Here is a 72,089-nt window from a genome sequence, read left to right as displayed (position 1 = left end):
ATCTCAGTCTAAGTATCAGAACAATCCTTTTCATAAGTATTGTTATTCCCACAGATGATAACATAGGTCACTTGGTAACCTCTATCCATTCTTTATACCATTTATATTTTATTTTTATTTATACTTTCAACCAGTATAAAATTTCTAAAGGATAGAAATTATGTCTTTCTTGCTCATCACAGGTGTTGACAGTATTAGATATTTAATAAATATTTGGTGAATGAAAGAATGAATAAATCCATATAGGAACATTGCTAAAGATGATGTGTATAATCAACACTGGAATTAGGAATTAAAACTATGTAATCTGAATCCGCTGTCCAAATGTGGAATTAACCCCTATAGACCGTCTTGCTGGTTCATAGCACCATCATCAACATGAAATGAAAAGCATCCTCTACTAGATTAGTGGATATAAATTCACTGCTTTTACTTCATCTCAAATCTGTGCCTGATAAATATACTGAGGAAACCAGCATTAGAAAACAGCCTCATTTCTCTGCCCCAGTCTCAAGGGACTGATCCATACTGAAGAGCTCTTCTAATGATTTACAATGAATGAATATCTCTTTCCCTGGCAGGAAATCTACTTGAAAAATCATTAAGATCAGTTACTTGATGCATTTGTGGGATGCTATCCAGGAGATTCCATAAGGAATGACTTTGTCCAAGTCAGTCTTCACAATCTAAAATAAATTGTCAATGTTTCTGGTTACAGTAAACACTTGGACTATGTTATCAATATGGACATTATTAATGAAAATAACAATAGAATCTCCAAAGATGCACAACTAAATAAAGATCTGTATAATTCATAACATGGCAAAGCCATAATTTCAATCATGCATGAAGGAGACTTTTTCATAGGACTTGTAGCTGTTTAAAAATAAGCAACACAAGGATATGATAAAGTTGAAACCTTACATTGCTGGTACAAATCATATTTAATGTAACCACTTTGGAAGACTGTTCAGTAGTGCCTCAAAAAGATAAGCATAGAATTATTGGAAGATTCAGAAATTATTTCAAGGCATATGACCAAAATTATATAAACAATTGTGCTCTAATATTCATTGAGCTATTACTTATAATAGTGAAACTCTAGAAACAAGCTAAACACTTATCAATAAATGAGTGGATGAATAAAACAAGCAAGTAAGACATATATATATATATATATATATATATATATATATATTTATTTATACATACACACACACACACACACACACACACACACACACACATTGGTTGACTTTAAGTAGAATTACATTCTGATACGTGCTACAATGAGGATCAACTTTGAAGAAATGTGGTAATAAGCCAGGCACCAAAGATTACCTATTGCATAATTTTGCTGATATGAAATACATGGAATAAATAAGTTAATGGATACAGGAAGTAAATTAAAATGGGCTAGGGGAGGAATGGAATGTTAATACTCATGATTTCTGGGTTTTTGTTTGATATGATGAAAACATTTTTGAATGAAACAGTGGTGGTGGCTGTACAGCACTGTGAATGTGATTAATCCCATTGAATTTTATACTTAAAAATGGTTACAGTAAAGTAGGACATGTTGGCAATTCCATGACTGTAGGAGGCTGAGGCAAAAGGACTGTAAACTTAAGCCCAACCTGGGAAATTCAATGATTTAACAAGACCTTGTCTTACAAATGAAAAATAAAATTGAAAAATGAAAATAAGGACTGGGGATATAGCTGAATGATAGGATGTCCCTGGGCTCAGTCTAAAGTACTACAAAACAAAGGTTAAAATAGCACATTTTATGTTATATATATATTTTTTAACACAATAAAAAATAGGAAAAATGTTACTTTTAATTCTCTTTTGTACAACATGTAGTAACTCTCTCATAAAGCAATATAAAGTTTTTTTGTAGGAAAAGAATAGGCTATTCTCTGGAAAATGGAATTCTGTATGAATCTGAAAGAGCACTAGCACTGAACTGTAGCGAAGGAAATATATGACTATCCATGGGGGTATTAGAAAGGACAAAACTTGGCGGCCACAGTTTACTCCTAAATTTAAAGATTTGCTGATCACTCAAGAGATCTTTCTGGTGAATGTTACGTCTCAACTATGACAAAAAAATTCTCAGAAATAACATACTGTAATGGTATTTCCCAGCACTTAAAAATACCTTAGTAAATCACTGGGGGAATTTGGGATTAGTAAATTAAATGGGCCTCTTTATTGAAATAACATCCACCTAGTCTAATATGCTAACATATTTTGTAAAACATGAAGAAGACTTTGTCTTTAGTAGTCCTTAAACTCAAATTACCATGAAATTTTTGTTATTCATGTAAGCGAGGTAAATGTTCATTGACACTGCAGCCTTTTGAGGACTGCCCTACACTGTATCAACTTCCTTACCAATGGGATTCCAGGTACAATAAACCATAGTTTTGGTTTAAAAGTGTTCAAACTGCTTCTTGTCTAAGGATTATTCTTTCCTACTGTGTTGGTTCCAGACTTCCTCATAACTTGCTTGGCCAAAGAACTGTGAATTTCCCAGAAGACTTTTGAAAAAACAGTTCGTGGTACACATCCCTCTTATATGAGATGGGACATTTCTATGGAGGAAGAAGGACAAATTTTAGTGACCAGAAAAATAAGCTAACATACTGTACTGTTGCTTAAAATTATTTGCCACTTCTACCTGTGAGAAGATTACATTTCTATGTTCAAAATAATATCAAGCTTGGTCATTGGATTCATTTTGTCAATGACCTGTGAGCAGAAAAAAAATGTATCCACTGTAGTGAGCAAATGTAAGATGTGATATCCTTCTTTTCCTTATCCATGAAAAGAAATATTCCATATGGAGGCCATTTAGCACCATGGGTCTTAGATTAAACATGCCATAGAAGAGAGCAATTAGATAAATGCTTGTCTGTGGCAAATTACTGAAATACTGGAGTTACTTTTACATCATAATAGGCTAGTTTAGCCTAATGACTTAGGAAATTCAGGATAGGATGATTAAATAGTCCATATTCATAGTTACTGCTGAGCTTTTCAAGAAGGGAACATAGATCAAGCCAGTCTATCATTCTTGTCCTAAATGGAACCAGATTTGGAAATAAGCTCTTTGAAGAAATGATTAAGTTAAAAATGAGGCTGTCTGTATCCTAATGGCGTTTGCCTAGTGTCCTTGTAAGAAGAGAAAATTTGGACATACAAAGATGTCAGGGATGGGAGCACAAAAAGAAGAAAATCCAAGTGAGGACACACTGAGAAGGAAACCATGTGTAAACCAGTAACAGATTTGAGAAGCTAATCTTGCCAGCACTTGATATTAGACATGTAGCTCCAGAACTGTAAGAAAATTAATTTCTCTTATTTAATCTCCATCTGATTTTTAAAAATTTTTATTTTTATTGGTACATGCTTCCAATACATAAAATCTACATTGGAGAATCCGTACATGTACATAACACTTTGTTATCATAGCTCTAGAAATCAAAGATAAGCCTATAAAATTGTATCAAATATTACAAATCATTCATTAAGACATCATGGTATGCTTGTGCGATATGTAATTGTCTTCACATTTTTTCTAAGTCATGTCACTCGCTCTATGGAAATTTATAGTATAATTGTTTGGCTCAAACTAAGCAAATAAATAAAAGCATTTGACAATATCTGAGCTCTATAAAATGGCTAAGGGCTTTATGATTTTAGAATAATATCCATTACACATGCACATAATTTAATCATCAACACAGTTTAGCATCCAGCTATATCATGACAGGCATTAGGCTAGCCTTTTTATATTCATAGATTCATTTAATCACAGCTAAATTCTGAGGAGGTGGATATCAGTATCTCCAATTTAAAAAAAATTTCTCTGATACTCAGAGATTAAAGAAATTGCTGAAGACCCCATATTTACTAAGTGGCAAACAGAATGTGAACTGAAGTTCAACTGTTATGGAATCTATACATTAAAATGAGATTTAGAGATTCTGTGCCTTATGTTCTAAGTGGAAAAAATAGGTTTTTTAAAATATATTTCCCAATGCTTTACTGTTAAAAGGTATTTATTAACTTGTATAATTCATGCTGTCACTGTTCTCAATGTTTATTCTGATATTATCATCATCAAATGATGGAAAGACAGGAAAAGATTCCAAGTTCTATTTAGTATTTCTTATTTTTAGTTGAAGAGCATGAGATCCAAAAAACAAACAAAAAAATGGGCCATGAAGTTCTGTAAAGCCAGAGAACATACAACAGTGCCACTGCAAGAACTAGTAAACTGGTAATGAGTCTTGATATAAACTGTTAGGCACAAAATTTTAAAATTCATTGATTGTTTCAATGATAAATTTTGGCAATGGAGATTGTTGTGACTATACCAGCCAGCTTGTAACTTAGTTCCTTTACACTTAAAGCAGAATTCTGTTCTCATTGTGGAGAACTAGCAAAGATTCTCAGATACAAACACTTTATAGACTATACTTTTAAGTATTAGTAGAAGATTTAACTCGAGTATTTACTTTCTGACTTGCTTTCCATTCTTTTTTTGCATCACTCAATAAAGAGAGAGTGACTTGGGCTCACATTTTAGTCCTTTATCTTAGTAACTATAAAAACATAATAATGTAAATAGATGTTTTCAATTTTTAAAAATTCCACCTTTATTACTAACAAAATGATAGTTGACATGTAAAGACATCCGCTAAATGAGTGAAAGTAATATAAAATATGATACATGTTAGGCTCTAATTAATAAGATGTAACACATATGGAGGAAAGATTTTTCAGACTACAGAAATCTGACTTAATTTATAAAAGATAATTTAAGTAACACATTTTTTTCTGTAAAATGTAATATAACTTCTTACCATTCTCAGCCTGTAAGAGCAGCAACAATACCAGTTCAATATCAGAAATAATATTGTGGAAAGACCTGGTCAAGCTACCAGAACAAAATGCATTCTGACACTTGTAATTTGTAAAAAGGGCAACAGTACTGATGAAATTTCATTCATAGCAACAATGGAATAAGCAAGACTGTACTGCAATGAAAATGTGAAAAACACAAGTTACTACATATTTTTAAAATTGCTACTTTCATACAATGAACAGCAAGTAGCATAAGATGATGATCACTGCAAACAGGAAAGCAAAATTTGCCACAGAGATTAGTCTGGAAGAATTTTTGGAGAGTGATGCATTAAAAGAGAAGCTAAACAAAACATGAAATCTCACTGAGTTGGAGAAATAAATAAGAGTTTAGGAAAAGTGGAATAAATAGACTTTTTAGAGAACATTGCCAAAAAGAAGGATGCATGCAGCACAACAACCTTCACAGGAGTAGCCTTGATCTTTGGCTGTGTAATTCTGTAGCTGGGTAGGATTAAAAACAGAATGGCACAAACAAACCAAAGGACAGGAATCTTAGCGTTTACAAGAACTCACACACAAAGCTTTTGGCTTCCAACCTGTCTAATTAGCCAGGCTTTTTGAATACCAAGTACCTTCCAGAAAGTTACAAAAGGCATCATGCTTCAGAGTTAAGGCTAAATCATTGATAAAACAAGAATTCACTAGAATTGTCCTAAACCTAAAGACAAATCTGGAAAACATAGAATCAATATTCAAAGCTTAACTGCTTAATAGAGGAAAGCTCAACATTTTTTGGAACAATACAATTAAATTGGAAATCTAATGGTGTTTTACATTACGACGTCTAGCACACAAACAAATCACTGTACACCAAAGAGGCAGGTAAATATAATCCCATATTCAGAAATAAAAATCAATGAATAAATATGTAACCTTACATGTTAGATCACAAAATAGATTGGAATGTTGAAACAGCTAAATGGTATGCCCAGTAATTTAGTAACCAGCCTGAATTGAAGATGAGAGAAAAGAAAACTTCCAAAAATAAAAATATGTTTGCAATGAAAAAAAGTCATTGTATGAGTTTAATCTCAAATTAGGGAATACCGAAGAAATGGTAGATGAACTTGAAAGAAGAAAAACTGTAAGAGCACAAGCATTAAGAGATAAAAAGATTGGAAAATATCAAGATGAAAGTACCAATGTGAAAATATCAAACAGTTTGGCAAACTAGAGGACCAGAAGAAAAGGCATGTAATGTGAATTCATAATATTTTTGAAATTAGAATATCTGAAAACTCCCCTATTTCATTACCTTAAACCCAGTGATTAAAAATCCCCAGTAAACTCTCAGTTCTTATAATCTGTAAGAAAACATTGAGAAAATCAACAAGCCTTCAAATAAAATTGCCTAAAATTATCAATAAGTAATAAGTTGTCACAAGTTCCAAGAAGAAAAATAAATGATACTCCAGAGCTGTCCACAAACTTACAAAAATATATTAATAATATACATACTAAATAATTAGTATATGTCAGACACTTATTAAAGTAATTTATATATATCTACTTATTCCATCCTTAGTATAGTTAGTTGATGCAGGTACTAGTCCATCAATTTACATAGGAAATTGATATAATGTATTAAATATTATATAGCTAATAGGATAATACTAAATATTTACTATAAAAGTAAAAGTCTTGATAAGCCGCATAATCATTACTCTCAAATGTCTCTCTGAGTTGCCTGAAAAATATATCAATTTCTTTGTTTATTTTTCTGGCACTGGGGATTTAACGTAGGGATTCATATATGTAAGGCAAGTACCAAATTGTAAGGCCACCAAATTGTATCTCTAGCTCTTTTTTATTTGGTTTTGAGATAGACTCTCACTAAAAGGTTCTAGTTGGCCTTGAACTTGGAATTGTCCCTTAATTCCCAAGTAGCTGGGATTACAGTCGCATTCTACAGTGCCAGTTGTCTTAGGGCTTGTTTGTCTGCTTCCTCAAGATCTCTTTTCCAGGGCTTTCATTTAGGTATTTTGCAATAGTAGAAACAATTTTTTTCTGGTTGTATTAAAAAAAAAAGAGAGAAAATATTGCATGTCTCCAACTGGGTTTTAATTATTTTAGTGGTGAAAAGTATGACTGTATCTCAAAAGACTCTATAGTCTGAAAAGAAATGAGCATCTGAAACTGGACTCTTTGTATAACATCTGCTCACATCACCTCATCTCTGAAAACTTATTTCTCCTGTTTTTTTTTTTTTTTTTTCCTTTCCTTGGAGCAGAGACTGTTTATCTCCTACGTTTTCAAGTTACATTTTAAAACCATGATTATTACTTTCAAATAAGCACAATCTGGTCTGGCTTAGGTAAACTATTTTATGAACAAGATATGGATAGGCTGTTTAGGCTTGTCTAAAGAGAGGGAAATTTTCAGAGAATTGATGGGTGCATTTTGGACTTACACTCTAAAACAGGTCCCCTAAATGTGACAATAAAGTTGCATAGTTATTGTAGATTCTTAAAAACACCTAGTTCTTCATGTGGGGACCAAAGCTGAGATGCCCTTCTGGAGCTTCTGATAACTTCAAGCTCAGTCATTAGGTTACTAATCTCTTACAGTGCGAGTTTCATTATTTTTTGTGATTTCTCTAGAAATTCATGATACTATTATCTTACCATGCAATTATGCTCCCATGAAGCCATTACACAGGTAGAACATATGTTCAAGTTTAGTACTTTGAACTGTTGGTGCAATAAATACTGATTTTGGATACATGGAACTGAAGTTCTAGCCTCTGTGATAGAATCTCCAAACTTGTTAGAGAGCAGATTTTCTAAAAATATATTTGACAAAACAAAATCTCTGAAAGTGAATGCTATAATAATCATAAGTGAGAAAATAGCTATTCATAGTGGAGTACTTTCTTAGAGAAACACAGAACATATTTCTATATTTACATAAAGCGCCTGGAAAGCCCTGCAGTTAATGAACCTACTTAGTATTTTTAACTTACAATGGCTAATATGCTTTCCTTTTTTAGTAATGGAAAAATGGTGTATAATAGAAATATCAATAAAAACAAACACAAAAATGGGGTGAGTGGAGATCTTTACTGACTCAGATAGCAGCAAAATTTTGGGAGATCAACTCTTTTTAAGAACTGTATCTGTTAAAAATCTGATACTAGAGCCAGGCTGGGAGTTTAGCTCCGTGGCACAAGTACCTGCCTAGTAAGCGTGAGATTGTGAGTTTGATCCCTGGTACCAAAAAAATCTGATATTGTCATTAAATTTCTCTCTGACTCTGTCTCTGTCTCTGTCTGTCTGTCTGTCTCTCTCCCATCCTTCTCCTTCCTCACTTCATTCCTTTTCCTTTCCCATCTCCCTTTTTCCTCCCAAATATTCTATCATTCCATGCTAAGAAGCTTAATTTTTAAGCTCAACATTATTCAGAAGAATGATGTTTTCTATTGATTACTTTGAAAATATCTCTTATGATTAGAAAAATGAGGACCTTAATTTATACATACTGGGGAGAAGCAATTCAACCCATAACAATGCCCTTTCCTTCTGTGTCCTACATAATCATGCTGATTGTCTTTAGGGTTTGGAGATAATATTTGCTGCTGTCTGTTCCCGCTGCTGGGCTGTGTGCAATTTGTTGCGTGTGTGCAGGTGAGCATGACTAAAATAGATCCCAGGAGCAAATGGTATTCTGAATGCAAATAGGAAAGAAAACATACAAGACTGCTGTGCTTTGTATCACAGCATGCCAGTCATGTAATTCTTTACATTTCCAAGAAGCTACATACATCCTCAGGAAGGGAGGTTGGGCTGAAGGTATTATACAACTAGTGTTTGGTAGAAGATAAAAATTTCACAATAGTATCATTTTGCACTTGAAATTTTATCCAAGATGTTGTACTTCTCTCTGAGGAGCAAATCTCAAGGGACAGTTGAAGCAAAGATGTCTCTTGCCTCTTCTTTTCTTTTTATTTTTTTTCTTTGAGGATGCATCATTTCCAACTGACAGATCTTTCTTTCTTTCTTTCTTTCTTTCTTTCTTTCTTTCTTTCTTTCTTTCTTTCTTCTCTCTCTCTCTCTCTCTCTCTCTCTCTCTCTCTCTCTTTCTTTCTTCCTGTTTTAATTTCATCTACTCAGTCCCCTGAATCAGCACTGAGAAACACTACAATTAGTTGATGAATCCTAGAGAAATTAATGAGTGACTACTTACTTGTGCTTGGTTTCCTTTCAGGCAATGCACATACAAGGGTGTGAGCATTATGATTCTGAAAGCTAAATTCTATTGTAAGTTATATTTTTTGAATTTATGAAGCTGCTCCATCTTTGCATTTAGAATTCTGTTCAAACAGAATTTGTTCAAAGTACATGCAAAGAACAAATTAGGATAATGGAATACATAATACTAAAACAGAAACCCCATTATTTTATGGATTTTTTAGTGTGCAAATGTACTAACTAATGTGTCTGATGACCTCAGTGGCAAAATTTCAGTTTTTGGTAATCTGGAATTTCAGTAAGTAAAAACAAAAAGTTACTCATTTTTAAATAGTAGTAAACATTTTTTTTTTATTTCAGTAATTGGAGTCACTGACTTATACTGAAAATTTCCTTTCTGTATGCCTCAGAATAATTAGGTTATCTTTCAGAAATTATAGAACAGACAGAGAGATAAAAAGAGATACAGAGAGGAGAGAGAGAGAGAAATAAAAAGAAGAGATCCATATCATGTGCACAGATTATTTTCTTCAGTGTTATTAGTGATATTTCAGCCTTTATCAATTTGTGATAGTTTTTAAGATAACAGTTACCAATCTGGATCTCTCTAGGTATGCAAGAAAAATGGCTTTTATAGAGCATTTACAAGAATACTAATCGAAACACTCTGGTGAAATTCAAAGATAACTTTACTTGGCCTTTCATTTCATCAGAGGTCATCTAAAATAAGCAAGTTTGAGTGGAACCTGAACTATAAGCTATTTGAGTCCTCAATGTAACCTAATGGTTTTCACACTTACATTTCAATAGAAATATAGTGTTGTCCGCTCTTATGTAGTGATATAATTCAATTCCATAAAAAATTCAAAATTTATGTTTTTTACGTTTAATCATACATAAAATAATTTCAGAATTCTAAAAACCCATGAAGTGCACATAGGTACTGGTATTTACATGCAAGCTTTTGCACATGAGTCCAAAGTAATAGATTCTCTGATGTTCTAACACTGATCTCTAAGTAAAAATAAAATACCACAAAATAAGGTAATTTGGTCCTAAGATCCCTGATTTCACTTCTTACGCTTTGCTCATGTAATTTAAAGAGAATTGTTACTGCTGCTCAGCTTTTCTTAAAAAGTAATAAAATTTACCCATAAAAAGGACACATTGGTCTAATTTTTTTTTCTTTCTTTTTGGTACCAGGAATTGAACTCAGGACTTCATGCTTGTCAGGCAGGTGCTTATGACGCTAAGCTATATCCGGGGCCCTATCTGATCTACTTTTTAAATTTGCTACTAAGCATTTTAATTTGAAATTATTTCAATAAAGTTCTTAGACATGAAGACTGCAAAGTCAAGGATTTTCATTGTGAAAACAATTATGTGCAACTTGGATATTGTTATTCTGCCCTTATTAATTAATTAACTAATTTACTTATATTATTTGAAACTGGGTCTCGCTATGGAGTGAAGGCCAGCCATGAACTCACTATGTAGCTTAGAGTGGCCTCAAACTCACAGGAATCCTCCTGCCTCAACTTCCAAAATGCTGTGATTACAAGTGGATGTCATTGTGACTGGCTCTGCACTTTAAAATACTGTAAAATTATCAATTCCTAATTTTATTCTTAGTTTCTGACAAATGTGATTCATAAATCAATATGGTTTATAATAATGATAATCTGACAGTGGATAGTACTATACATCAAATATCTATTTTTTTAAAAAGCATGTTTAATTCAGCAGCTAAATTAAAATCATATTCAGTATGTTATAGAGCATTATGTGCATTATAACCAAAGGAAATAAAAACCTTACACAATTAAAGAATCATTATGAATACCAAACTGAGAAATACCCAAAACAAGCATTTTTAGAAAACGTTGTCATAGGTAGAATATTTTAATATAATTGCTATGTGGTTATAAAGAAGGAAACATTTTATTTAGTTAATTGTAATTTTTCTGAAACAGATGAAACTTCACAATATTTGTAATACAATAATACTTTGGTTCATGAAGTCTTCTGTTTGCAAACAATTTGGTTTCTGAACAGAAGTGTTTGGCAAAATTTTGCTTCTGTTCACAAACTCTGCACTAGGTAGTGAACATGACCACAATCATCTCCTCCAGAATCATGGAATGAATTAAATTTATGAACTGAGGAACCACAGTAGTCTTTCAAAGCTACTATGCATGTACACCTGGAACTTGTTCCCACATTTGCCTCCTATCCAAGGTAACTTAGATTAAGACACTGGTCTTTTCTTTTCTTTTTTTTTTTTTTTTTAATTTGTACAGGAGATCAAACTCATAACCTTACGCTTGCCAGCCAAATGCTTGTGCCACTGAACTAAATCCCTGGCCCCCACAATGGTCTTTCTCTTGCACCTGATTTGCAATGTGACTATTTCCAATCAAAATGAAATATTGACTGAAAACAATTTTCAACTCGCTTCCCTATCAAAATATCACAAACTGGATCACTTAAACAGTGGAAATCGATTTTCTAACAGAGAGGCTGGAAGTACAAAAACATATTATAGAAGGGTTAATACCCAAGGAGGGTTCTTAGATGGCTGATATCTTACTATATGATCACATGCCTTCTACTTTGTGCATGCTGAGAGACAATTGAAGCCCTCCCATGTCTCTCATAAAGTCACTAAACCTGTAGACCTGGACTCCACATTTACAATCTCATAATATCACTGTTAATTTTCTTACTGGGGTGTATCTCCAAATATAGTCACACAGGGAATTACAACTTCATGTGAATTAGGGGTGGAGGGACACAAAGTCTACAACATTACTTGAAGAAAGCAATAATAAAATGCATCAGGGAGGGATGAGGAGATAAAAGGGCTTTGCTGTTGTTTGCTTTTGGTTTTGGTACCAGAGATCAAACTTACGACCTCACGCTTAAGAGGCAGGCACTGGGCCACTGAGCTGTGTTTCCAGGCCCCCGTGGTGCAAGTTTTATGAAAACATTTAGAGATACAGAGAATATTAAAAGAGCAAAGTTCTTCAAATGTATATAAACCAAATGCAAGTTGGAGAGAAACAGAGAAAAGAGTTGCAACCATATATCTGGAAATGCTAAAGCCCTATGGCTACATAACTTCTAGCTTAAAAATTTAGAATTGGACCCACAACAGATTTAGAATAGAAAGAAATTTCAAATAGTGACCAATAATGTTTGACCTAATTAGGAAAAGAAAACTAATAAAATAATGAAACATATTTACCTTATTTAACAGGTCAAAAATAAGAATGTTATATATTTTTTAAGTTCTAGAAAGAGCACAGGCATATGGAAGAATACATGTTTATACTAAGTATCTGTAGCTCAGTTGGGTAAATCTCAGCACACTGAGTAACATAGAAGCTTCTAACATCAAATACATGTATAAATTCCAATCCTGTCAGCTAGATTGCAAAATAAAATGCAGTAGATAGTACATTCTGACACTGCTTTTGATAGTAGAATACTGAACATTGCAGACACCTTAAATATCTTCAAGGAGAAAATGAGATAAATTTGGATAGGTACTGGTGATGAGATACTATGCAGTAGTCATGAGTAATAAATGATATGTGCTTTAAACAGCATTGGTGTATCTTTAAAATGTGACATTTATATTTTGATGTAAATTGAAAACACATATACATAGAAATAAGTTTATAATTTGAAAAGACATACATTAAGCACATTGTAGTAAATACTTGTAGGAAGGGACTAGAATGCTATAGATAGATAGATAATTAGACAGACAGACAATGTTAAAACAAGGAAGAGGTTGAAAGGTAATAGATTGAAAGTTAACATAATGGAATTAATTTCTTCTGATACAAATACAGAATGTGATGATTATCTAGAGGAATAATGAATGAAACTACAGAGGGAGACAAGCATACATGTGGGAAATTTTGCAGGGAGTAAATTTTGATACAATTAGAAGAAACTTTTCAAATAGAAAGATACAGGATACTTCAAATAGTGTTGTTTGTTTCAATGCTAAGTTTCTGTAATTGAGTTGGTATATAAACTTCTGCGCCTTTCTCCTTTAGAACTCTTTCTTTCTTTCTTTTCTTTCTTTCTTTCTTTCTTTCTTTCTTTCTTTCTTTCTTTCTTTCTTTCTTTCTTTCTTTCTTTCTTTCTTTCTTTCTTTCTTTCTTGGGTACCAGGGATTGAACTCATAACCTAGCACTTTCCAGGCAGATGCTTATGCCACTGAACTAAATCCCAAGCCCTATAGCCCTTTAATAGGAGGAGAAATTAGGAGGTAGATGATAGAATAATTTATATAGATAAGATTTAGGAACTACTCAGAGGGTAAATTATTCATGGTTCTGGAGATATGAGTGATGGGAGAGGAAGATGGTCAATATTGCATGGAGCAGATTAAAATTCATAGAACTACTGAAGAGAAATAAATTGAGTATTTGGTAATACTTCAAATGATACATTTTTAAATTGTATTTAGAGGAACTTATTTAAAAATATTAAATATTTTAAGGGTGATTATATTAAACTTTGGTAAGTTACACAGCAGTAACATTTTACAGTCTCATTGGTTTGCAGAAATAATACTTTAGTTCTCATTTCTGTCACATGTTTGTGGCTGAAAGCAGCTGGATCTCTTCTCTGCTTCATAAGTTGTTTTTACTCTAACCGTCAGGCTGAAGAAAGAGGCCCTATTTGGGGTGTGTGTGTGTGTGTGTGTGTGTGTGTAGGGAAGAGCAAGATGGCTGACTTAAATCTTCAGGGCTTTTAAAACTTGCACTTATTCATATCCATGTCGCATCCAATCACATCCTGTCTGTCAAAGTTACTCCATAGATCAAGTCTAATACCAGTGGGGTAGTGAGTATACTTCTCTGAGAGAAAGGCCAATAAATCTCATTACAGCAGGGAATTTATGTCCCTCCTAAGAAATATGAGTAGTTAAAGCAATAATATGACCCATCATGATACCCCCTGCTAGGATGGTCTGTTTCCTGATACATCACTTTCATGAGCGTAGCATGTTGATTGACAGCCTTGCCTTCAGAATCGGTAGATAAGGATGATGTCATTCTGTGGAGTCTTCACATAACAGAATCAACGGACTTTGCTGGGGAGCAACATCAAACATACTAGAAATCATTCTTTCCAGAGAGTTTGCACGTTTTGGCTAAATAGATTGCTATATATTGGTAAGGTCACAAATTGCATGTGGATGAATGAAACAAACCAGAGGAGGCAGAGAAATAGAATGTAATGGGAGTCATGTGGTTATCTCAGAGGTACGAAAATATAATAAATCGAGGAATGATATCAGCAGCTGGGTTAGGCCTAGCAAAAGGCACCAACCTTATCAAGTCCAAGGAATTTGACTCAGTGTAGCATTTTTAAAATGCATGATTATATTCCCAGAAGAACTGAAAACATCATACCATAGTGATATATGTGCACCCATGTTTGTAGCAGCACAATTTGTAATAGCCAGATTTTGGAAACAACCTAAGTGTCCATCAACTGAGGAATGGATAAAAGACATGTGGTATTTTTATACAATTGAGTACTACTCAGCTATAAAGAATGATCACATTGAGGTATTTATAAATAAATGGACAGAACTTGAGACCATACTTATAAGCAAAATAAATCAAATCACATGTATAAATACCGTATAGTCTCCCTAGTGTAACAAATGGTAAGAGTACATAAGATTTTATGGTAATCATGATTCCCTATTATATTGCTTTGAAGCTTTATAATGTTTGCATTCATTAGTTGGAATGGTTTTGTCCTGGTTTGTTTGATTTTATTATCTGTGATGGTATGAACAGCTATTTTGAAGAAAACAAGACATTATAATAGTCAGTGCTGATTTAATATCATCTTGCTTTGAAGTTCTATCATAATTTTGTTCTTATCTTTCCATTGGTTCTATCATGCTGTGTTTTATTGAATTTTAATATGTGTGATAGTATAAACAAAATTTTATGGAAAGTGAGATAATATAGTAGCCATTGTTCATTCTCTGTTACTTGGTTCCAAATGCCCTGTATTACTTTCATTCTCTTGAATGGTACTATTTTGTTATGTTCGATACTATTGTATATGAAGTTATGCTCAATTATTTCAAAGAAAGAGACATTATGGTAACTACTGTTAATTACGGATTGTCTTCTGGTGAAATACTGTGTTGCTTACATTATTCTGTTCTGATCTGCTTTATTCTGTCCTCTTTTGTCTTAATCTCTTTAAAATAAAAAAAAAATTAAAAATACATGATCAAAAAACAAAACAAAACAAAACAAAATACATGATCAGCATGCTATATTGCTTGGTGTCATTTCACTAGGTCTTCTTGCTTTATTGATAATACAGCCACCAATAATAAAATAACTAATACTGGTGTAGCACCTCACTATTTAAAATCACTCTCTTGAATGAATGGCTGGTTGTTCTCATTTTGTACCATGCTGTCCATTCTTCACATGTGTCTGCCTTGATACCCACCCTGGCATGGTAAAAGAGGGAACTGATCCTTAAATCCTGCTTTACTTGTACTCCATGGCCTCTGGGTTGCAGTTAGGTTGGCCAAGGAGAAATAAACGCAGGAGGGAAAGGTCAAATGATCATGAAAGGAAATTCAAAATTCTTCCTCTCCTCCTCCACCTCCTGCATCCCTCTCCTCCTTTTCCTCCTGATTCATTCTAAGACCCTGTAAGAACTGAGTAAAGTACTCTTTTGTTCCAAGGGACTGCATTTAAAATAGTTATAATCCAAACATTTCTTTTTTGAGTGTGTACAAACAGAATAATACTTACAGGGCTAAATATGCAAAAAGGAATCTTCTTCCTCTGTTCTTTGGATATTGTGAATTCTCTACTAATAAAAGAAGAGACCCTAAGTAAGTATTTTATGATGGTGCAAATATTAAACTGCTATTTGCAGCTATTCTGGATAAACTTGTCTTTGTCTTATCCTTACTGTTACCACCATTATCATCATCAATGCATATTGGTAAATCTCTGCTGTAAAGGAATGTTGTAAATTGTCTAGTTTAGTGCAATATGGAAATTTGTGAATCTAAAACTTAAAACTATAATGGATAGAGTGGTTACCCAAGGTCAGTGAGTTAAATAGACCATTGTCATAGTCTCGCTAATAGATTCTGGATTCCATTTCTGGATGTGTTAAATATCTGGATCATCCTCACAAGGTTGGATCTATCCGGGTAACAAGTCTGCCTAGATCATTGATTAAGCTTTTATCTTGAGTTAATATCATAATGGAAAGCTTGTTGTGGGCTTTGCTCCTCTTTGAAGGAGGAGAGGAAGTGTCACTTAAGACAATGGTCTTCTCTTTTATGCCAACCAAAGCAATGCAATATAAATTAGTCCTTCTAAACTGCTTACTCTCTGTATTGAACTCTGCCCTAGGAACAGATGCTTTACAGCCATTGCAAATCCAAGTCTTATGCCACTGAAGTATTCATCTGTCAGGAGAGTGTGACATCTTATCTGTTAAATGGATGATGTTTAAAAAATAGCCTCTTCTCCTTTTTTTTTTTTTTTTTTTGAAAGATGGTTTCACTGAACAGACATTGCCTTGAGTTGTACTGAGGGAAATGGGAGTGGGATCAGCAGCCCCTGTACAACTCCTGTTCCTGTGTTCTCAGGAGCATAGGAGTTTGCAGGCTGAGCAGACTGGAAGTTGTAATGATAGAACTCCAGTGCGTTGGCGGCCCTGGAATATCTATGGTTATACTAGGTCTAGCATCTTCATATTTCAGAATTTACCTCTTCAGATGCAGCCAGTGCTTTTGAGGACAAAGCTAATAGTCTCTAACTCCTTAGGTATTCATTGTGAAATGCTATTTTCCATGCTAAGCTAATTTGCTATTAGTATGGATGTAATGAACAATGCTATCAAAATTTCGAGGTTTATGGTTATTATGCAGCCTTAATAAATGTCTATTACCTTTCAACAACTCCTGTCTCATAGTTTGAATTAATCTCTTTGAAGATGAGTGAATATTATTCTGCATAACATGATGCTGTGTAGCTGCAAATGGTATGGGGGCTGAGCGGGAATTAGTCACATAGATCACACCCTTATACATGGACATGCCCAAGGTACACACATGTCAGAGTCACACAAAGAGTGTCTCTTAATGAACCATCAGAAACTTAATATCATATTAAAATGCATTAAAATTTTATTATTATTTAATTTTAATACTATAAATTTAAAATAATAGGACATATATGGTTAGACATTCCAAATTTGTATGCCTGTAATTGGAGCATTATTTCTTCCCACCAGTTTTTTCCATGAGAAATTAAGAACTTTTGTGGGCTTGAGGCATGAGACTAAGTTCGTAACAAATTCATGCTCCCAAATTAGAAGGACTTGGAAATAAAAATTTGCAGGAGAAGAGTTTATTTTTGCGTCTAAATAATTTTAAAATGTGGACAATTATAATTTTATAATTTTTTAATTTTAAAATGTGGACAATTATAATTTTATAATTTTTTTGACTTTGCAAAATAGATTTGTGAATGGTGAATGGTTTCTTTAGTTTTCTTTTCTTTTTTAACTTTTTCCAAATACTGTTTATCCAGCTCATCGCACAGCTGACTCTTCTGCTTTCTGTAGAGGAGTCCATGTCTCGTCTTGCTTATTGGACCATGGGCTCAACATGAGAATACAAACATCACATTCAGTGCTTTACATAATCCTTTTGCACAGAGTAAGTATTTAAAAGCTGCTTGTTAAATGAAAACAGGAGTTGAGCAGTTTTAAAATAACCAATATAACTTGTAAATTGTTTGATAAAAATGCCTTTCTCTATTTACATTAGGCCTCTTCTAATGTCCTTAAATGATAAATTAATGAATGTAAAGATTGATTCCAGTATTAGACAGTTCCGGTTACTTTGTCTTTAAGCTTATCATTCAAAGAAGGTAGTGTAAAATTTCTTCTGCCAAGTCTAAAAAAAGTTGATTCATAAACCCAATAACACTTTGAGCACATAAATCCACAGTACCAATATTATCCAGAATATGCTCACATCCTATTTTTCTGGCAAAAGATAATTCATGGCCTGAAAAGCAATACAAATAAATGTCCCAAATTTGCAAATATTTGCTTGGCACTGACACTAATTTATTTAATGTCATGACTTAAATATATTTTAATAGATTCTCACCATAAAAAGATAGTAAAAGAGACTACCCTGCTCAAATAAAATGATGAATAAATAAATATAGCAGCTAATAATAGATAGAAATATGACATAAATAATGGTGATCCTAAAAGTAATTGTCGAGGTTTATGGTTATTGGATAGAATCTAATATGACATTAAATTTATACTGGAATTTCAAGAGCTGTCCTAATTAATCAATTGGTAATTGCATCTATGATTACTGGCTGTGATTATGATTAATTGCCAATATTGATGGATCTTTCAATAATTCTGGCATGTTCTTCCATATAGAATCTCTGCTGCATTAAGTAGGATGGGGAGGCATAGTATTAAATGCAAATAATCAAACGCTTCACTCTCATTATGAAACTGTCCTTGGGGGACAAGATTTGTGATAGTATAATCATGGGTATATACACAGTAGGAAAAAGCCAAGAAATGACAACATTATGCCTAAGATTATTTTAGTAAAATAGTCTTATTGTGCAGCTAGAGTGTATGTTTTATAATGATTCATTCACTTTCAGTTTACATTCATTATACCCCCCTCTAGCTGAGTCTGCTTTCATTATAACAGTATGATCTCTTCAGCCCAGCCCCGTCACTGCCTTTTGCAGCCCTATGGGAGTGAAAATTTATAACTCTTTACTTTTCTGTCAATTTTTTTTAAAAATTGTTAATTATCAAATTCTTTAGAAAGATATTAATGTCTCTAAGCAGAAGATACCCTCATGACTTTGTATCACAAAAGAGAAAAAGTTTAGAAGTCTTTTTCTCTACTATATCATGAATCTGGTGCCAGGTAGAAGGACACAGTCATATTAACAGGGATCCCTGCCAGTGTGAAGCTCAATGGGGGTCTGTCACTAGCATAGTAGGCTTAAGCCTCCAATAGAATTCTGCTCACCAGAGGCTTGCACTTCAGGTTGACCCAGTGATGTCAGGAGGGGAGCTCACAAGAGCATATTGAAAACATGGCTTGTTCTTAACAAAAAGGAAAAAGGAATAATAATTTGTGTTTCACAATAGGGAAACAACCTCCAAAAGCATCAGTCCTGTAAGCATCAGCCCAGTGAAACTGGGTATAGACTTTCCACATATGAAACTGTAAATAATAATTGTTTCCTTGTAGTTAGAAAATCAGACAGTTTTCTAGTTTTGCTAAAATAGACAGCTGAAGCTGGAATACTTTTAAATTGTCTGTTCCTAGATAGAAAACCAATAAATGACTCCTTAATGAATGAACAATGAGGAATGGGATGTTTATGTGTACTTTCAAAGACTGGAACATGGCATGTGTTGGGAATTGATTCAATATACACATTTATGTTGTATCACGTCACATATAATGCACTACATTATACAGCTAAAATTCTCTTAATGATTCGGTGGGAGAGGCGTAACAGGAATCCAGTTTTAGAAAGGTAGAAGTGACATTAGAAAAATTAGTATCATAGTCAAATCTACAGTCATTATTTGACGCTGAACCAAGGGGCTCGACCTAAGCTCACTACAGTTCCCAAACTCATTGTAATATTCTGATTTTTCAGAGAAGTCCTGAAATGGATTCAAAACAAGCTCAATTACCAGAGTTTACAATAGAGGTTGAACTCAAACGTGCTAGTCTATGGAAAAAGCCCTTTCCTCCCTCACCAATTGTCCCCATCTCTTTTTTATTTTCTATGTACTTTCTTCCCCAGAGTGAATATTTTGCCCAGAGGCTATTTTTCCCACTCTTAACTTCATGGCCTGGTATATGGCCTTCTGTTTGTTTTAGATTGCTACTGTGCTCTCTCAATACCTTCTTAGTGACTTAAAACATCACAGATTTTCTATTTGCAGTTTCACATGTGGAAAGTCTACACTCTGCCCCACCGGGCTGAGTCAACAGGGCTAGTTTCTTCAGAGATTGTAGGAGAGAATCTGTTCCCTTGCCTGTGCCAGCTTCTACATGTCACGTGCATTCCTTGGCTGGTGGACCCCTACTTTATCTTCAAAGTCAGCAGCATAGAGTGGTCACATCTACAACAATTCTGCTTCTGGCATGATACTGCATCTTATTTACTGGTTCTTCCACTCCCTTGTCTATGGAGCCTTGTATTAGATTTGTCCTACCTAGATAATCTGAGATAATCTTCTCATCTCAAGATCCTTAATCACATCTGCAAATTTGCTTTAGCCCACTGATACCTATGATGTACTTCTGTCTTTCATAATTGTAAGACAATGAATAAGTCATTATATTTGGCCTAGTTTGTAACAGCAGCTAGTGACTTTATGCAGAAATATGTATCTACCTAAATCAGAGTGCCAGAGACCTACAGTGGAGAGAGACTTCCTGCTTTATATAGTGGATTTTTTTTAAAGAGAAACAAACCAAGCAAAATGAAACTGAATAAAGCCAATCAACACAAACCAGTGTAAGTGACAGACTTTTAAAAACAATAGGAAATCAACAGTGGTTACCATAATGCCTCTTGTCTTCAAAACAGCTGCCCATAGTTTAGTAAAAAATCAAACACAACAGAGCAGAATATAACCAAGAAAAACAAAACAATGAATACAGCAAAAGCCTTCAACACAAGATAAGAGTAAATCCAAAATGGCCACCATAATGTCTTGCTATCTTTGAAATAGCTGCCCATGCCCTCAGATGTAATAAATCAAACAAAACAGAATAAAACTCAGTTCAACAAAACAATGAAAATGATACAAGACTTCAAAACAAGATGATGGGAAATTAACAGTGGTTGCTACTTTCAGAAGGAGATCCCACATAGGCAATACATTGCATATTATTATCCTCTGAGTTGATGACCAGACCACGAGCTCTACACCTACATAGTCAGTGAAACACTAAATACTAAAGCATTAAATTATACTCTACCTCAATAGCTATCATTGCAGCCCTCTACGTTTCTCAGAATCAGCTGATCACTTACAGTAGGGTGGGGCTGGCTGGCTTTTTTTGTTTCCCAGCCCACTATAGAAGGGGCTGGCATATGGCTGTCCTCTCAGTGGCCTGTGCCTGGTAGCAATTCACAGCAAGGGCTTGCTTCTTGGTGACTTCTTTTTCTCTTCCCCCATAGTCTAGTTTCTTACAGTGGAAAAAGACAATCTCTGGGAAACTGAAATCATCACTCATTATAAATATGTTATTAAATTCATTGTTAGAAATAACTTTGTGAAGTTGTAGAATAAACAAATAAAAATAAAATACAATTAAGCAAAGCCTATTTTTGATTATTAAAGTTTAAAACTTGGGGACTGGATATTAAAATATAAAATGGGATGTTATTAGGCATTCCCATAAAAACAGAAGCTGCGTAAATTCAATCCTGTTGCATTTAAAATTTCTTAGTATAATGGAAGACACAGGAAGGAAATGTGACCAAATAACTCATTTACTTGTGATAACATGGAAATGTACAGTTTCAGGGATACTCTATTTGTCCAAATTCATTTCTGAGAGTTTATAACAACATGGCCAAACTGTATATATGTTTCCCTTCCCCCTTCTCCCTAATGTTGGAGCTGACTGCCCTTTGGAGCTCACATCTCCTCACCATGCGCTGTGAATTACAGACAGGAGCTAAGAGACTTAATTTTTTTTTTTTCCTGTTGGGGTTCAGCCTTTCTTTAATCTTTTTCTTTTCTTTGTATTCCTTCATTTGGAATAAGACTGTTTACATTTATCTTTGTATATTGATTTTAAGTAACTTGCCACTTTGAATTTTATGGAGGTTTATCAAGAGTTTCAGAAAAGCCTTTGACTTGGACTTTTGAGAAATGCTCGAACTGTTGAGACTTTGGAGAAAGTATTAATATTTTTCCAATTTTACACAGGATAGTTACATCATATTCAGTGAAATTGTGCTCATGATATTGTCTTACTTAAAAATTAAAAATGATTTAAAAGCTGTGTGTTTTAGTGTCAATTTCCCAATAAGTAATGTAACAATGAAGCTGAATTATTAGTTTGTCTAGTGTTATGGTTGATGCATTGTGTCAACTTGAGAAGTTTAGAAGCTTACCTGAAACTCAGCAGGGAGCCAGAGTTCTTCCCTTGTAAATATTCTTATCCTGTGAAAGAAGAGGGCAAGGGGAGTTTGTGAAGTTTGTGAGTAATACACCCACCCTGAAGGGGGTGGGGTGGGGAATTGCCTGTGTACAATATAAGTGAGGAAAAGAGGCTTGTTTTTTGGCTTTTACTCTGGGTGTTGCCTTGAAGTGTTGCCCCTGTCTCATGCCACCCTGCCTTGGAGCCAGCTGATTAAGGACTGAAACCTCTACAAACAGTGAGCTAAATAAATTTTTCCTTCCTGCATTTTGAGTGCCAGGTGTTTTGTCTCAGCAAGAGAAAAGTAAGCAGGATTCCTGGAAATGTGATTACATTACAGAAATACTGTACTCATCAATGGTTTAATTCACTAAAGTTTATAGAGAGATATGTTAGTAGATGTACTAAGTGCAAATGGGTCCAAAAGAACATGACTTTAGAGGGGATGTCTTTTAATAGTATTAGCTCTGCTGCTTTATTTTAACATGGATTGTATAGTTTTCATTTGCTATACTTTTCACTATACTATTTCTTTGTTGGATATCTGAAATGTGAGCTAAAATAAATCTTTTGTTCTTTAAGTTGCAAGTGTCAAGATTTTGTATATCAAAAAGAAAGCCAACTATTACAGGGCCTAAATCCCTTAGGTAAATCCTTGGGAATGTTGGGCCACTTGGCTTGGATCATGTTACCATTGTTACATGGTAACATGTTACCAATGTTACCATTATTGACTCAATACTTCTGGTTAAAGAAATGAGTGCTAATAATACTCATGAATAGTGACTAGAAGAACATTAAGATGAGCAAATCCATGGAGATCAAGTTAAGTGAAAACAGTGAGGCGAGCTCCTGTATAAACAAAAACAAAGAAATGTTCATTAAACTAAAACTATGTAGGAAGACATGACTATAGGAAGTGTCAGGGATAATAATTCTGTACATGAAAGAACAGAATCAGAGCCAACTTTGATCTAATTCCAAAGTCTGTCTTCTTTCAGCCATGTGGATTTTAGCATCTCAATGTTCATAAAAGTTTGAAAAGCACAACTTTTCAAATATTATCATAGTTATATTAAATTTAATAAAAATACTCAAAGTAGTACAGTTGGATTTAGAAATTATTATATTGCATGGAGAATTTAAAATGCCTCTTTACTTAAAAATTAGTTGGTATGTCTTGTAATACACAAATGAGCCCCCAAACTCGAGTTTAAAAAATGAGGCAAAAACATATTTTAAAAAGTAGCGCTGATTTATTTTACCCTGGGCACAGAGACAGTGCAGCTGGAGACTGCAAAAGCTGTGTGTCCTTCCTCCACACTTGCCACCCATCCAGTACCTATCACAGCTCACAAAGTAAAGGTCATGGGCGCTGATCAGGAAATGAGAAATCCCTTGATCCTCTAGGAATGAGGAAGACCTTTGTTTCCCTTAGGAGAGGACAGAGAAGTCTCAAAGGAATTTACAGTTCTTTACAGAGGCCAGCATTGATTAACATATCAATTAGGTTACCCAGAGGGAGAAGGGAGAAGGGGGAAGGAAACATACACAGTATGGCCACGGTACAGGTATTTTGGTATAATACAAATATAATAAAGCTCTTTTTTCTAGAGTACAACAGTATGGAACATGACTTTCATTGTTATAAACTTTTAAAGGGATAGCAAAGTCTTTTAAGGTGATTAGAGAAATGTTTTAATGAATTTTTCAGATGGTCTAAAGATTTTTCTTACCTGTAGCTCATCAGCAAAATTTACTGTCTATTGTTCAAATTAAGCAAGATAGATCTTTCCTTTAGATTTCAAATTGTTCCACCTTTTCTGATGAGAAAATTTGGCTGGCAGAATAAAAATCTTAAAAAGTAAAGGAAAAAAAAAAAAAAAACAAGAGGAGGAAAGGAGACAAAACATGATTAACAGGTTTAGGAATAGCGTTAGTAGGTCTATATGCTAGTATTCTATAACGCAGTAGTCTAAAGATGGGTCACAACTGTTAATTGAGTATTTCAAAATAGTTAAATAGATAACAGGATTTTAGTTCTCTGTAATGTAAAGAAATATAAATGTTTTCGATGACATAAATCTATTGCTCTGACCTCTGATCATTACACATTGTATACATGTATTGAAATAGCACATTGTAATTCATAAATTTTGTATAACTAATATGTATGATTGAAAATAAAAATGTATTTTAAAGAAAGAAAAAATATACATAGGAAAGTGTGACTGAAAGAATTAAAATAAAGTAGTAATGAAACAATAATAATCTCCTGTATCTTTGCAATGTACTTGAAATGATTCCTCTTACGGAAATGCTCAATTATGTAAAGTTGATTTCACAAGGATACTTGCAGGCATTAGAGGCGATGAACAAAATAAAAAACAATATAAACATTAAGTTACATTGGCTTTATAAATTATGAGAATGATAATACTAATATTTTTTATACCCAAGCAATAAACCAAATATTCTGCATACTACACAAGGAACTTCTTTTATGGTGACTAACCAACCAATTAGGTATTATTACTATTTTATCTGTTATCTTTCCCTTCAGTAAAGAAGCAAACAAAAGAAATTTGTGGCTTAAAAGATTAGACTGAATTATTATCTTACAATTGGCAGAACCTGAATTTAAATCCAGGTTTATTTTATATCAAAATACCTAGGTTTATTAATTATGCAACATTGCTAGTCATGCAAATTAAAAATATTACATGAAAAAAATGCTGCAGATGTAGCTCAGCCATGGAAGACTTTTCCACATATTCAATGACTTGAGTTTAATTCCTAGGACTGCACAAATAAATGAACAAATAGATCTAAGTAATCATAAATTGAAAAATTATAAAAATAATTCAGTAAAAAAGTAACAGTTGACAATGTATACTGGGATGCATTTTTAAATATTTTTAATGAATATATCAATATTATACTGAGTATGTGTGAACATCTTTATGTAAGGAAAAGGAGCTATTTGTATAGACCTTGTTTATTTTTTGTAATTATTTTTACAGAAAGCATGAAATACTTTCCTACTTACAAGAGTAAATTAAGTATTTTCATTCTGAACCAAAAGATATTTTGTCCCTTGTTTATCATGATTGTGTAACTTGATACTTCATCTTACCGGACATTATAGTCATTAGGATAATAGCCAACTTAAATCTTTGGCTACTTGCATCCATTCTTGACAGGATAGAGTTGATACTTAATGTGTTACATATCTGGTTAACATGATCACAAAATAAAATTCCTAGCACAGAAAGGCTCCAGTTTATAATTAAATCACAATGCTTACACTTGGGAAACATCAGCAAAGGCTAAACATAATTTCTTAAAAAGACAAGTTAATGAAATATTTTTCAGCCTTGAGAAAGAATTAGAATCCATTCAACTCCATCAAATGATTAGACTTTCTTTTTAATCCCCTGCTGAATTCATATCTTGCTAATCCTGTGCTGTTCTCTGAATAATTACAAAACTCTGAGTCACTAATGCTTTAATGTGGAAAATAATAATTATTATTTTCATGATGATACTTTGAGAAAGTGTAAGATATTCCTATATATTTTAAGGATGTAGGGAAAATTATATACTAAATTGGAAAAAATTGAAGGACTTTTCTGTATGTTATGTCTCTTAAATTATGAATAGAAGCTCTGAGTTGTTTCCAAACTCTTTCCTGCAACTGTGGTAGTTATTAGAACAGTCACACAGAGGTCAGAATTACAACCACACTCGATATTTTCCAATGATAGACAACTAATGGAAAAGAAACATGTTTTTTTCATAATGTAAAAAAGCTTTCAAACAGCATGTCAAAACCAAGTATGAGCCTTAGATTTCACAGTGACATTTCTCAACATCCATCCCTTATGAATTCAGACCACTTTTCTCCTGAAACCTGCAAATCCTCAGAGCTTTTGCCCCAAATGCTTGAATAACAAAGTAGCTTTTAAAATCCTCCTAAAGTTTTTAGCTTATTTGTTCAATCTGCTGCCATTATTTGGTGACAAGTGAAGAGGAGAACAAGGTCTTTCATAACTCTTCAAGCCTGGATTGTGAATCAGTCATAAAGGGCTGGATAGTTCCATTTTAGCATTTTTCTAAAGGCTGTACAAGTTGTTCAACACCAATAATAGAGCTGTTCTCACAAAGAAACCAACAGAATAGATTTTATTGTGCTGGAGATTCATTATGAAATTTGAGATATCATAGTGTAAGGAAAAAGAATACTTAATAGAATGAGCTGACACCTTCTGATATGTTAGAGGTGAAGACAGTGGTTAGATCACTAAATTAGAACTTTAATGCCTGAAAGGTCTGAAAACATTCAGTGTTCTTGTTATTATGAGATTACCTGCCCAGCAAAGTTCTCCCTAGATCTTGAATTTCTTATCACAGGCATTTTCTTACTTGTTTTTCTTTTTCTATCTACAAATTTACTGACCTCACATATATAAAATTAGCAAAACAGTACCATTGTGTTAGAGTACACCATAGCATGATGAAGTCATCGTTTATCAAATTTGAAAGCAGCTTGAATTTTTAGCCCATTTTAGAGATTTCAAAAGTCAATTCATCTTTCTATATTCTAATCATTTACAAGTTTAAGGTGAATATCATTATTTCCTAATTCTCAGTGACACTGCCCTCTTTTTACCTACTGTACTTTTCAGGTATTGTATGTTTCATACCAATTATTGGAAATCAAGGTCTACTAACCATTATACAAAATACAACTAACACTCAATAATATCTGACTTCTGTATAGAGTCAACCTGAAAGACCAATAATGCAACCAAAAAAATGTAACTATGAACAAAACCTCATCTACTTGATCTTGGGAAGAAATATCAAAAGTGTGACTAGGGAAATACTCAGGGCAGAAGAAATTGAGAAGCCATTTTTAAGCTGTGTCGGCTCTTAATTAGAAAATGTTTAGTCCTTTGTGGAGCTTCTGGCAGTGATACTAGTTCATTTTGTTTGGGAATTTGTTATGGTGTTTGTTTATTGGTTGGTTAGTTATTACTGGATGGTTGCTGCTGATAGCCAATAGAAAACAGCTAGGGATCAAAACTAACAACCTACGGTCTTATTACACCACCTACAACTAAGAATTAGCTGGTACAAAAAATGAAAAATGCTAAAATTTGAGACAATGTGTCCTTAAAAATATTTTTAAAAATGCCTTTTCCACTTCTATCCATGTCAACACTTGAGCTCTTATAATTTTTTTTTCCTTTAAATTTCTCTTCTCATCATGAGTTTTCTTAATACCACCAAAGCCTGTTGGTTTTTATAACTTCACCATTAGCATCTGGTGTTCAAATTTACATATTTTCTTCACATTCCATTTCTACTACTTGCTGCTTTTCACATTATAAAACCATCTAAAGCATTATATAAAAAGCAGAAATTTTCTTATAAAAAAAGAAGTCATGCAGACAGGACTATGTTTAGTAGACAAGAGAAAAGAAAAAAAAATTGTGAAGATTTGTACACCCCTCATATTATTGCTTTACTCTATCTACAAATGTATATACATCATAAGCCTATTAAATACCAGACTAAATAAAGATCCTCTATATTTTTATATCTTGCCTTCTGAGTATGGCATTGAAACTGCAGATGAATTCCAGAATTTCACAACATTTTTTAAAAAACAGATTTTCTTGAATGTGTGGCAAAAACCAGTAAGTGAAGAGAAAGCAAATGAAAGGAGATAGGATTTTACACTAGATGTAGTGATGGGATGCCCAAGATTGGGCTGTGAGAAAGTCTCAGTTCATAAGGGATAAAAAATTTCTTGGTCTTGTATTGCTATATAACATGAAAGAAATGTGAGGGGATTTATGAATTAGTTCAAGTGAACAAATTAAGTGATCAATAACTCTAATAACTCTTAACTACATCCAAATAGGCCCTGTATGTGTGTATTAATATATACACCTATGAATATACACATCAATGAAACAATGTAGATACCTATGCAACAAAAGTACAATGTATACACCAATAAAAAGAATTCTGAGATGTTTATGAGCCATATGGTAGGCAAGCATTTCATGTGGTGGCTATCTGATATGAAACGTGCAATGGGATGCTTGGTATTTTCAGCAGCGTGATAGTCCTAAAAGAGGAGACTAAAAATTCCCTTGTCTTTAACCTGCAAACTTTATGATATGCAGGATTTCAAAGTGTACACTTACATATACTATTGCAATTCTAGAAGTTAGGGTTTCCCTTTCTTTTCTAATTACTCTTACAAAAATTTTTCAATTAGAAAAATCAAGAAAAAAATTACATATCTTTGGAATATGAGCATAAAATACTATTCTTAGACCAGAATTAAAAAATTACTTTTGAAAAACCCTTCTGAACCAAATTAAGTATTAGATACACTACAGAAGTTAATCTATTACACATGTATTTAACTAAATGTTTTTCAGATAGTGCATTTTTTAAAACTTTTAAAACTTTTGACTATGGGAGAAAGCTGGACACAGAAACTATCTGGTTGTAATTTTGTTTAAAAAATCAACTCTGTGCAGTGTGTGTGTGTGTGTATGTAAGTGTAAAGGAAATTTTTATGTAAACTGAAATAGAAATGCTTATCTTTAGGTTGGAAGATTGCACATAATTTTCAGTTTTTTTCATATTCACATTTCTCAGTTTTTCTGCAATTAAGGTATTTTATTGTTAACAGAAAAAAGCGACAGTGATTTTTCAAGGATTCCTATACAGAGCATTTTCTTTAATGTATTGCTAAAGCCGTTTTCATAACTGTTTCATTTGCTCTGTGTTGGAAAACAGGAAGGAAATGCTTCTGTAATAAATAAAAGCAGCATACAATAAAAATGCGGGAGATCCATAAATCTCTCTGCTTAGCAAAGCAATTTTTGTGGCTGCAACAGTTGGAATCAATTCTTGTAGAGTTTCATGTTGTAATACTGGCAAAGGCCCAAAGTCAAGAGTTGGAGCTGGGGACAAAGTCACTCAGAGTCGGCAGTCAGCTAAGACAAAAAGACCAATTTGATCAGCAGTGACTTCATTTCATGAATCATTATGCTGTTACCCTGTGCCTGAAGATAAGCAGTTTAGGCAGGGTCATGATTTAGCAGTCTCTTGAGACTCTGCTGTCTAATTAGAGTGATTCTCAAGAAAAACCTGAACTCAGCTAATTTCTCATTGGCCTGTAGGAAAGGAAAGCATGTGTTTTCTCTACTTCCAATGTTATATTAGCTTTATTAGCCCTGAGGTGTGTATGGCACAAATGGGATTTCATTTTGACTCAGAAAACTCAATGGTCAAAACTTTGTCCAAGATAATAATATGCTTGTAAGAGGTGACAAAAGCAAAACTCTGATGCTCATAACTATAGGCAGATGAATTCCTGTAACTGTTCTAAATATAATTTCACTTATGTTGTTGCTTTAGTCACTTGTTATTCTAAAGCAGTGTCCATTGCCAATCAGTGAGTTCTTATCAAAATTTTCCCATCGCAGCTGGGCATGGTGGCACAAGCCTATAATTCCAGCACTCTGGGAGGTGGAGGCAAGAAGATTACAAATTAGAACCCAGCCTGGGCAATTTATGGACTTAGCAAGACTCTGTCTCAGGCTGTAAAATACGAAAAAATGTCTGGGGAAAGAGCTCTGTGTGGAAGACCCTGGAGTTAATACTTAGTATGATTAAAAATGTAATCCTCCCATTGCAACAGTCTCCTGATTATTTAAAGTTGGAAAAATTTCACTTTATATATTAATTGTTTTATGGTTCTTTGAATCCAAGAAGACAGAAATACAAATCCTTGTAAAGAAATGTTTATGAATATACTAATTTAACCATATCATGAAGAGTCCTGATGACTTTTCTGTGAAGTTTAATTCATCTAATAACCCTTAGAAATCGTTACTTGATGTCTCACCCATAAGTCAAAATAACATGCTGAATGTTGAGCCCTCCAAGATGCAAAATGGAGATCTAACTTGGTGTAGAGCTGTAGAGGAGTGTTAACAACGAAAGTCAGACTGGAAGGCCCTCTTGCATACCTGTATTAGTTGAATCAGTTTTACCCTCCAGCCATAGTGATACAGCACTGACACATTCTCAGACTCCACCAGGTTCATTCATGTATGACTTCTGGCATCCACGACAATTTTAACCTTTTTTTATACCATAAGCCATGTCTGGTTGTTCAGTGAAAGTAGATTTTGAAACAAACTGTATCCTATTTTTAGAAGGTCCTTGTTTTTTTTTTTTTTTTTTTTTTTTTTTTAAGTAGGGCAGTGCTGTTTTAACAGTCTGGCTGCTGCATTTAAGCATGGGTATAAATTGTGCTTTAGTGCCTACTGAAACCTGGGCCTTGCAGTCGCATGCTATGAATTGCTTTATCATAACTCACCCTCATCTAAGGATTTACTTTGAATTATGTAACCTGTAGAGATCTAAGCAGGCAGTGCATACACATATAATCATATTGTTATGGTTTATTTCCTTTCTGTATTATTTCAACTGCTATACCACTTTCTTTTTTTTTTTCTTCTTTTTCTCTTCTTTTTTTTTTTTATTTAAGAGGAAAAAGAGAAAAACACAAAACAAAACAAAGCAGTGTAAGGTTACACATAATACATAACTACAAAAAAAAAAAAACATAACAGTAAGAAATCACCTGTTAATAGATTACATAATATCATCTTGGAAATAGTTGCTCAAATCACAGTATCAAAGAATACAAAGTAGACATTCAAACGGAGAGACTGCAAACAGCTGTGTTCAATGATCCAAAAACATTAATATAGTCAGCTATTTAACATCCCTAAACACACTTGTTGTTATATCCGTTAGAGCTCTTTTTTTTTCCCCTCCCTCTCTTTTTTATAACAAAATTTATACATTTTGGATTTTATTACTCCTCAGTTCTCATTACTCTCTTGGGGGGGAGAGAATAAAGTCAAATATGGCAAAACAAAGCTGTAAGTCCAAACCAAGGATAGACATAGCACATGATGTAGAACAGAGTACAAGGTCATCAACAATGGTTATCAACATTGTCTCTTGTTTCCTTAAAAGGAATTGTCCATCTCATTAGATATTATAAAGCCGGACAAAACAGTGGAGAACAAGACCAATAAAACTTAGGCATTGTGAACATTACAGGACTTCCAAAGGAGACAATAGTCAAACCAGAATGGGCATCTTTGTGAATCTTATTGCCTTCAATATATACTACTTTCATATATACATAAGCCTCTGGCAATTGTTTGTATGAGAAAGAGTCTTGCTAGGCTGGCCTTGAACTCACTGTGTAATCCAGCCTCATCTCAAACTGATGGAAATCCTCCTGCCTCAGTCTCTCAAGTTCTAGCATTACATACAGCATGAGCCATCATGCCTATCTGCCTCTGATGATTCTTAATAATATTGTTCAGTTTAATTTCTTAATACTATCCATGGTTTTATGCTGATTGTTCTCTTATTTTAATTATTCTATATTCTATGCAGTGCTTTTTGAGTTGAGCTGAAATGTTCATTGTATTTTCGTTACAAGTAAAGATACATTTTAAAACTTTCACTAGAGCAGAAGTCCTTGTCCTCACTGTCTTCTGTTTGGCTGTGTAGTCAGTGTGTGCAAAAATATACCCAAGAACCAGTAGTTGCTATTAGATGTGGCTACAAACCACTTTACTGATCCCAGAAACTGATGGCTACATTTAATGAGCTAGCAAACAAATTATGGTGCCTAAAACTGAACAAATACTATGTGCAGAAGGGAAATAGTGCTTTCCATTTAACCCTTCATTTAATTATCACTATGGCACTTATTGTTAGCACATGAATTAACATACATGGGAAAAGAAAGCTAAAAATACCACAGTGCTGTTTAGATATGTGCACAACCAAGTAGTCAAAAAATGAGGTCTCATCTGACTCTTAAAACTTATAGTTTTAGCTACTTTGCTGTAGTCTCATTCAAGTGAAAGCAACATTTAGTTCTTCCACAAGAGTAGAGGCATCCCCTACATGTACACACATGCACAAGCTATCAACTTGATAACAGACCTCAGGATATTTTCATTTTGATGTTTTAGGATAATTTTAAGAAAAGGTGTTTGCAGTGTTCAAAGAGAATACTGAAACTGTGTACCTTTTACTGAACCTGGGCAGAAATGTGCTGGCAAAAGAACACAACTGAGAATCACAAAGTTCTGATCTTAAAAGAAGGATTAAGTCTGTATTTTCAATAATATGGAGCAATTGCTTAAACTATGTATAGTTTCAGTATATGGAAGTAGCAATATATATGAGTAGCCTAAGTACCAAATTAGGCAATATAGAGGATGCCTGATATAGGTTCTTTCATGTATTTGTGTCACCAATTTTAGTTTCCACTTATTGTTATCCCCTACTCCACAGAGTAGTAAAAATAACGTAGTTTTCCCCTTGTAAACATTCCAAGTGCCATTGACTGTCAATAATTTCACTGTTTTCATTTTCTACTTTAACTTCACTATCATAATTTGTTTTTTATTACATTAACTGTATTGCTAGTCTTGGGTCTTTGCACTGCCTTTTTCTTCTGCCTGTATGATCTCACGTGGTCATCTACTTGACATGCTTTCTCATCGTTTTCAAATCACTTTTTCAGTGAGGACTTTATGCCCAGCCTGTTGAAATATATGCTACATTATTTCACACTCTTTGCATACTCTGTGGGCCTGATTTTCCTGAATGTGCATTATGTAAAAAATGCTTCATTATATATATCTGCCTCACTGGCATATAAATTCCTTAAGGTCTGGAACACTTATCTGTTTGATTCATTTTGAATTATTCCCTGTATCTAGAACAATCATCCATCCACAATAGACATAAAACAAATAAATAGTTACAAAATGAATATTTTTGACTGAAAATAAAAAAAGTTAAAGATCACTATGGAATATGTTGAAATAAACATGGAATTGGGTAAATGACTGAAACGTTACTATAAGCAGAGAAATGCTATGTGGATACTTAAGTTTTATACCTGGCAATGCAAAAGCAGCAAAGCATAAATTTTAATAAATATTGACACCATAATAGATGAATTAAAATTAAATTAAATTAATTAAAAAATTAAAATTAAAATGGATGTCAAAGGTAAAAGATTTTACATATTATATCCACTTGATGTAACTCCATCACTTTTTGCAAATATTTTTCAAAAATAATGTCATGATTTATGACCTTTTACCCCATTTAAAAATGTGTATCATACAGGAGTGAAGCAGAGATTTAAGAATTTGAGCTCAGAATTCAAAGAGTCTAGGAACACATTTCTGATATTGACATCCCCACATTCTAATTTCTAAACTTTCCACTCTCCTGTTTATTTTTCAAAGCATGTGATTTTTAAAATCAAAACCTAGTATTTAAGTTTGAAAAACTGTTGTAGTCAGGGGTTGAGAGGAGAACAATTAGAATCAGGACATGGAGTTTATAATATTGTTTTATGATGGTCACCCAGAGTTAACACAAGAAACTGCAGGAAATCTATTTGCAGCACCAAAGACATTGATAGAATATTTAGTCAGGGACTAAATCCAACAGCAAGGTACCACATGAGTCCAGAGCCTAGGACAGTGCCTTCCATGAGACCAACTGGAGGTCCAGAGCCCATGAGGAGGACTCACTCCAGTCTCTTTTATGGATCGGTGCTGGGAAGGCCCAAAGGCCAGAAAGTCCAGGCCAGCAGGGTGAAGGAGCTGTGCTGATGGGATGAGGGTTCTATGCTGGAGCTGAGAAGTCACACTCACAACAAGGACCAAGGCTGTCCTGAAAAAGCACCACAATGACATGGAGGCTCCAAGCTCCTCCAACAACAAGCACAGTCGTGTACATGCCAGGAAGCCAGCGTGACGAGTTCATCCTGGAGACCAAGCGGGACACATATTCCCCTCTGGAGCCAGGAAGCAATGCTTGATATGAGGACCAGAGCTTCTCCAGAAGAACCAGTGGCTCAAACAGCAGCTCATGGGAGAACCCACATTGCCTCAATATAACAACGCATTAATGCCTTTCTTCTCCTTCTCCAGCTCTATTTATGCTGGCAATTTTTCTCAGGTGGAACATATATGCTCAGTGTCACACTGATGTAATCTAGCTGGTGTTAAGTTGACCACCAGTTTTTAATCCATAACAAAAAGTAAGCAAGTCAGTTATCTTTTATACATAATGCATCACATATTAGCTAAAAAGTTATTCTCACACCTAAGATCATCTAAATTTTATATTTTATCCCATTAAAAAGGATGGCGCTTTGTTTCACATTCCCATCTCCATTAATTTTGAGTTATTTTTATGATGAGAATAACTTTGTGTCTAGGTTCATTTTTTTATAAAAGGTTTTTCAAATTTTGTTGAAAGTATTATCTCCACCGCATTGTGTTGTCATTATTTTTGTATCTTTCTTTGTCAATTCTTCATCAATATGTTGCAAATATCAACTGACTAAATTTATGTGATCCTATTTATGAATTCTCTTCCACTCCCTTTAATTGTTTGCCCATTCTTTGGACAACACTAATTTGTCTTGATGAGTGTGGCTTCACCTGAAGTCTTCCAAGTGAGTAATGTCAGTCTTCCAGTTTAGTTCCTCCCTCACTATATGCTGGTCTGGGTCTTTCATGTCTCCTATAAAGGTACAAATAGGTTTATTAGCTTCCACAAAATAATATGCTTGGATATTTATTGACATTTGAATAAACATGGATAAATTTGAGAAGAACTGACATCTTAAAATGATTCAATCTTCTTGGCCACAAAAATGGAATACCTCTTGATTTTCTTAAATTTCCTTTGTTTTTTTATGGCTACTTTGAAGGTTTCTTCAGATAAAAGCTCCATATTTTATTAGATTTATATATAAACTTTTAACTTTGTATGATATAAATAATAATGTGCTTTTAATTTCAAATTCTATTTGTTCATTGCTAATATACAGAAAAGGGATAGACAACATGATAACCTTATATCCTGAACTCTTCTCAAATTCAGGATTTTCTTTGTTGACTCAGAATTTCTAGATTTGTTAAAATACAATCTACACGTAAAAATAGTTTTTTTTTTTTTTTTTTTTTTTTTTTTTTCCTTTTTGGTACCAAGGATTAAACTCACAAATGCACGCTCGCCAGGTAGGTTCTTATGCTGCTGAGCTAAATCCCCAGCCCTCCAGTTTTGTTTTGCTTTCCAAATACTTATGTGTTTCTCACTTGTATTACATAGCTAAGACTTTCTGTATAATGTTGTAAAGGAATAGTGAGAGAGAACATCCTTGTCTTGTTTCTAATATTAGATGAAAAGCTGTTGGTTCTTCACTGTTGAATGGTATGTTTGACATAGGCTAGTAAGTTGAGAAAGTTACCTTCTGTTTCTGGTTTACTGAGTGTTGTTTTATTATGATAGGTGTTGAAATTTATCAGACGTCTTCAGTGCATCTACTGCTATGACTATGTGAACTTTCTTTTGTATCTGATGATCTAATGGCTTACATCTCTCACTTTGTAAATATTGAACCCCATTTCCATGCCTGGTATAAATGTCTCTTGGCCTTCACGTGTAATGCTTTTTATGCATATGTGGCTGTTGAAAATTTGTTGTGTATATGTTTATTTCAAATGTCAGTCTGTAATTATCTTTCAATATTTATGGCTGATTTTGGTATTAGGATACTGTTGCCCTAACAAGTGGTTGGTAAAAAAAAAAAAAAAAAATTCATCCTGCTTTACATTCCCACTTTCTAAAGTGTGAAATACATTTCTGTTCTTTACAAAAGACTCAGCTTGTTGTACTTTTTTAGCAGAAAATAGACTAAGACATAAATTAATTCCAGAGTTGTGAAGTTTTTCTGTAACAATTATTCAAAAAATTATGAAAGGAACTTTTGAAATGAGTAATAGGTAAAGGATAGAATAGTTTTGAAGTGAAATCTGGAAAAAGCCCAGGCTACCATGCATGGAGCTTTGAAAGTGATTCTCCTGAGGGGTCAGAAGAGAAGAGCTGTAGGGGAAGCTGTTGTCTTAGTGACTTAAGACCTGTTGATCAAAATATTGGTAGAAAGGACAATGAAAACAATTCTGCGAAATTCTCAAATGGAGATAAGGAACAAAGTTTGCAATATTGAGGGAGGCTATCCTTGCTACAAAGTAGCAAAAGCTTGGCTGAATTATGTTCATATCCTGTCATTTTTGGAGGCCAGAATATAGTGACATACTCAGATATTTTACAAAAGAAATCTTTAAGCAACTCAGACAACTATTCAAAAACCACAACCTGTAAGGTTTTGTGGTATCTATGTTATGCTAATTCTGTAAGTTTCCAAAGTGCAAGAGCTGTCTTTGCCCAAAGCTAAGGCCTAGTAGGAAAATAAGCAATATTAAAAGCTAGAGAAAAAAAAAATGGCCCAACCAGTATCTTCTTGCTTTACCTGCCATCACTGTGCTCTTGCTTGGTGGCAGCTCTGGAAGGTAATTTTCAAATATGCTGTGGAAGGATGGTTGCTTCCACCTTGACTTCAAAGATGCCTTAGAGAGTTCCAAATCCCAAGCAAAGCCTTCTATTAGGAATGGAGATACCACAGAAATCCATGAAATGATCAGTTGGATTGTGAGTGTGGGGCTATGGAAGAGGTCGAAAGGAAAAGCAACCAAAATTCCACAGCTGTATGGCTACCAGGATGCAATGGGAGCGTGAGAGAGCCAGGACACCCAACTCCAACTCATGAGATCTGCTGTGTCAACTGTGCCCACCAACGCTGTAAAGGTGGGATTGTTTTGTGACCTTGGGGGTTCAACATCAATCCTTTCATGTTTGAAAGGTGGTTATGGAGTCAAGGAGAATTATTCTTCAGCCTAAAGTTTAATGTTGAATATTTTAACTCCTTTGAGACCTATTATTCCTTTCTTCATTCGTAGAGTTCTCCTTTAGAATAGAAACATCTATCCTATGCCTATTCCTTCACTTTAATTTGGAACTGCATATTAATTTGATTTCAGAGGAAAAAAAATTATATCAGGATGAATTTTGCCTTTTTTTCACACCTATAACTTATTTAGATGAGGTTTTGGATTTGGGACTTAAAGTAATGATAGAATGAGGTAAAAAGATTGGGATGGGCTGGGTATAATTTTTTTACATAAGAAGGAATGAATTTAAGGAGTGAGGGAGGTAATGCTATTATTTCAGTGTACCTTCTTCAAAATTTAAGTACTATAAAGAGATTTGGTTAGTAAAGACAATGAGGCACTCAAAGTTATCATTTTGAAAGAAGAAACTAGGCTTTCCCCAGTCAATGAATCCGTTGATACTTTATTTTTCTTGGACTTTCAAAATTTAAAAAAAAAATATAGATAAATGTCCATAATATTTTCTAAGTTCAGTAAAAAATGCAGTAATACCACTATATATACTGAAAATTTGCTTTTAATCCACTGAAATAATCTGTTTTAATTGGTACATTTAGACAACAAACATATTGGAAAGAGATTACTGATATATTTAGACAAATATACTCAGCATCTATTTTTGCTTTCAAATTGTTGCTTTTTAAATTTCTATTGGGTTTTTTACTTTTTCTTTTCATGGTTTTAACTGAGAATTTTACATAATCCCACTTGCAGTTTTTTTCTAGATAAATGTGATTCTTACTTTTAAACACTTATCTTATTCTACTAGAATTTCCAATATATTTGTAACTAGCATGAGCCCACACTCAAAGAACAGTGTTTCCTAACTTATATGAACCACATTGTCATAGGAAAATAATCTTAATTCTTTTATCTCTTCCAAGCATCATGGCTGTCTTTCATTTCACATATATAAACATATATACATAAGGTATCTATAAGCAAGATTGAATGTGACTGCTGCTATTTTCTTACTCATTTATATTGCCCCATTTTTCCTGAGAGCTATTTGATCTGTTACTTTTCCATTAGAGTCTTCAGTGTACTAATCATTGGCGTTTTAAATTCCCAGTCTGATAATTCCAGCATCCTTGCTGTTTCTACTCTAATGCTTTTTTCTGTCTCTTCCAATTTTGGCTTTTAGTATGCCTTGTAATTTTTCTTGATAGTTGTATTATGCATTATGTAAAATGTCTCTTAAACCTAGACAGTTAGTAATATGTGGAAAATTTAGTAGGAAGCAACATATTCTATTGTCTTATGAGTTGTACTGAATTTTTTTGTGTTCCTATACTACATCCCATTCTTCTAGTGGGTAGAATGACTGCAGCAGGCAAGTCTCCAGGTCATTTAGGCTCTGATAAAATATCAGTAGCTTGATTTCAGCTTAAATAGTCTCTTTTGAGGGCCAGCTTTGTTAAGAAAAATAGTGTTCTTCTGTAGTATTTCAAAATGTTTTCATTTCCCTTCCATCTGCCAAAACCCTAAGAGGATTTTCTTCTGTTATTTACTGGAAGAACCTGATTGCATACCTGGAGGTTAAACTTGTAGAAGTCTGGTAGACACATTAAGATTGAGTCCTTTTAGAGTTTGAGTTCTTAGATCTGCTTACATGGAAATTCCAGCAAGGTAACAATTACAGTTCATGTTTTCCTACTCCATTTCATGTGCCTATGGTAGCTTATGTGATTATTTTTTCAGGACATTTTCTTTTCATTGAAAGCCTCTTTGGCATCATGAGAAGACTCTTAATAATGCTATGCAAGGAAATAGTAAATATGGGTAGCTGTGTTCCTATCAGTCTAATAAGACTACACATTCAGAAAAATAAATTCTAATATGCTTCCTGAAGCTTTACCCTGTATCCAAACCATACAAGCATGAAATGGAATCAAGTTAACTAGACATAGAGGAAAGTTTCAGAAAAAAGTTTCTTTCTTAGGGGTTTGTATTCATGCAAAATTTTTAATGCTCTGGTCATCAGCGTCACAGAGGGATCCACATAAATATAAAAGCATACCACAGGGATATTTGCATTTTATATGAACAATTTTTAATGATGTCATAGAGAAATGTTAACTAATTTCATTTTTAATTAGTTTCAGGGAGTAGAAAAATTAAAAATGGCTGTGTTTAGAAGTTATTTAATTAAAATGGATAAACGATATTTCAAGTACTAAATATAGATAATCTCACTAAGTTCAACTCCTGGCTAGACTACTGCTTTAATTAATAGAAAGGGTGGTAGCATATTATGAGAAAGAAAAAAAGATTTGCTTTTCCTTTTTATTGTAATTGCAAGTCATTCTGAGTTCTGGGTAAGTGAGTAGTTGATATTAAAGGCAGGAAATGTTTATTATTCAATGCAGTAGGCTGCAGTGACATTTCTTATCATTTCAGCATAACTGTGCCAGAGGGTCTGTAAATAGTATTTGCCAAAGGCAATTTTACACATTCATAATATTCTCTGATGTCTAGGCTAGGCCCGGTTGACAGGGCCCTGGAGGCTAACTTTCTGCTTTTCTGGTAGGCTGATAAACCGGTAGGGGGATTATGGAGAGACAAAACAAACCCAAAGAAATGAATTTAGTAATTTCTGAATTAATTCATCTCAAGAAAGCAGTATGCGGCGGGCTATGGTCACTTAATAAGAACTTATTGAATAAGGAGAGGACAATTCATGTCAAGGTCATGGGGAGTACTTTCAAGAGAAAAAAATTATCTGCAGGAAGCATTCTGGAAGATGTGACCTGACACTTCTGCATAAAAACTCATTCTGGGGAATATGAATAACAGTAATAATGGTCTTACTTCATAATACTCTTACTTTATCCACTGATTAAATGACTGGTTTAGTGCTTGGTATTTTAGTCAAAGCAACCACAGATCTACAAGATAGAAAACAGTCACAGGCAGAGTGAACTAGAATACACGGTAAGTGGTGCAACATTCAAATAAACACCACAAAACTCACATCATTTATTAGTGTGTCCATAAAACTACTCTAAATCATTTAACCTAAAACATAAAATTATATAATTTATTATAATTATGTTTTTAAGCTAAATTTATGTTTATTATTTTTCTCTATCTAGAGAAGATAGACTTCATGATGTTATGACTTTGTCTCTTTTCTTCTTTCTCCTCAACACCAAGGAATCCCCATGTCATAGAATGGGTAGTCAATAAGTAGGCACTGAATCCATTAACTAATGACATCACATTTTTCAGAAAGTAGTCCTAGAGACAAGATGGTGCCTTTATATTTTTATAGTCATGAAATAGTGACACAAATATAAAATGCAATTTTTCAGAGACTGGACAGATTCTAAAACTTTCATTGCACCCCAAATCACTAGTAGAATTTTGGTTTTCTTATTTTGTGAATATTTCTGAGGAGTAAAATCATATTAAAGGTAAATTTTCTACCATCCTATCAGTGTAAGATGATGAAGTAAGATATAATTTGGAGACAGTTGTGTTCAAATTTAAGCTCTATTATTTTTTTTCTTATGTGACTTTGCATATATTATATTAGCTCCTTGAGTCAGTGTGTGTGTGTGTGTGTGTGTGTGTGTGTGTGTGTGTGTGTGATGGAATTTCAGAAATTCCACTTTCCTCATCCTATTAAATTAGCCAAGAAGACAGTTATTTACAGTCACATCTTATACAATTTATTCTCTGCCCTCCACCAGATTAATTTGCTAAAAGTCGCCATGCCTTCCATACTGAGATTTACAATTTTGTGCTTTGTTTTGAATGCATCTGGTTTCTGTCTTCTAATTGCTATTTCCAAGCATGCAAAGCCTTCTCTATAGACATAGTGCTTTTGTTTCCATCTGCCTGTTTTACCTAAATCTGCTTTCAGGAAAGCAGCCCACATCCTGGTACACTGTCCCTGTGATCTTCATATTTGTCTCCATCATCTCCATAGCAAGCCCTTAGCACTAATTATATTCTGCTCATCCAGCACTTCGTAACGCTTTGCTTTGTGACTTGGTAGTGCTATATGGATGAGAGTCATCTCTTGAAGAAAATGTCTTATATCAGTTGGGTTTCTTTCCCCTCACATTTCTTAAAGTGCTGGGCACAACTTATGTTGTAAATAATAAACTAATAGCTTCGTATACTGCTTCTTGGAGTTCATGACTTTATAATGAGAGCCTAAAGACACTCATTAATCACTTTATGTATTTACTTATTTTTTCGTTCATTCATTCATTCATGTATTTATTTATTTTTGCAATTATGAGAGGGCCAGGGGATATGAATAAAATATAGAAAGTAAAGAAATAATCAAAAAGTAACAATCGATGGAAATCAGAGAACTTTATATTTGCATTTCAGGAAAAGTTTGGGTTTTTCCTGTTGGTTAGATGGTTGTTATGTAGAAGATGATGCTAATTTTTTAAAAGAAATTCTCATTATATCTATGAATGTACATTGGCTTTAAATATGATGTAAGTAAAACAAGTAAGGTGTGTCACATACATGTACCAGCTCTCCACAGTAAGCATAATCATCATGCACTGCAAGCATGTAGTAAAACAAAATAAAATCATAAATAATGAAAAACTAAAATATAAGATTGTATGAGCAAGCGATTTAAGATAAGAATTTAAACTCAGGCATATGACACACACCTCTAATTGCAACTACTTAGGACACTAAGGCAGGATTCTGAGTTTGAGGTCATTCTAGGCAACATACCGAGACATTTTCTAAGAACAATGAAATGAAATGAAACAAAACAAACACCTGAGAATATAGCTGAAATGTATAGATAGTTTGCCCAGCATAATCTTTAGTACTGAAAAGGAAGAATAAAAGACAAGGAAAATGAGGAGAAGGAGGAGGAGGGAGGAAAGGAGGTAAAGACGGTAGAGAAAGATAAAAAATGAAAGAAAATTTTACAGTTGCATCTTGCATCAAATGCAACAGGGTAAGTAGGCACCCCCAGGCCTTTCCTTTCTATAGAAGTCATCTCCAGCCTCAGTGATGGGAGGCTAAGTAGAGAATATGTCAAAATTACCTAAAAATTCTCTTGCATGTTTTTATAACTCCAAACTTAGAAACCTAACATGTTCAGAAAAAGGAAGTATACATGTGCCATTCCCTTGATCTGAGATTTAAATATCATTCATTTAAATGCTCCAGCAGCACACATCATTGTAATATATCATCGTGCATTCACCCAGTGTGTGAAGTCAACACTGTGCAATCACCTCAGCAATGCAAAGCGACTGGCTCAGTCCTATAAATGCACTCCTGGCCAGTGATGACAGGTATCAGTGCTAGAAGCCTTCACTCTAAGCAACCATCTTTGCAAACATGAGCACCTTCAGTGGTAAGAACAAATATTTCAACTCCTTGAAAATAGCAGTAGAGATATTTTTCTTTTGCCTCCCTCTAATGAATATTAAACCTTTTCTTTCTTCCTTTTTGAATAGAACACATCAAGTACTAAATTTCCATTTCTCAAAATTGCGTGAGTGGCAATGGTAGGTTAGAAAGTGTCTTTTGGGGTAGCCTTGATGCTTGTTTTTCTGCCTGCATTAAACCAGAAAAATGCCCCTGAGATTTAATTATCTTCCTATATTATTTTTCACTACAAAGTCACTTTTCTTTTATTGTGTTGCTCTGCTGAAAAAACTCTTTAGTACATGCAATTTTTTTTTCTAATAGTAAAGGCAAGATAACTTCAAAGATGGAATGTCCTAGCTTTTTTGTCTTTGACAAAAGGTGTTGAGTGCTTTGAACAGTTTCAAGGAGGTATGAAGGTGTGGGGGACTAGGACTGCTGTAGCTAAGGTCTGGAATAAGAAATTTGGGATATGAACTCCTCTGTAAATCTTCTGTACTTGCCCTGTACTTAGGCCTATATGGGTGTCTTGTATTGAAAAACAGTTGCATTTGGATTATTGTGAAGAATGATTCTTCCACAAAAGTACAAGCTGTTTTCATAGACTTCTGATAGGAAAAGAACAAAAGCAAACATCACACACAGGCTGATGATAGCCTGGGGATGTGTCTCAATGGTAGAATACCTGCTTAGAATATGAGAGGTTCTGGATTGAATTCCTATGACCAAAGAGATTTACCAATAAATAAATAATAAATAAAGACAAATATCAATAACTGTAGCACAATAGGGAATCAAGTAGAGAATATTCTGTTCTTAATGATTTACCCATACTTCACTTCTACACAACTGTCATTAATTTTCCTTCCTTTTACCGAGTTACTTGTTTCAGTCCTCTGGTAGGACATGACTACCAAATGAAGGATAGTGAGTATCTGGAATTCTATCCCTTAACAGTATTAGAGTGTGGGTCCTTTCGAAGGTGACTAAGTCAAGAGGGTAAAACATACTTTAGATGCATGTCCTTATGAAAGAGATCTCAGATAGCATATCATTTCACCATATGAGACTGCATCAGGAAATCTCTGTGTAAAACATAAATAGACTCTTAAGCGACATCAAATCTGATTCGTTAGACTGCAGTTTTGCCTTGGCTGATTTTAGGAATTTGGTGTGCTTTTAAAAGTAGAGGCAGCTACTCTAAAGATGACAAGATGTAAAAGATATCCATACTGGTTTTGATTTTTAACAGCTCTCAAGTCCTACAATGTTTTCAAAGTTGTGTTTTTATAAAAATAGCTATGTAATACTATGCCTAACTATATTAAGCCTGATGATGTGGCCAAGTCTATTAAAAATAACAAGAGAAAGCATAGTAACTATGGTAGAGCACATAATATTGTGGTCTTATGTGTCTTTTTCATTGCATGTTTTTCTAGGAATTTGTTTTGCTGTCTTGTTATGATTTGTTTTTCCCTATAATACAGAGAGGATAGATATACATGTAGAAATTCACACATGGGAAGAATTTTTTAAACTATTTACGGGAACAGATTATATAATGCAAGATGTAATGAATAGATACTCTGAAGAAGAGACACTAAGAAACTCAATGCTAATTCTGTAGCATTATGATATAAAATCTAGCAATACTATTATTCACTTTTCAGAGTGATACTAATCTAGTCTGTTAAGTTCAATTTCAGCATACGTAAAGATAAGGACAGTTACTACGAAGAGAATGAGCGACACTATGGTAGTTATTGTCTTCCCCAGTGTCAGATCTTGAAGACCTAAAAAGCTTTCATCATCCTGTAATGATTAGATTAGTTCTATAATATGAGGTATGTATTTAATGTGTGTGAAGATGGGGACAACTTTTTGGAAGAAAACTAGAGACAATAAGATAGACAGTGAAGATCACCAGTGGACTTGCTTTGAAATTAATATTTCTTTAAATTGTTTCTTTTGAACTGTTTTGTTCTGTTTTAATATGTTGAATCTTACCCTCTTTAAGATAAAAAACAAGGGTGTAGGAATGAGAACCATATTACTAAGTTTTTGTTAGATCACTGAGCAGAACTGTTGGCAGTGCCACTATTTTAATGTCACTTTACATACTTTAATTTTGTAACCTGAACAACTATTTCTAAGATGACAATATGTAACTATCAACTAGTGATTTTTTTACCATTTATTTTTCTGTAATTCTGTGTTATTTCTACCTTTTTTTTCTCCATGTATTTATTTGTGTTTCTTTCTCTTTAAATAAAAAAAAAAAAAGAGACATCAAACCTTCCAGAATCTTGGTAGTAGACTTCCCCACCTCCAGAACTGTTAGAAATGAATTTCCATTGTTTTTAAGCTGTCTGAACAGGCAGCTAGATTTATGACTTCATCACTTAGTCAGACCGAGACCCTCAATTCTCTCCATTTTTAAATTTCCAGGAAAGTCTTTTGATTGATACATTCTGGAGTGTCTATGATTTGCCTATTGTCTACAAATCATGTCTAGGAGTCAGAGTCAAGCTGCAATATCATGGCAGCTCTTATTTCAATTATGTGGTTAAGGAGAAGGAGAGGGTAAGAAAAATAATGAGGTCAGTTAGCTGAGAAGTATATCATGGTATGTGAGACTCTAACATGCTCTTGTGATTGTGAAATGTTGATATTAAAAATAAGGATCATATGGGAAGAAATAAGGACAAATAAGATTAAATACATCCGGTGGCTGGAGCTGAGGATGGCACTCGGTGGTAGAATGCTTATTTAGCAAGCGGGAGGCGATGGGTTCAATCCTTAGCACCAAAAAATTAACAAAGCAAAGCAAAAAAAAAAAAAAATAAAGATAACTGGCACACACATCCATAACTTTGTTAAGTTGATCAATATTTTTTGAAATACATAATATTCTGCTACATAAGCTAATGCCAACTATTCAACTATTATATTCCTACTGTTCATTCATTCATTCATCATCCACTGATGTGGACAGATTTTTCATTTATTCAAAGGATGCAAGATTTAAAGTAGAAACATTTGGGCATGAAATATATGCAGGATAAATCTTAAGACAATACTGATAGTTATGTTGATTGGATTTTATTAACAGCTGATTCACACGTTTCCACAATGCAATAGCTCACATCTAAACATCTTTATTCTTTTCTTTCTCAATCCATTTTAGACTGAGTATAAGCAAGACTTCTGATTCTTCCAAACAGTTAAGGATTTGGTTTTCTTCTGTTTAATGATCCATGTCATTCTTGAGGCCTCCTTAGTGTTTCTCTGGACCCTGTGGATCTGGCCATCTGAAAAGTTAAAAAGAAAGATTTAAAATACAGGTGTGATAGTGGCAATCTTTACTTCCTCCTGTATTCCACTGCTCAGAATCTGTTACAGGGAAGCAGGAGTTCGGTGGACCACAATATTCAATCTACCCTACACTGCGGCAGCAAAGTGTTGAATGCTGCCCTGAGACCCTGAGCAAGAGAAGCATTACTCTGAGCTGACCTATTTAAACAGATACACATGATTTTCTCTAAGGAACATGACTCCCTGCAAAAAAAAAATGAACGTATGAGGTCAATTGCAATCATTTCCAGGTCAGCTTGATGCTTCTTCTTTGGTTCATCTTCCTAGGGGTTGACCGCATCTTCCATGCATGGCAAAACTTGCATGGAGAGGTGGGATATGCATGCTCCCATTCAGGGTAGCATGTTGCACTGGGGCTAAAACAAAAAGAGAAAGGGCATAGTGATTGGTGGAAACCTCTTCCCAGATCTTCACATGCTGTTGTTTTTTAGAATGACACTCTGATGAACCTTTCATATTGCTAAAGCAAAGCCCTATTCCCAACCTCTTACGAACATATATGACAATGTGAGAAGTTAAAGACATACATGTTTTTTGAGACAGGGTCTAGCTATGCAGGTCAGTCTGGTCTTGGGCTCACTTTGTAGCCCAGGCTGGTCTTGAACTTACAAAAGATTCTACTGCCTTAGCTTCCCAAGTGCTGGGATTATAGGAGTGCACTACCATGCCCAGCTAAATTAAATTGCATTTTACAGAGCAGATTGTCTGTCTAATAAGCAGACGTGTTTCTGCAAGCCTTCACTGGTACATTTGCACAAAATTTCAATAATGCCCTCTGAGTTGGTTTCAAGTGATCTGTTTATAATGGCTAACCAGTCAGATTCTATGCTCCAGTTTGCATTCTTCTAAGAGGAATGGAAATGCAAAAGAGATTCTTTTATAAATTCTTTTATAAAATCAAAGTAATTGCTCTATTTCACCAAGTCTTATCAATGGACAATTTGTGTATAACACTCTAAACACTAAGCACTCTAAAGAGCAATTAATAAAAAAGTCTCCCTTAATTTAACCATAACTACATTTTAAAAAAACATTTAGCATGCGTTTAATACTGTGTTTTTTTAAAAAAAAAACTGTATGTATTATTCCATGTATTTTAAAAGACTGTGTGAGTTACTATTCACACTAGACAGTTCAGAAAATATAAATTGGGAATGCAGTGGCCCATGGAGAATACACAAACATTTTCACTTTTAATCACATCTTGCTTTCTTTTCTTCAGTGTTATACCACTGCCTTAAAGCTAAATGAATCTTAGATATCAGAATGCACAGTGACCTTTTATGCCCGTTTTGATTCCAAAATAATCTTATAATCTAACCAAGTAGTTATCCTGTCTGTCTATAGACATTTATGGTTATAAGTATTTTATGTATCAAACACTAGGAACATAAGCATTTCATAGCAGCAGTATTTTACTTATGCAGTTTGGCACATTTATGTGTCAGGGTCACTAAGAGGAAAAAGTGGTGACAGTGTAGCTAAGCAACTAGAATTCATAATCCATTTTATCTGTATCAGCAATAACTGGATATTCCAAAGATAGTGGATCATGCACAGTGATATCAGGTAGGAGAAAATAACACAGAATTTATTTTCCACACTGGGTCACTTTGAGCAGAAAAGTGCCTGCTATTATTAATTAGTGCTGAAATAGTCCCAGGCAAATAGAAACCATACCCCATTTAGTTATAAATAAAAACAAATTATTTTTGATTTTGAACAGAATGCACATTTTATAACATTTTCTAAAAGGCCAAATATAAGGACAGAAACAGATTCGTAATTGCTAGACTGCTACTAGCTGGAAAAGTGTAGAGAAGAGATGACAATCAAATGACACAGGGGATCTGAGGAGGGAATGGAATTTTCCTACATGCAGATTGAGGCGGTCACTACCTCACTGTCTGATGTACTTGCTGGGGTCCTAGAAGTGAATTTCACTGAATATCAATGGCACATAATTTTTTCAAGTAGGAGAGTTAGGAGACCTTAAAACAAAGCTGGTAGAAATTTGAATTTAGAAGGAGCTATGTCTTTTTTTGGTTGTGATGGAAGCAAAAGGAAAGCAAAATGACTATTGTATCTGTTTTTTAAAAAATGACACAGAGCTACCCTAGAATCATTCCTAAGGAGTCAAACCTAAACATATACTGCCGTGGGAGAGAGAGCAGAAATTTGTTCCAAGATAGAAATATAATTGAGGTATGTGGTGGAGTGGTGATCACTGGTACATAAATACAATAAAACCCAGGAATAAATGGTGGGTGCCACAGATTGTGATTCGTAAGCATTCTGTAAGTCAGATTTGTCTATGAGATCATTTGGTATTTCCTTGGATGATAATATGATCATCAGAGGGCTTGCTTTTACAGATAAGGAACTGGGAATAAAAGGTAGTTAACTGTGCTTTATTCATATTAATGTGACATCACTAATATCCTCAAGTTAGTGAGAACCATAGAACTTTGAGATATATAAGATTTAAGTTTCATGCCATAGGGATATCTTTGTCTCGTAAAACATCTTTGTTGATATCATTTTTACATTGTCAATATGAAAATTGTCTTGTTTTGTTTTCTGCAGCTCTAACTAAATACCTGAGACAGAATAATTCTTAAAGAAAATACATGTAATTCCTATAGTTCTGAAAGTTGAGAATTCGAAATCCGTGATACTAGCATCTGCTTGCTAATCTATAAGGACCTCTTTGCTATTTCATAACATAGCAAAATGCACAGTACAATGAGACAAAATATTCCAGCTGGAATTTCTTTTCCTCTTCTTAGAAAACCATTAGTGCCAACATGAGAGTTCAACACTCATGACCTCATTTAAATTTAGTTACCATATGGTGACTTTATATCCAAATACCATTAACACACAGATTTGTATAGAAGAGTTAAGGTGTGTTTTGTGCATGTAGTAACTCCCTCTGACGAATGTAACAACTACATACTGAAAATATATACTAATAAAATAAAATTTCAAAAAGAGATAATATATGATTTGCAAATATTTTCTTCCCCACCTCCTCCAGAATATATGATTTGATTAGTAAGTTTCAAACACATGAATATAGCATGAAGCATTCAAACAATAGCAGAAACTATTCAACTTGAATAATATTAAACACCCTTGAAAATATATTGTACATAATTAGCACTGGTTCACTTTTCATCCACAAATGCTTTATCCTATATATTGTCCTATTACTCCATTCAAAATAATTATGATTTTTTAGTTTAATTTTCCCAATGATGCAGTGATCTCTAAGATCCATTTTAGCTCTAAAATGCAAGGACCTCTAAAATTCAATGTGTACTTAAACTCTAAAACCATCCAGGTACCATTATTGGTATTAATGGAAAGTAATATATATATAGTAAAGAGAAGAACTTCAAATCCTGGTCCTGTACCTGAGATGAGAACTTTAGCACCATTTCCCTATGTGTGAAAAGGAAGGGATCTGTAGTACTTTCCAAAAGGCACAGGGTTGTTGCAGGAATAAAACGTAGAAGTAAAACAAGAAAACCATTTGAAGCACTGATGCCAGCACATAATCCATAGTAGCATTCAATATGGAATCCTATCTTTTGATTCAAGGCTTAAAACAGAGATTCAGTAGGGCATGCTGATCTAGGGTCTGAATTTGAGAGTGATAAGTTCCTTGCAGATAAGACACGCTAGCCAGACAATTGCTTTATTTTTTTTTTTAATCACAGAGACCATGTGTAACACCTGTTTATCTCTGAATTGAGGGCTTCTGTGTCCTGCCACCTGCACAATAATTCAAACAAGCCAATAACAATCTCTTATGGAGTTAGGGGTCACTCAAATCAGCTTGCTTCTACAACCTGGGGCATCTCACATCCCGTGACTGTTCATTAAGTTCCTGAATGTAGCTTCTGGGTATGCTATTGAAAGGCACGCCATGTCCTTCCCCTTTGGGTTATGAGTGTTTGTGACTAGTACACTGTTCTGGCCCTCATCTGTGTCAGGTGCCAAGTCTGTAGCATTCTCTCTCACGCAGAGAGGAAGTGAGCAAGCTGTTACCAAGAAACGACTGATAGCAACACTAAAAATAGTGTTCATTAATATTACTAATGCTATCCATATGAATGTTCCAAATCCTTAAATGAGAAAGATAAATAACTACAAAGACTGCATGCAGCACCAAGACTGATTGCTATTACTCCTCATGGACTCATGCTTCAAAACTCCATAATGCTACGATTCTGATTCCTACCAAGGGATTAGCAAAATGCTGTGGTTTCTAAAAAAAAGTGTTTGTATCTAGGAACAAGTTAGCAGAGTCTTGCAAGATTTGTAAATTAATCACCCCTCAAGGACTGTTTGTGAGTCTGACATAGAATCTCAACTGCCATCTAAATTTGAGTACTTTAAAAACAACAATGAGGATTTAGATTTGTGTGTGTGTGTGTGTGTGTGTGTGTGTGTATGTGTATGTGTGTAATTTAACTAGAATTTTTTCCCATCACCGAAATTAAACTCAAATCTATCTCAGTAGAAACGGTATGGCAGTAACTAATGAATTCCGGAGAATGTGTGGAGATGTTTGTGCCCCCAGTGATGGCTATGTGAACAATCCAAGCACTGTCATTCACACCAGCTATGAATGCCAAGGATGTCTTTAATAACATACTTAAATCTCATTATACTGAAATGGCCTCTATTTGATTCAATGGGGTCTACCACAAAATTCTCAAGAGCATGGTTTCGTGTTCCATGGGGTATAGCTTTGCATAACTTTATTATTCTTTTGTATTGCTGCACAATGTTGTTGGGTCAGTGAGTGTCCCATTGCTGCTATGGTTAATGCAGTCATGCATTATGTCATCAATGTGCATTCCAAAGTTATTAAATGATACTTCCAATTTTTCATGTATTTTGTTGAAATAATCTTACATTAGTTTTTCCCTGATGGAGTTATGCTGACTTCTGCAGAAAAACAGGGTTTGCTTTTTTTTCTCTTTCTTATTATTTGCTTAAACACACCCTACAAACTACAGAACTGGACATCCATGTACATGGCTCTTCACTGTGTCTATTTTCTAGCTAAGAAGTGACCATCGTTTTCCTCCATTCTCTTCTCACATTGATAAACTGTCCTAGGCAATCAAATTCAAAATGTCCATTCATTTTACTACATGTACAGACTTGTCTGAAATTTCACTGAATCTCAGGAGGAATGCCAGCCAGCCTTACAACTGTTGTCATTCATTCATTCTGTCAGTAAATGTATAGTAAATCATTTCTATGTAAGAAATGCTTTGTTAGGCATGAGAGCAAAGTTAAAAAATTCTTAGTAATTACATTTATGTAAATGACATTCTAGGACAGTGAATTTGTTGAATGGTTAGATTCAGATCATGTAAAATATTTGGCAAAAACATGGAAATCTAGATCAATGCTTGTTTACTGAGCCAAAAATCTTTCTAGTAAGGCCAGAGGCAGAGACTGAAATTTGGGATAACTTATTGGAGAAGGTGAGCCTAAAAGACCAGTTTTATAGTTCCTGTAGCTCTTGCACAGATGAAGCAATATGTGGAGAGAGTCAATAGCAAATGTGGAATAGGGGCTGGAATAAGGAATCTGAACCAGTCAAGGTAGTCATAGCATAGACAAGGCAATTCAGAAATTCTCTAACATTTACCATGACCTCACAGTGAAGCAGGACTTAGAGAGGCCTGGACAGGTGGCTTGAGACAGAAGCTGTCCATGCATAGTATACCTGCCCATTGCCCTCTGATGTGAGTCTACCTGACTCTCCAGTCCAAGTAGTCCAAGACTTTTCAATGAGGCCACTGGACAAAATGGGACCCTCAGGATTGGGTTCTGAAAGCCATCATGCTGTTTCTATCTTGTCCATCTTGAGGTCCCAGCTACCTCTCAAGCAAAACACCTGACTGCTTTTTCTATCACTCGTTAATAGTTAATCCCTATCTTGCCAATGAAAATATTTCTGCAACTCCCTCCAGCCAGATAAATCCTAGTAAGTTTAAATTAGATGCCTGAACAGCATCAGTCATTCAAAAGGCTTCCAGAGTGACCACACCATCTCCCTAATTATAGACAGCAGAACTGCATGCAGCTCCTTAATGGGCTTTCTTCATGACCATGGGGCAGAATGGATGCTTCGTGTTACACCTCAATTAAAAATTTTTACAGCCTCAAGGAAAGATGTATGTTAGCAGAAGCCTCCATATTTCTGAAGACAGCTGGAAAATTCTGCTTTTAGCAGAGTGCTGTTGGCAATGCAGAAATCTGATCATGTCATATCTGTACTGAAACACTTAGAGAACTCTCATCAATTGAAGGGCATCCTACCATAACTTGCTATAAGGTAAACTCTACTATGAGTTAGTCAGAAATGGAATTCCCAGTTTTACTTCCACTACATACCCAAGGCACACTGACACCTCCACCCAAACAGGTCCATGCACTACTTTTTAGGAAATACTACGTGGGTACTTGTCTTGGTTATTTTTTCTCATTGCTGGTACAAAATACTCAACATTAAGGAAAAAAACAAAAAGCTTTATTTAGTTCACAGTGTGTGGAGGTTTCAGTCTGTAATCTACTAAGGCAGAATTGCACGTGGCAGAAGGTAACAGATCATGACGGTGAAAACAGAACAAATAACAAAGCAATAGGGGAAAGGCCAGAGAGAAGACTCTTTCTGTCCCTTATATTGTATGTAGGCTACACCTACTTGGCTGTAGCACTCGCATCCATAATCCTGGTATTGGAACATGAGTCATTCACACTCTTTGGAAGCTTGCTCCCATGACCACATTAAGCTTTGAGGAGACATCCTGCCTCAAACCATAACAGTACTGATCCACACGTGGGCCTACACTGTCCTTCTGTGGAGAATGCCTTCTTCACTTCCTATTCCAAGCACTGAATTTTTCTTGTACTTTAGAAATACCACCTTCTACATTAAGCTTTGCCATAAGTGAACATAGACAGGACACCACTGACTTACAAATTTTCATAATATTTTGGACTTTCATTAGAATACAAATTCCCATTCTGAAAGGTCTTGCAGGTTGGACGAGGTAACATTAATCTTTGCATTAGTCATTCATCTCTGAATGAATATCTTACACATAGGCACCCCAGTATCGCCATCACATTTGACTAGTAATGGTTATCATCTCCTCTCTTTTTGTGACTTCTGTGTCTCACTTTGGGACCTTTATCTCTTATACATGATCAACTATTATAAGACAGGGAGAATTGTGATATTTAAACAAATGCATAACCTATTGAGAACTTTTGAGGGATGTTTCCTTCCAGCTGGTGGGATCGAGCATCTTTGTAAAAAACTTTGAAAGAGACAATGTTACAGGACAAGTTAGTGGCTAATATTATTAGTGATTTCTGTTCACATAGGATATTTTAGAAACACAAATTATACCCACAAGAGAACTTGTATGAGACATCCAGAAATTTAGCCAATGGTACCTGGTGATTAAATGTTAAATGGCAAAGTCTCTTTAGACTCTGAGTATAATCCTAAAGATGATGATTTTTCATTGTGAAAATATATCCAAAGTGACAGTGCTTTGTGGCTGAGGAATGGCAGAAATCATATTATGTAATTCACATCTTGGTTCAACTTTGGGTCACTTTCACAAAAATTAAAGCAAGTACTTTAATTTTATGTTAGTGGCCTTTATTTATTTCACTGTGTCACCTTTTAGCTTCACGAACTCTTTTCCCCCCCTCAAGCCAATTAAAAGATTCCTGATGATAAATGCAAGATGGTAAAATCTTATCTCTAAGCTGAGATATTTTGTAAATTGCCTCAGGAGGCCTTTTTCTGAAATTGCACAACTAGTGTCAATTTGAAAACCTTACAGTCTTCCATGAGTGTCCCATGGAACCAGAGCTGAAGTAGAGATTGAAAGCTTTTATTTATCTTCAGCAATGACAGTTAAACAGTAGTCATCTAGATAAAAGAAAGATGACTGATGCAAACCGTGAAAATGTGCTCTCAGCTCCTTCAATATTCCCAACTCAAGAAATTTAGATGGTTGAAAACAATACAATCTTTCTCAAAATGTCATAATTCCCATCAGCAACTCTTTTACAAAAACTAAAGAGCATAAATAAATGAAAACAATACCTGGGGGGACTAAAATAGCAACCATAGAAGAATTAAAGAGAAATTCACTTCTATTATTTTCCTAAGTTCACACAATTGTATGAAACACTGATAGGCAAAACATTTCCCACTCTGGATTTCACAGGACCTGAAAAATAGATCTCATTCAAAATCATGATATTTTTAGGTGGTTAATATCTATGAGGGGCTGTAAAATTGTTTATCCTTTAAAACAGAATTTTTCTACCTTAATTTTTAAAGTAATCTCAATTATCAGACAATGTTTTACTCAAAGTGCAAAATAAAATCTCACACAAGGGCCAATTACACACAAAGTACATCTAGAGAACTCAATATAAGCTGTTTCATTTATTAGTTTATTTTTTCCATTAAACAAATTAATTCAAATGATATGCTGAGTGCCAATTAAGGCAGTAATGCACCCTGCCCTGAAAGGACTCATTTTAACTCTGATAGTGAACCTAATCCTAAAGTTACCTCTAGCCTGTCCCAGTCACACAGGAATGTGAGTAATAAGTGATTTTGATGAGGGCTCTGGCAGAAGAAAGAACAAGATGAAAAATAAACCACAGGAAGGAATGAATCATTAAAAGGAGTGCATTTTATCCACTAGAACAATACACTTGGAACTGAAATGAACCAGTTTTGGATACTTAGAAAAATTCTTTTGGGATGTTGGAAAAAAATAAGACTGTCTATTTACATTTATAGATTTTTATATTATTTATATATATAATGTGTTGATTAATTTTCTCTAGCTGCTGAAACAAAATACCTGACTACCAATATTAAGGAAAGAAATATTTATTCGGCTCACAGATTGTGGAGGTTTTATTCCATAATCAGCTGGTTCCAAGGCAGCATGTTGTGGCAGAGGGGCAACAGTTCATGGCAGTGAAAAACAACAAAAGCTATAAGAGCAAAAGAGGAGAGCAAAATAGACTCTTTCTGGGCCTTATATTTTATATAGGCTACCCACCCTAGGATATTCACATCTATAATCCCAATATTGGACCATGAATCAATCACAAATCCTAGAAGTCCACTCACACAAATGCATGAGGCTCTGGGAGAACATCCAGACACAAACCACAACAATACTTATTAGCATATGCATCCTATGTACTGGAGATATAAAATTCATAAATAATAAGTATAACGTGAGCATGCTTGCTCTGTTTTTAATTTTTGGTGTATACAATAAAAACCATAGACAACTTGGAACTATCAGGTGACTGAGAGTAGGAGAGGAAGAAAATGAACTTTTCTATTTTAGGAAGATCACTTGATGACTGCATAGAGAGTAAATGGAGAAGACTGAACTATAACAAATGTATAAGTGATGTGTCATGATGATGTAAGCAAAGTGAAAACTGAGACATACAAGCTTGGCTTTTATTGACGAAGAAAAAAAAATGACTCAATACAGCCTACTATAATTTGGCCTGGAAGGCTTGTGAGGTTCTTTGAAGGACTTCAAGTCTCAGATTCAAGGGCTGGAGATAGGAACAATAAATCCTTAATTTTCATATGTAATACGAGAAAAGATTTGAGTTAATTGGGAATAAAAGAAATCCCGAGTTTATCATCTGAGTTGCAGAAGTGTGTTGAGCATCTGTCTAGGTAAAAACATTGAGGTAGCAGTTGTATAATTAGATCTTTTACTGAAGAGACACCAGATGGTGACTCAGATTTATGAGAGTTTTTAAACATATATGGTTAGTTGAGTTGTTTATCTTTTAAATGAGGTGGCTAAATTCAAATTTCTTGGAAGCACTTGCAATGTAGCATGTAGATTGAATATATAGTTTCCTTCACAGTATTCTTTCTTAGTGCTATAAAATTCTTTCTTAAACAAATTATTCATTGAATATGTAGTCCTTAAGGTAGGAGTATAAAGCATTAACTTCTTGAGCAATACTGGTTTAATGATTAGGATGGGTGCAGAGATCAAATAAAGACTATAATTAAAGAAAATAAGACAAGAGCATAAAGACAAATATCACATGATCTCATATACATGTGAAATCTAGAGAAAATTTAGCTCATTGAAGTACAGAATAAAGCTATAATTATCAGAGAATGGGATATGGTGGAGGAAAATAAAACTAGTCAAAGGTTATACATTTTCAGCTATGAAGGAAGCATAAATTATGAGATCTGTTGTACAGCAGGGTAACCATAGTCAATCATAAAGCACATTTCAAAATAATAATTTCAAATTTGTCACCCCCCAAAGAAAGCAAGTAAGTGGGATGATTTACACATTGACAACACTTAGTCATTTATAGAAATAGTATTATGATTTGTCAATTGAAATAATATTTAAAAACAAGGAGAAAGTCATAGTTTGACAGCCTAGAGTCAAAGGCATTAAGAAAGAATTGAATCAAGCTGGTAATACAGGAATCTGGAACCAGGAAAGACACAAGAGTTGCATTTAGCAACAAATAAAACAAGGTGTACTTTAAACAATCAAATATTCTGTTCTTCTGTGAATTACTCAGGCTTTCATCTGTATATCTACAGCATGAATGTTAATGTAAAAAATGGAAATAATGAAATGTAAGTGAAATTAATCCATTACAAAGTGAAAGTCAGTTAGTTCTGATCGTTGTTAATTGTCAATGCATTTTAATTTAAAAAATTGAGTCTCTTGAATCTTCTCTTTCTTGCAACTAAAGAGTCAAAAATATTTTATCAGATTTCAATAGCCTATTTTTAAAAAATTTTGGACAGATACTCAATGCTAATCACTATTGAAAGATTTATATAGTATCTTCTGAACTTTATTTTTGTGTTTCTACAATAGTGCATTTGTATACAAATATGAAAATTGACACATTTTTATTTTTCTAAAAAATGAAAATATAAAAACACAGTGATATATAGGATTCTTTAGTCAATTCTTTTTAATATATATAGTTTTCCAGTTTTAATGCTTGTATAGTATTCTTCCCTGTATGGTTAATGCAATTCATAAATTCAGTGACCAGTTATGTTGATCCTTAAGTTCCTCCCTATCACAATTAATGATTCTGTAACTCAAATGGTTGGTTTTTAATTATAGTTCATTAAAATTATGTGTATTATATGAAAAATACTTGTTTAAACTTATAGTCTTCAACATAAAATACTTATCAAAAGCATATATATATTAAAATCAATTTGGAAATAGCAGATTTGTATCTGCCATTTCACACTCATTCTGAGAAATAGTTGATTTATCTCTACTGTTTCATATGCATTCTGAGACTGACAAAATTATCAGTATAATTTAATTTTTACATACACATGCATGTAAATGCACAAACAGGCTCTGGGTGAGTCCCTGAGACTCACAGAGAAGTGTACAATTTCCTGAACACATATTTTTAAAGCACAGATTCTTTTGTCTGGTAGTTTATAAGGTGTTTTGGAGACTGTTGAGATGCATGTGATCTCTTTTCTGGTTTTAAGGAATCTATTTCCTGGTAAAAATTATGTTTACCACTAAGACATAGACCAGTAAATCTCTGTCAATATAATTTACTCTCTCTGGAATTTCAAGAAATTTTAGTTGGTACATATCACAAAATTTACAGATGCAAGTTCCTAATCCTTGGTAAAAAAAAGATCTTTTGTCAATTTATTATTGTGAATAAAATCTATTTGGTATTTATAGTGTAAACTGTGTCTTAGTTACTTTTTTTTTTTTTTGCTGAGCCAAAATACCCAGCATTCAAAATTAAAGGAACAAAGGTTTATTTAGCTCACAGTTTGTAGAGCTTTCAGTCCATGATCAGCTGGTTCCAAGGCAGGGTGGCATGGCAGAGGAGAAATAGTCCATGGCAAGCAGGCAGTAGACAGCAAAGCATCAAGAAACAGCAAGTACAAGTGATGAGCCTCTTTCTGTCCCTCATATTTTGCACAGGCTAGGTGGGTAGTACTCACGTCCAGGGTGGTGCAGCCTTAGTCCTAGCTTCGTGCCCTGAATCAGTCCAGCATCACATTCTTGGTCCCGAAATCACACACCCTGGAGCCAGACACTCCTGAAAAGTCCCACCAGTAACCACGTGAGACTTTGTGGGGGCATCTAGATACAAGCCATTACGGATGCATAGTGATTACTACATGTCTACAAATAAACTTTTCAAAAGGCAAGTTCTTTGGTAAAAAATATTTATTTTATTTAAATTTCATTCTTTGGAGAATATAAAAGTCACCACGCCATGAGACAGTTGAAAGTAGCCGTTGTGTACCAGATTTTGGGACAATTTATTCTCCATGGTGAAATCATTTATTCTTATGTGCTTGAGTCATAAAATATAGCTTTGGTTATAGAAGCCAAAGGCATGCAGTTATTTGTAAACCTAGGATGAACTTTGTTGCTCTTCTTATCACCTTTTCATGGTCTGAGATCTTGATTTGGAACATCGTAGTGATAATGTAACAAAAAATGCATCAGGAATATGGGAGGAACTGACATAAAAGATGTTTCTTGACTCATCAGGGTTTCCATACTGAAGTAAGCTAAATTGACCCATAAGAAACTGCCTTTTTATATCAAAATGGTCAAATATAACTGTATGTTTCAATCTACAATGCACACAAATAATGAATATCCAACTACATGAATATAGGAGACACAGGAAAATCACGCCTTAAAATCTTGCCTTGGTTATGTTCATGTTTAGCGTAGCCAGACTTTTTTCACTATTAACGCTATGTAAACCTTAGCTCAGACACAGCTGAAATATCACAAATATTTAATTAGTCTGGTTCAAATCAATGAAGCTGAAGCTCTGCTCTACTTCCTCATAAAACACGTACACTGACATTTTGCAAGAGACACCATATGCAAGAATTCTTCCACCTTCACTCCAGTTGCTCTAAATTCAAATAATACTGACTTTAGCATCTCATTATGGGAAATTGACATAATTAAGCACTCTTCAAAGAAAAATAGACTCTGATGTCCCTAATGCTATTAAATATTTACTGTGCACATCATTGCAGTAAATTCCCTGACAGAAAGTGATTCTACCAAAGTAGATCAAATAAGAACATCACATTGCCTTGTAGCAAGTGTATCCGGCTCTCTAAATTATTAAACAATATATATCTGTATGCATAAAATATAAATGCAGTAGCTGCATCAAGAGGAGGCTGAAAGTTCTATGGAAGAAAACGTGCAGAATATGTTTTCTGGTACTCCCAATGCTCAGCGTAGACATGTGGTTTGCTGTGTTTGTCTTTGTAGTGAGGAATTCCATCATCCTAAATGTTGACCCCTAGGAGCAAGTAAGAGAGGAAAAAAACAACAATTACATACAGTCTTGAATGCATTTCTCTTGCATAAAAATTCTCATTTTAAATAAACACAACAAGTGAAAAATGAATATGCAACCAGAAAAGTAGCTCAAGTCATTAGAACTCAAAGCTGGATTCTGACAGAGAACTGGACTCAAGTAAGCAAAGTGAAAAGAAAAAGAAAAGAAATAAAACGTGGACATTGTTGGTGTTCATGGTGGGTAGGAAACTAGGCTTATCAGGAATGTTGAGATAATCATATTCATGCTACTTTGTTTAAATAGCCCAAAATTTTAACATTGGAATATCTCTGGGCTCCAGATAAAAGATCAGAGGATCTGGATAATGTCCAAAATGACTTGATTCATAAATGATAATAAGATGGTAAAACTCAGACTTTTAGTAAAGATTAAGAAGGAAACATTATTCAGCCAATTTGAACTCTTCAAAAGTATCTAAATTCTTCAAAATACGCATGTGCATATCTTGTACATGCAATATGCAGCAAAGTAGATACTACTTCAATAATTATCAGAAGTGTTTTGTACTGCTTATGAAATTAGCTAGCTACTGATACCACATATATTTTTTAGTAAAGTTATTTCAAAATGGAATTTCTTCAGAGGAGGAGCATTAGAAAATTAAAAAAAAACATATAATGCATGTATCTATCACAGATATCTTATGTGTGAAATTGTTGAGAGGATTATTTTTACTTCTTAAAGGAGGAAACTGATGTTTATCCGTGCAGGAAAGAGTCAGACTGAATTCATTTCCAGATTTGATCCTAGAAACATGCTCTGTCCTTTGTATAATGCTGCTTCTCTAGAAACAAATTGAGTGAGTTCATGATTGAGGAAAAATGATCTATCTCACAGTTGAGCTTAAGAAAGTACATGAGGTTTTAACATACAAAATAAAAAATAAGTATTATTAAACAGTAAATGATTGTATGTAAGGAACTATTTTTGAATAAAAGCCAAATAAAAGGCTTAAGAATCTTCTTCTGAGAGAACTTATATTAGGATATCATACCACATCCTCTTGTTTATACCACCAGCAGACTTCTCAGCACAAACAAGAAGTCAAGAAGAGCATGCAGTGAAGTATTTCAGATCCTAAAGGAAAATGACTTCCAACCCAGATTCATATACCCTGAAAAACTGTCCTTCAAAATGGATGGAGAAATAAGATACTTCCATGAAAAAGAACAGCTGAAGAACTTCATGACCACCAAACCAACCCTGCAAAGAATACTGAAGGACATTCTAGATAGACATAAGTTAAAAAGCACTAATCAAGGCAAATAATTAAGCAGAGTGGAAAGGTAAAGAATCAGTAGCAGAAAGATAACATGTGAAAAATAAACCAATATATATCAGTTATAACCAGTAATGGAAATGGTCATAATTCACCAATTAAAAGAAATATACTGGCGGAATGGATAAAGAAACAATAACCAACCATACGCTGTATACCAGAAACCCATCTAACCCAAAACCCATCTAACTCATAGACTCAAAGTCAAAGGATGGAAAACAATACTTTAAGCAACAGGAAGCTCCCAAAGCAGAAGTAGCTATTCTGTTTGCAGAAAACGTGGACTTCAAACCAAGAATGATAAAAATAGATAAAGAAGGTCACTACATGCTAGTTAGGGGAAAACTTCAAGTGGAAGAGATAACAATCTTAAATATATGCACCAAATTGGGGGGTATCCAGCTATGCAAAACAAATATTAACAGAAATGAAAAATCAAATAAGCAATAACACAATTTTAACAGAAGAGCTTAACATGTCATAGACCCAAAGAGACAGATCAACTAGACAGAAAGTCAGCAAAGAAATAACAGAAGTAAATCACTTGTGAACAAATTGGACTGGTGGACATATACAGAATGTTCCACCTAGTAGCATCAGAATATACATTATTCTCAGCAGCACATAGAAAGTTCTCTAAAATAGAACATATACTAGCCCACAGAAAATGCTTAAGTAAATTCAATGAATTGAAAATATCCTATGCATGTTATCAGATCATAGCACCATGAAACTAGAAATCAATGACAAAAGAAACTGCAAAAACCCCACCAACACATGGGAATTGAATAATACACTCCTGAGCAATCAGTGGGTCACAGGGGAAATAAAAAAGAAATTAAACAATATCTACAAGCAAATGAAAATACAAATACAACTTAACAGAACCTGTGGGATGCAATGAAAGCAGTCCTCAGAGGAAAATTTATTGCGGTGAGTTCCTACATCAAGAAAACAGAATGAACACAACCAAACAACCTGATCATATACCTCCAACTTCTACAAAAAAAGAGCAAGTCAAGCCCAAAGCCAAAAGAAGGGAGGAAATTATAAAGATCAGAGCAGAAATCAATGCAGTATAGACTAAGAAAGCAATCCAAAGAATCAATGAATCAAATAGTTGGTTGTTTGAACGAATAAATAAAATTGATAAGCCCCTAGCCAACCTTATTAAAAAAGGGGAAGAAAAAGCTCAAATTCATGCATTAAGGAATGAGAAGGGTGAAATCATTACAGACCAGTGGAAATACAGAAGATCATCAATACTTATTTTAAAAACCTCTATTCTCATAAACTTCATAACCCAGAAGTAATGGACAGATTCCAAGAAACATATGCATTACCAAAAGTGGGTTCACAAAGATGAAAAATTGCTAAATAACCTAATTTCAATGAACAAATTTGAAATGTAAGAAAAGCCTAAGTGTAGACGGATTCACTGCAGAATTCTACAAGAAATTGACAGGAGACTTAATGCCAACACTCCTCAAAAATCTTCAATGAAGTTGAGAGGGAAGAAATCCTCCCTGATTCAATATTGGAAGCAAGTACTACTTTAATACCAAAACCTGGAAAAGACCCAACCAAAAAGAGAACTACAGGCCAATCTCGCTAATGAACATAGATGCAAAAATTCTGAATAAAATATTGGCAAACAGAATCCAGCAAATAATCAAGAAGATTATACATCATGAACAAGAAGGATTCATCCTAGGAATGCAGAGATGGTTCAACGTATGTAAATCAATAAAGGTAATCCACCATATCAATAGAGCCAAAATTAACAACCATATGATCATTTCTAGAGATGAATAAAAAACTTTTGATAAGGTCCAACATTTATTCATGCAAACCTTACAGAAAATTGGAATAGATGGTCTTTAGTTCAATATGAAAAAAGCCATTTATGTCAAATCAACAGCCAGCATTATATTAAATGACCAAAACCTGAAAATCTTTACCCTAAAATCAGGAACAATACAATAGTGTCCATTACCACCACTCCTATTTAATATACTGCTGGAAATACTAGCCAGATCAATTAGCCAAGAGAGAGACAAAAAGGAGTAAGCATAGGAAAAGAAGATGTTAAATTATTATTTCCCGATGACATAATACTCTACATAGAAGACCCCCAAAACAGTATTGAAAGACTTGTAGGTATAAATAAATTCAGTAATGTAGCAGGATACAAAGTTAACACTCAAAAATCAATAGCATTCCTATACACAAACAACAAAATCACTGAGAGATAAATAAGAGAAGCCACACCATTCACAATAGTATCCAAAAAATGAAATGCTTAGGAATCAATATAACAAAAGAAGCAAAAGAAGATCTACCAAGGGAAAATTATAATGCCCTGAAAAAGAAATTAAAGAGACCTCAGAAAATGGAAAGACATCCCTTGTCATGGATAGGAAGAACAAACATTGTGAAAATGGAAATTCTCCCAAAATTGTTATACAGATTTAATGTAATTTCAGTCAAAATATCACTAGCATATATCACAGATCTAAATAAATCATTCCTAAAATTCATCTGGAACCAGAAGACAATAGCAAAGACAATTCTAAGCAACAAAGGCAAGACAGGAGGCATCACAATCCCTGACTTGGAGTTATACTACAAAGCTACTGTAATAAAATTAGCATGGTACTGGAATAAAAATAGACCTGAAGATCGATGGAATACATTAGAAGATACAACTACAATTACACATACACTCAGTCACTTTATCTTTGATAAACACATTCCCTGGAAAAATAAATAATAAATGATGCTGGAAATATTGTCTCTCCACATGCTGAAGACTGAAACTAGACTCATGCCTATCACCATGTACTAAACTAAAGTCTAAATGGATCAAATATTTAAATATTAAAACAGAAACACTATATCTGTTGGAAGATAAAGTAGGTAGAAATCTTGAAGGCATAGGGATTGGTAGAGAATTTATGAACAAAAATCACCGCACAGGAAATATTTTCCAGAATCAATAACTGGGATCACATCTTTAAAATGTTTTGCATGTCAAAAGAAATCTCCAGCATAATGAAAAGAAAACCCACAAATTGGGGAAAAAAATCTTAGTCAACTGTCCCTCAGACAAAGGACTTCTATGTAGAACATATAAAGAATAAAAAATAAGTCAGACCCCTGAAATTCAAAGACCCGATCCAAAAATGAGCACCTGATATGAATACACAGTTCGCAGATGAAGAAATACAAATGGCAAATAAATAAATGAAAAAATGTTCAGCATCACTAGTCATTAGAAAAATGCAAATTAAAACCACACTGAGATTCCATCTCACTCCAGAAAGAATGGCCAGGATAATGAAAACTACCAACAACAAATGTTTGGGAGGTTGTGGGAAAAAAAATTCTTCTGCACAGTTGATGGAGTGCAGACTGGAGGTTCCTCAAAAGCTGAGATTGGAAGTTCCATTTGACCCAGCTGCCCCACTTCTAGGCATATTCCCAAAGAACTGAAAGCATCATACCACAGGGATATATGTGCACCCATGTTTATAACAGCACAATTTGTAATAGCCCAATTTTGGAAACAACCTAAATGCCCATCACCTGAGGAATGGATAAAAACTGTGTGGTATTTTTATACAATGGATTATTACTCAGCTACAAAGAATGATCACATTGAGATATTTATAAATAAATGGATGCAACTTGAGACCATACTCATAAGTGAAATAAATCAAACTGACATGTATAAATGCCATATAGTCTCTCTGGTGTAAGAAATGGTTAGAGTACATAAGATACAAAGTCCTCAATAAATACAGTGAAAGGATAAAAATCTGCCTAAAAGGGAAAACAATAATATTCCAAGGAAAAGGAGGAAAAAGAAAAGGAGAAAACAAAAAATATCTAAAATTGTATAAACACACTTAGGATAACTAAGATGATTGTACTACAAACTATGGAACTACAAATTCCATAAGTTCTTGGAACAAAGCAGTTAATAGTCTTAGGATTGAAGCAATTTTGCATGTTAGTGTCTAGTGATCTGAGGAGCTCTTGCAGCTCTTTATGTGAAATAGCAATCCTAGCTATGCTCCTAGAAGGCCTATATTGTCATTGTTTTGGGCTTTGCTGTTGTTATTTATTTGTCTTTTTTGTTTCTTGTTTTTTCTAGTACTTTGTTTTGTTTTTTTTTTTTTTTTCTCACACAGAAAGGATAGGTGGACATGTAGAGGCTTGTACATGTGTAGTTTTCCTAAACAATTTAAGAAAATCGATTATATTATGCATGATGAAATGAACAGTTATTTTGAGAAAAAGAGACATTATGGTATGCATTGTTGATTTCCTGTTGTCTTGCTTTGAAATTTGTGTCACTTACATTGTTTTCTTCTGAAAAATATCTATATTCAAGCTGTTTTTCATAACAACTATCAAAATTATCAGTCTCATGAAAATCATATAACCTTTTATCATCTTCAGAAATAAGTGAAAACTTACCTGATTCTAAAATTCTTAAACATAGTTTTCTTTCTTCAAAACTTTATAAATAAAGACATTTTGGGAAAAAGTAAGTATTAAAATAAATGATATAATTTATAATTTAATGAGGTGGAATATTAAATTGCTAGTTTTCTTTTGGTCAGAGGCCAGTAATCTTTTTTTCTATAAAAGACTGATTAGCAATTTTTTCAGCATTACATGATAAATAGTCTATTGTCACTATTTAACTGTGTTGTTATGGTGGGAAAGCAATCATTAGCAATATACAGGTGACTGGGAGTAGCTGTGTTCCTGTAATATTTGTATGTAAGGACAGGTTTTGGTCTAGATTTTTTTACATAGGATCTCACAAAATTAACACTCTTTTACTTTTCTACTTTTTTAGTATTTAATTTTTTTAAAAAAAAATTTCCACCTAGACTTGGAAAGTGCTTACGAGCTTATATTTTCAATATATACATATGTGCTATAGCAGATAAACCCCTAATTACTATCATTTAGTTCATAACATTGACCTTTCATTCACATAACACTTGATCATTAGATAGTGCCAAGAGTTACTGCATCACTGATTCTTTCTATTCATGGCACTGGGGTTCCTCTAAAATGGTGGCCATTCCTCCAAAATGCTGGCTTTTGTGAAGTGGCTGCTTAAATAATTAGGCCAAAGAGAAGAATCTCTGAAATTACTAGCAAAATGGAATTTATACATTGAAGTTGTGATCATTAATCCTGATATGACAGCTTCACTGGATTAATTGGCACCTAGCAGATTAGTAAAGCGTGTTCCTGGGTGTATCTGGGTGGGTCATGGAGGCATGGCATTGGACTCTTCATGGTCCTCATCTGTTGCTCTCTGACCCTCTTCCCCTGCTCCGCTTCCTGGTCCCCTTGAACTAAACAGCTTTGCTCTGCCCTGAGGTCTCTATCAAAGAGCCAGCTGATTGTGGACTGAACCTATGAGCAAATTAAGATTCTCTTCCTTTAAGTTGTAGGTGTCAGGTATTGTGTCTCAGCAATGAGGAAACTGAGTAATACAGTGGTCATGAAGGAAACATTCCATTATGTATCACACTTTAATGTTTAGAACCATATAAGTGTCCATCATCAAAGGGAGCAGTTCATACACGGGTGTTTATGAGGCACTAGGATACACGGGGTTACCTAAGATTCTGATTTTTTTCTTACAATTTAGATGTAATTGGGAGTACTATGAGCTTATCAGACTTTTGCAGAACTGCCTGTAATATGCTTTTCCCAAGACATTTTGTCCAAATGAGAATTTCCTACGGCCAATCTTAATCCATTTAGAAAATTTAATCAAGTGCTACAGATATACTCTTGACCTAGTCTTTGCCTTGGGGTTGTGACTTAATTGCTCATTCTTGGTCCAATTTGTTTTCCACTTTTATTTTTCTTCATTAGTGATGAGTAAGTGCTGAATCTTTCCACCTACTAAGTGAAAGATTTTTGTATTACTGCTTTCACTGATGGCACTGACTTGCAAAGTTACCAACTATCTTTTCAGCTCGTCTTTGTATAGTCATAGGTATAAGTCACCTAAAGTCATAAAACATGCAGTCTGACTCCTCCATGTAATGTCAGAAAGCAGTGTCATTCCTTACGTTTGCAACTGAATAATACTTTTAATTGAAAAACAGAGTGGAAGCCAATAGAAATCACTTTTGTTTCAGCTTCCTACATGTTTAGTGCTCAGCCCTAAAGTTAAAGTAACATATTTCAAGCATTATTTTTTACAATGTCTCATAACAAAGTAACTTTTGCAATACTGACAAGTGACTTCCTATTCTCAGGGGCTCAGGTAAGAAAAAAAAATCTTCAATCCTCTAATTGCAATATATATTAGTAAAGGGTCAGTGCTGAATCTATTTCTACTCAACTCTATCTTGTTTTTTCTGTCAATATATTATTATCTATTCTGGAGCTGCCTCTTCAGCAGGATTTCATCATAAAGAAAATCTATCAAATGTAGCTGAGCTAAAAATAACTATAGTTGGGCCATTATCAACTTGCAGTTGATATGTAATACATATGAGAAATATATCTGTTGTAAGTCAGTGGAATTTTGAGCATTTGCTTTACTTTGGTAAAATGTATGCATACATAGCCTCTTAAAAGATATACATAGTAAAAAAAAAGCCAATAGGAAACAGGAAATATCATTAAGGATGAGTAACAGGAAGACATACACAGCTATTCACAATTTATTTTCCACATGTGAAGAAAATAAATGTGTATGAGTCCATGTGTGCTTGCATATCCATATGTATGTGGGCATATGTGAAAGTGTGTGTATGCATATAAAAATAGGCAGATAATAGATGATTGGTAGATATAAATAAATCGGTTGTTTTAGGAGACATACATGCCTCAAATTTAAAAGCAGAACTGGAGAAAAGAGAATGAGTCTATTTCTTTTTAGTGCCCCTTGTGGCCATGCAAGTTATTCTTCCTTAGAAAGTTTTTGTGCCTATAGTTTCAAATCTTCCTAAATCAGTCTTCATTGATTATATGGTTATTAAATTATATGATTATTTCCCCAAACTTTGCTTTTAGGACTTACTTTTCACTTTCACTGTACTCGTTGGCTTTAGCTGCTCGTCTATAGCTTCGGGGTATTTTTAAGGTAATGCATTGGAAGGTACTTTAAGAACAGTTGGCATGCTTCCATATCAAACTAGATTTCTTTTTTCACTATATTTGGGCCACTGGTTTTTTTTTTTTTTCTTTAATCTCTTTAAAAATACTATAAACAGGACATTTCATGCTCTTCCTAATGTGTATGATTATTTTGAAACAAAATTAACATTTTACAGGCAAGGCAAAGAGATAACTAGCTCAGTGATAAAACTGATGGCTGTAATAATCTCTCCTAACTGCTGAAATGCTTGGGGACTAAAGGAAAGGCCCATTTGGGGAGGACAGATGACAGCCATAGTATTCTGACATTGTCTATTCCCCCATACATCTTCTCTTCCTGGTAGGGAGGCACCGTATATTCGTTTCTTCTCTCCAACCAGGAGAAGGTATCTTACTGTATGTCAGGGAAGATTTATAGCCTGTTGAATTCACTTGTATTCTTTTTCTCCCCCAAGAGCTAATGTGAGCAATAAAGAACATGAGCTCATGAAAAGACATAACTCTTTTTGTCAGCTGTGTCACTACGATTCAATACATTCACATGCAAGAAGACAGCAGTATCTGTGACAGCAGCACAGCTTTGCAAACTCTCGCCCTCTATACTCCGCCCCCACACTTTCCCAGAAAAAAGAGTCACTTTGTCATATTCAGATTTCCTCACAACGGAGGACATGTGAGCTGAGAAGCCCAGTTTTCTATAATTTCTAGCAGTGTCTTTAGTTGATTTATGGCCTCATTTCAGGTCCAGCCTCTTTTATTGCAAGTTGAGGGCAGAGTTGGACTAGCCTTTTTCTAATTAATACTCATTTTAACTCATTTTTATTTACTTGTGAGAACACATAATGATTTCAGTAGGTGAAGAGGAAAACCAAAAATCATTTTTTTGTCTATCAGGTACCTAAAAGTATCTTTTATTGGCAAATAGATCAATATTTAATACTTCTTCTTCTCATACATGATAGTCTACATATTGACCAGACCTTTTTAATTGTTTCTGGAATATGGATTGAAGAACTATTTCACCTCTCACTCAAACATGAAGCATGTCTGTGGTATCTGGCATGTATAAACACCTGTAAGACTGACTCATAGAGGAAGTAATTTCTTCTCTGCAGAAGTCATCACTCATTAGGGACAATTCTATGCTAGCATATTTAGAACTACTTTTTTGAAAGTTTGGATAAAAATGTTATTTGGATTATTTTACTTAACATCCTCTAAAATAGGAAGGCTAGGTGTATGGACTATGTACTGTTCATAGGAAAGATTACATTTTTAAATGCAAAGTATGAAATAAGGATAAAGCAGGTAAAGAAAGAAGATGAAGTAATATAAAGAAAATAAAATGATCATGAAATTCTGAATTTATGTGCAAAGTAGAACCCATGGGTCCTGCTCTGTGTGTCCAAAATAAACATTAAAATTCACCTCTGAATCTATAAGTTGAATAGTGATATGGTTTATGTTTAATTCCTCCCCCAAGCCTCATGCAATCATTTTTGCCGCTGTTCACTCTTGATATTTGTGGTGGCCATGAATGGCTGTCCCACCATGCCATCCTACCTAGGAGCCAACTGAATATGGACTAAAACCCCAAAACTGTAAAAATAAACTTTCTTTTGCTTTACTTTGATCATGAGATGTTTTATCTCCACAATGATAGAAAAAGTAACTAAGACAAATGGTTAAAAAAAAAAAACCCTAATCAAGTAGTGATGTAGTTGATATTGGAAATATTCTCTTCAGTCTTGGACAACAGCATCATTAGTACACTGGATGTAAATTAGTATTTTTTTTATTTTAATGTACAACAGAATCATTAGTACATTAGTATTTTTTTTTTCTCTTTTTATTTCACCTTGACGAGTCCCATTGATGATGATGGATCAGTTGTGCATCTGTTTCCCTTTCTGTCCCTCATTACTTGCTGACACAGGCACATTTTTGCTCTGTCTTGTTTTATTTGTTGAGCAATGCCCTCAGTGTTAGCACAATTGCTTTAGTTTTGAAGTATCAGATTCAACAATGAGCAACCCCATGAGTTACTTGATAAAGAGGAAACAGAACCAGACAGGGCTGGCTTCATTTAAAAAGCTGTTTAAGTGTTTATTACATACTGAGTCTGACTGTCTAGTGTTTTAGCTGTAAAGTAAGAAGAACAAGTTTCACACTCCACAAGGTTTACTAAAAGTAAAGGTACAAATTTACAGTGAGAGAAACTCCCTGCTCTTTATAAATTCAAATTAGTTGACAAAGGATTTCTGGCTGGATAACATAAACCACAGAGTCTATAAAATGTATTCAGTTTTGCAGAGAAGAATGAACAGGCAAGACATTGACATGTAATTAAGTCCTTTACCTGCAAATAAATAGAGAAACCGTCCCACAACTCTAGACTGTTGCATAAATGAATAACTATCATGGGTATCTGACAAGGAGCTTCTTCATTCTGTACCTTCTGTGCTTGGTTACTTCAGAAGAGTCCTCTTTCTAACACAATAAAGGTAAGCAACGTATATTCCTAAAATCTGAAAACTTCCCCAGAACATTATTCAACACATTTGTTTCTTGATATTCACTGATTTTTCTAAAACCATTTTTTCTATACTGAGCTATAAATTTCTAGTCTACAGGAGAGGGTTGACAGAGTCTACCTGGGATTATCTCTAAGACACAGACTTAGAGACTAAAGGGTTAGTTTAGGAGATAAGAATTGGAAGGGCATTTGGGATGAATACAGTATAGAATGAAATAGGGAGAGCTAATATGACTTAAGGGTTACATTCCGCTTTTGTTACTTTTGACTGTGTGACTTTGAATGGACACTTAGCATCTCTGAGCCTGAGTCATCTGATTTTTAAAATGGGTATATGTCGTAGTTACTTTATGCTCATTGCTGAGACAAAACACCTGATGAAGTTGGGAAAGGAAAGGTTTATTTCTTACAATTTTTGGAGGTTTCAGTCCACACTCAGTTCCCAGGCAGGCGGGCATGGCTGGGCCACCTTTCATGGTGGCTGCACACAGCAAGCTCGAACCAGCAAAAAGCAAGACACACCTTCTTTCTGCCATTACATCACATCCTGCCTCCACCCCTATGTGAGTGGAGCACGGACACCATCAATTCAAGCACTAGACAATGAGCCAATCACAAATACACAATGCAAACTCATGAGGCCTGGGGGACACAGACATAAACCATGACAGTATATGTCACTTCTGACCTTTCTGGATTGTTCTCTGAATCAAATAAGCTGATATGAAATATAAAAACAGTTGAGTTATCCCAAGTTGTGAAATAAAGCTTGCAAAAATACTAGGCTTTGTGATGTATTGCTTTAGTCATCATTTATTGAATTTATATAGTGTTAAGTTTTGTAATAAAGCTAGAAACACAAAAAAATTAACGGTTTAATATCTACCTCAAGGATAAACAAACAATTGTCAATATAATACCCCAAAATTCAAAGATAGTCCTAGAACTTCACATAAGTACTTTGACCAGTGAGAAAGTGTTTTCGATAGAACATCAGAAAGACTGTGTTCAAAAAGAGTAACTACTTCTTCCTAGATCTCCAGTTCTGACTTTTCCCACAGTCTGGCAAATGCGGGTCTTGCCAGTAGAGGTATAACTCCCATCATGTGAGGGTAGCCACAGACCAAAAAGACGTATACCAGTTCCAGTTGTAACGCTTTGACCAAAACTTTGATCTTTTCCCTTTTCCAAATGACATGCTAACTTCTAGAGTGGATCACACCACAGTTCAAGTCTTCCAGTGATGTCCCAGCAAACTTGTGTCACACTGTACTAGATTTAGTGTGACTGTGTCTCAAGTAACCTCTCTGTTCCTTGGGCATTGTCCATGAAGACGCAGTTTCACTGTTCCCTTCTGGTTCTTACACAAGTCTGTTCGGGAAGCTCTTCCTCTTCCTTCTGGAAGGAATGCAAATTCCAGATAGTTGTAAAGTTCTCTCCATCAGTTCTGCGCAGCTTTCTTCAAAGGATCCATTCCAGAAAGGTCATTCCACTCCTATTCACCACCTAAAATAATGTGTTTTCTTCTATATATTTATCATCATAT

This window comes from Cavia porcellus, unplaced genomic scaffold (assembly GCF_034190915.1).
Source record: "Cavia porcellus strain 051 isolate PalLab524CR breed Dunkin Hartley unplaced genomic scaffold, mCavPor4.1 scaffold_17, whole genome shotgun sequence".
NCBI lineage: Eukaryota > Metazoa > Chordata > Mammalia > Rodentia > Caviidae > Cavia > Cavia porcellus.
Note: the sequence above shows the minus strand (reverse complement) of the source record.